This window comes from Vigna unguiculata, chromosome 8 (assembly GCF_037176805.1).
Source record: "Vigna unguiculata cultivar grain cowpea cultivar isolate G323 ecotype 2 chromosome 8, ASM3717680v1, whole genome shotgun sequence".
NCBI lineage: Eukaryota > Viridiplantae > Streptophyta > Magnoliopsida > Fabales > Fabaceae > Vigna > Vigna unguiculata.
The window spans coordinates 23,521,876-23,593,964 of NC_140799.1; the positions used below are offsets into that span (position 1 = coordinate 23,521,876).

The following is a 72,089-nucleotide window of genomic DNA, read 5'->3' on the forward strand; positions in this document are numbered from 1 at the left end:
AATATAAACGTACTGTATATAAATAAATATAAACTTACGGTATATAAACAAATATAAATTTTGGTTTTATAAATTAGTTTATAAGATTGAACTAATATAAAAATCAATATTAAGTATATAAATAAATATAAATTTTGGTTTTATAAATTAGTTTATAAGATCGTATTAGATCTAAAAATCAATATTAAGATAATATTATAGTTATCTCAAATTTATTGTAATAATTTTCATTGTTAACTTAATACTTCATTTATTATCGAGTTATTACCACACCATTTATAAATATTTATAAATATCTTTTTATAAGTCCGTTTGATTTTATAAAGTTAAATTAAAATTCTTAAGATATTTTAATATAGTTATTTTAGTATATGAGTTTTACCATAATACAAAAAATTGAATATAAATTTTTCATATTGTATATGTCATATGGAAAAATTCTTAGTTGCTTCCCAAGTTAAAAATTCTTACATTTTTTTACATTGAAAAAAGTGCTTAGTTTAGCATGGAAAGACTCACCAACATTGAAATTTCTCTTATTAATTTATTTCAACCAAACAGCTAACCCTTTTAATTCCTCTTCAGTTTCTAGTTTCTCCTTTCAATCTCTCACCTATTTTATTTCTCTACCAAGTACATTGTTAATTTTTACTCCACTCTCATTCTATTCTATCTTGTTTCTTTCTCATCACAATTATTTCTGTTTTTGTTGTTCTTATTCTTTTTCAATTTTTTCTACTCTTTTCTCCGTCTCCTTTTCTACCGGAATTCACCTCAAGTTTATGATGACTCATAGGTTTAATCTGTCCCTATTTGTGTAGACTCTAGACTGGGCCTAAAGCCTTCTTTCATCTTTGGTGGGAAAAAGAAGGAACCCCACTTATTCCATTGCATGTGAACTTTGGTACAATTCATAGGTAAAGAGAAAAACCTACAAACTAAGGTGGGGTGTCCCTATCATCTGAGGGAGCATTCGACTACATTTAGCTATTTTCTATAATCTTCATCTCTTGACCCGTGCTTAATTTGCAAGCCCACTTAGTGCATGCTCTAAAATAAAATGAGATATTTCTCACATGAAAAACTTGTATTTCAAGAAAAAAAAATTACTAAAGATTAAATTCAAACAATACTCCAACCATTTCATATTAAAATTAATATATTAGTCTATTTAATTGAACCTTTATATTAACTTACTCGTGGCTTTTGGAAAACTGAATTTAATTTGTTAATAAAATAATACAAAGGACAAGCCTAGAAGAAGATAAGGACACACAACCCACCACTCTCACAGCATTTAGTATATGTGGTTTGACACATTTATTTTAAGTTGAAACAAATGAAAACATAAGTCATATCAATACTGATACAACCTCACATTTAATGCTTAACCTTTAAATTTTTTAGTTGTATTACTCATTTTATATTTACCCTTTTAAGTTTTTAAAGCTCCAAAGAAATTCAATTAATTTTTCCATAGTTTTAGTTATAAAATAGTTACAAAGTGACAAATTAAGTATAGAAGTAAAAAAAAAAAAAAACCTTTATACACATTGTCCTCGATAAATGACAATGTTCATCAATGCACCTAGTTAAGCCAAAAGTAAAGGAAACCTCCATTGACTTTGGTCAAAACAGCCTTGTCACATTGTAATAACCAAAGAGATATGAGTAATGCTATTTTAGACTAAAAGCACTACATTAGTTAGGCTTCTGTTCACATCTTTCCCTGTCCCTTTGGGATTATCTCCACTTTTTCTAAATTATTACTCTCATTACGAATGAGGATTGCGTACAAAATTTTATTTATAAAATGAATATCCCGTTTGTTAATAAAAAAAAACTCCTTTCTAAATAAGTAATTTATGACATCTAATAAAAATATACGTAAGTTAGTTAGCTTTGATTAATAATCATCTGGTTTGCATGTAAGCTGGTAAGAAACTTTTAAACAACCAATTTGTATAAATATTAAACAGAACAAATAAAAGGCGATTCAGTTATGTTATAATAATATCAACACAAATTTTAGTTATAATGTAACACACCATTTAATTAATAACGCTAATTAAAAAAAATGTTACACAGGATAATATCGAAAATAAAGGTCTGGAGTATAGACACTATGTCTAACATTTAACCAAGAGAGATCTGAATAGAAATTTAGGCACACTAAGATGTTAGTGACCAAAGTGGAATAAGAGTCTACAGTATTCAAAATAATTGCCCAAGGGGGCAGACAAGTACATGGGCTATAGCCTAAAAGAAACTAGGACGACAGAATCCAACCCAAAGCTAAGCAGCGGAGTCTCCATTATCCTATTGATCACGAGAAGTTCTCACATCTGCTCACATCAATAAATTGATTATCATCGCAAAAAGAGAACACCACACACAGAACATACAACAAGCAAAAAGGATAAGCTAGAGTAGAAAATGATTTTTATCATACCAATGCATACAACTTTCATAGCCAAAGATACCAATATCAACCAATCATGTTATGACATGCAACCAATACACTAAGACTCAAGACACGACTCATCCGGATACATATAATTAGTCGGATTTAGCGGATGCTTGCACTTGTGGTGGATTTCCCTGCTCTACCGAGCTGCTCTCCCCCGAGCTAAGTGTTATGATGTCTCAACCCCCACACACAAGGTTATCCCTTAATGGGTTTCAGGTCTCCTAGTACTCTCACCACAAGAGTCAGTACACTCTATGTGAGACTAACTTACTCTTTAGAGTGTTAGGATGCAACCTTACCTTGAATCATTACTAAATTATATAAATGGGGCACCACCATGAACTTCCATTAACAGGGGTCATGGAATTACGTCCCGACCAACTAAGGCACCACCATGAGGTCTCACCTAGAGGCTCATGGAATTACATCCTAACCAAATGAGGCACCACCACGAAACTATCGTGGAATTACGTCCTAACCAACCCAATCATCATGCTTCCAACAATCAATATAGAATCATTTATCATGTCAAAACCATGTAACTTTGATAACCAACCATCCCATACAAGTCACATGCCAAGGTCATGTTAAACTTATCAATCACAGACCATAAACCATTCTACTCATACACATTCGCCCAATTCATGCTTTTAAAAGTAATTGAATCAATCCACAAGTTCAAGTTAAAGTAAGAAATTAAAATTTTGCAGCAATTCTTGCTTCAGCTAGACTGATCTCGCTTAAGCTAGAAATTCTCACTTAAGCTATACTGATCTTGCTTAAGCTAAAATCTCTCACTTAAGCTAAACTGACAAATTTTCACTGGTTTCAACATGTAAAAACACAAAATCCCAAACAACAAAAATTTAAGAAAACACAAGCACGTTGTATAAAATGTTGGCATCATATTTCATGCTTTAAAAGGGTAAACAAACCTATCATGGGAGCATCATATTTCAACTCTGCTGTCAATCTCGCTCAAGCTAAGGAGCTCTCGCTTAGGCGAAGGGGTCTTTCGCCCATGCAAAAAGCTTTTGCTTAAGCGAGATTGAAAACAGAGAGTACTGTTTGAGGGGAAAAAAAGAAGAGGAGTAAGGTGACTGATTTTGCAAAGTGGGCAGAACATGAGAGGGTTAGGCTGGTTTAGGGGTTTTGGGATGCCCTATAGGTCAGCCTTAGGCCCAACTGACTAAGAGAGACCCTTAAATTTTAGGACAGAATTAAAGTGGGTCTTACACATAATACTTCTAACATAAAAATAGTGAAAATAAAGACAATAAGATATTGTGATGAGTCACATGTTAAGTTGGTAATTGAGAGTCCAACAACCAATTTTCTAAAATTTATAAGAGGAACTTTTAAGCGATAAACTAGTCTGTCGTGCTTGTTTAATTTGTATATAAATATTAATATAAATATATTTATTATTATATATAATTAAATAATTTATATATATATATATTTAATGTATAATTATAAATATTGCTTTAATGTTATTTTAAAATATTATTAAAAATAAATAATATTATTTTAATTTGTTTTGTTCCTGCAGAACAATAATAGATTATCATAAGACACAAATATTGTCTTACCCAATCATTAAATATCCTAAACAGATACTCTACGGTCTTGCGGGGCGTGTCTTCATATCCAGTTACCGAATGGGGCATATGGGGTGTTACCTGTATAAAAGACAACAACGATCAAGTTAGCGAGAGCTCTCAAAGTCAAATCTCAATTTTCAGTATTAATGAATTGCATACATTTAATTGTTGAGATCTACTTGTATTTATAGAATATTAACTAGAAATTACCTGATCCATGGGTTGGGCCATAAATGGGCTCATTGGGTCTCTTTTGAGCTTACATGAGCTTGATCATAATCCACGTATTGGGCTTATGGATTGGTTATGTAAATGTGAGGTCACTTCCTAAGTCCAAAGTAGGCGATCAATGCCGATACTTAACTTTAGCCGCTATATATGCATTAGTTTTGTATATAGTTGATCAGTGGTAATCCAAACTGGACTATAAGTTAACCATTGCTAGGATCGGGTATTCATTGTTGTCAATCCTATCTGGATAGTATAATACATGTTTTATTATATTTAAATAATATGTTAAAATAATAAAATTAAATACATCAATACTAATAATAGTATTAGATTATAGTAATAATATTATTACCATTAGTATTAATAATATCAATAATAATATAATAATAATAATAATAAAAAGTAGTAGAATAGTGTGGACATATTAATAATAATAATAATACTAATAATATACTAACAATAATACTAAATATTATATTAATACTAATAATATTAATATTAATATATTATTAATTATGCGTAATAAAACAATAATATTATATGATTAAAATTTATAATTGAAATTTTGACTTAAAATAAATATTGTTGTATGGATTCTGTATAAAATAAATTCACCACTAAATTAAAATTCATCTTATTTGTTAATAGAAATAGATGTCGATACAAATAACTTAAAACAATATTTAAAAAACATTAAACATATGAAATTAAAGAAAATTAAGTTAAAACTTGAAATATTATAAACAATAATATATATATATATATATATATATATATATATAACTTAATAAATAGTACAATTAATAAATTAATAAATAAAAATAAAAATAGTAGTTAACTATAATTATAATAACAAATAGTAATAGTAAAATAACATTAATAATTGAAAAGAACATGTAGTAAAGTGATGTATAAATATTGAATAAAATTATAGCATCATTAATACTAATAATAAATATATTGCAAATTAAGGAAAATAATGAATTGACGTTTCGTATATTTGTTCAAAATCAAATATGATCACATTGATTAAAATAATTTATCACCATCGTAATTATAAAAATAAATTAATATTAAAACTGACTGGACTTGTAAACGAAAATAATAAAATATAATAAATATTTTCAATAAATATTAACTCAAAATTTGTTGACTAATTAAAAATAATAATTTAAAATAAAATATATTTATTGATTCAAATAATAATAAGAAAGATGATAGTAATTATAATAATATTACCAATTACTAATAAAAACTCTATTCATAATTAAAAAAATTTAAAATAATTAATCAACTCATTGATAAAAAAAATCTTTAGTAATTAATCATATAATAATTAATTGCAACTGTATAAATTTAAAACATTTAAAAAGGTATGGAATAAAAAACAATCCATTTATAATTAGAAAATTGAAAACAATTAATTCTATTAATTGATCAATTAATGGATTTTCTTAAAAAAACAAATTATAGAATTATTGATTGTAAAAATAAATGTTTTAATCAGATATCCTCAATCATTATGGATCTCATGAAAAATATCAAAATGAAGTTGATGCTAAAAATGTATTAACAAAAACATAAATATAAAAACATAAACAAATATTTAAAATGAATATTTTTGTATGGATGTCATATAAAATAAATACAACGCCAAATTAAAATCCAGTTTAAAATTTGTCAATAGAAACACAATACAAACACAATAATATATATATATATATATATATATATATATATATTATTAAATTAAATTGTGAAATTAAAGTATAAATTCATTAAGTAATTATCACATCAAATTTTACGTTCCTAAGTAAGTTATTTATAATTTAATACTTTTAGATTACCTTTTGACATTTTTTTATTTGTATTCTATCACATTTTTTTTTTAAATTTTTATTTATCAAAGTAATTTATGTAATCTATTGATCATTTATGTAGTTTATTAACGGTTAGAATAAAGAAATTAAAAAAGTTATGCATTTTCCAATTTATATAAGAGTATCCCAGATATAAATAAATCTTGTAATTTACTAATTTTTTATTTATGATGTTAAGAAAAATGCTTCCGGAAAGACTTTTTGATTTAAAAATTTAAGTTAATTTAGTCATAAAGTAAATTAAAAATTTATTGATAATGGAAAAATGTTACATGTAATAATATTTTGTGTTAAAACATATACTTTTACTTAAATGATCTCCTAAACATAAATATCCTAAGTCATATACACATATTTTATAAGAGTACTATAATTCTTATTTATTAAAAACACTGACTAATAACTTAATCATGAATGTGTTCAAAATCCATGATTATCGAGAAATAAAAACTTATCATATTTAAATAATTAATTTATAACTATGACATAAAATCATTTTTAAAATATATAAATAATAAAAAAATTTGAATATAATGATAAAAAAATATTCATACCATTCACCTTTTATCACTCCTCTCACAAAATGTTAAATCCATTTCTTCTACACGTAGATTATTGAGGTCAACTTCTAATATATTTTATACATTTAAGAAGCAACGTTATTTAAGTTTAGAGTAGGGAGGAAAGAAGAAAACAACGCCTGACGAACTGACCCAAGTTGCATGGAGGTTTTGAGTGAAGTGGTGTCGGATAGAACCAATTAAAAGAGGGCTTACGTTGAGCGAATTTAATGAAACTTGAAGATATTGATGCAAAAATGTAAGACCCTCTTTTTTTCCCTAAAAGTTAAAGGGTCTAGCCTCATCTGTTGGGTCTAAGGGCTAGTCTATAGGGTGCTAAAAGACCTCCTTTCAGTCTCTTCGTTTTCCATTCTGCTCACTTTGCCAAAAGCAGTCACTTTACTCATTTCCTTTTCCCTCAACAGAGCTCTGCTAGGGTTTGGATCTCATTCCCTCAAGCTAGCTCAACCCCATTTTTTGTCCCACATAAACTGCTTCTCGATCCATGCTTTCTATTGTCTAGCTTGTCTTTCATGGTTCCAGCTAGAGTTCCTCGTAATAACTTTGTTTTGTTTTGGTATTAATATTCTCAACTCACCCAACTGTTCCTGGAACTTTGGTACTCCTCTTTAGGGTGCTCGTGTTGATTAACTATCATCTTCCAAGTAAGGGAAGTTAGGGTTTGCATGTTTCTTGTGATATTATGCTTGCTTTGATTCTATTTCATGGTAGTGTGGCTTGTTTGATGTTATGATTGCTTGGGAAATGCAAAAACACTGTTTGGTTGTGAATTCCTGGTTGTTGCACGCATGAACAGTGGAGGAACCTGGTGTTTTTGTCCAAGCGAGCAAGGCTCACCCAAGCGAGAGTACCAAAAGTGCTCCCTAGGGCTTGCGTGAGCTGTCGCTCAGGTGGCGAGCTCTAGTTTTGAGCGAGAGTCCATCTCGCTCAGGCGAGGAGGTCTCGCCTAAGCGAGAAAACACGAAAGCCACCATTTCAACTATTCGAGCTCTCGCCTAGGCGAAAGGAGCTTGCCTGAGTGAGAGAGCCTTTCTCACCTGAGCGAGGTCTTCTAGCCTGAGCGAGAATTGGGCAAGGGCTCAGGTATTGTTTTCTCCTTTGTTCTTGGTTGATGGTCACATGTTTGATTTAATTACTCTGTTAAAGCATGAATTGGGTGAATTTGCATGTATTAAATGGTTCATGGGTTGGAATTGATAAGTTAGTATGATTATGCGTATGAAACATGATTGGATGATTGGTTATAAATGGGCATAAGATTGGTATGCATGATAAATCTATAATTGGTTGGTGGGACATGGCTGTGGTATGGGTAGGACGTAATTCCATGAATCTCGTGGTGAGAGTTCATGGTGGTGCCTCATATAATGGACATAATTTCATGAACCTCTTGATGAGAGTTCATGGTGATGCCTCATACAATGGACGTAATTGCATGAACCTCTTGGTGATAGTTCATGGTGGTGCCTCATGTAATGGACATAATTCCATGACCCTCTTGGTGGGAGCCCATGATGGTGCCTCAGGTAATGGACGCAATTCCACGAATCTCTTTGTAAGGTTTCGTGGTGGTGCCTCAGTATATAATTAAGTAAGGATTCAAGTAAGGATTGCATCCTGAAGCTCTAAAGAGTCCGTTAGTCTCACATAGAGCGTACTGACTCAAGTGGTGAGAGTAGTAGGAGGCCCTAGTGTTTGGCAGGATAATGGACTTAGATGTTTGAAGGCTAACCTTGTGCGTGGTAGGGTGAAACCCATTGGCAATGGCTCTGCAGAGCAATAGAGGCCACCACAAGTGCAAGCATCCAGTGAATCCGACTGATTATATATATTCGGATAATTGAGTCTTAGAGTCTTACTTGGTTGCTATCACATGCTTGGTTGATTCGTGTATTATTGACTTTTAAATTGCATGCTCAAATGTATGATAAAACATTTTTATTGATGTAAGCAGATGTGGAAACTCCTCGTGGTTGGATTCCTTTGCTTAGAGTACACTTTTAAGGCACTGCAGCCTATGTACTACTTTGCTCTTTGAGCATGTGTTTTGAATAACTGTCAAACGTTTTAATCTTGTTCTTTCGTTTATGCCATCGTGGTATGCCTTGGTTTCTTTCCTTGTACCTTTTGGATAAATGATTGACACGTATACTCCATGACATTCTCTTTTATTATAATCTATGTGATGTTTCATTTAATTAAGCTATTTTATTAAATGGGACGTTACAAGAAACATAGATGAGACCTAGTTTGAATTTTTGTTTTTACTTCTTAGGGTTGTTGTTTCAATAAAAATGGATTTTTAGAAAGAATTTGGGACAATTATTGTTTTTGATTCTCTCGTTCTTCTCTTCTTCGTAGTCTCTGTAATGAGAAAATCTGATAACCAATATGCACAAAGTAGCCATTGGTAAAAAGAGATTCTATCGTGCAAGTGGGTGTTGAGAAGAAGGAATCTAAGACAACTTGTACATTTTTTTTAATGAATCTAATGTGAATTGATTTTAAACTTTTCTCAATCAATTTCTATTATGTAAATTTTAGTTCTTTTATGAATATTTTTTATTGTGTTTGTGAAGTTCCTTTGTTGTTCTTGTGACTTTCTTATTATTGAATTATGTTTTTTGCACAATTTACATTTATGTTGATTTTTATGAATTTCTGATTTTCTGTGATATAGTTAGTCTTCTACTAACAAGGCAAAAGAAAAAAAATATAGAATGGGGGAAGAAGGAGAGAGTGGGTTATGAGTTGTTTAGTTATATTGTACCTTTAATACCTTTATTTTAGTTTGGATCAGTTTTCTGTGTAGCAGTAGTTAGCATTCCATGTATGCCAATCCTGAATTTTCCTTTGGTTGTTTCAATTCATTGCAAAATGCATTCATTGTTACGTTAATTCCTACCATTGAGATGTTAAACATTGATTCAGAATTCTGAATCAGCTTTATTACATTCATCTTACGTGTATATGCATCTAGTATTCTATTGATAGGCTTGCATCCATACTTGTAAATTATGCCTATGCATGACATTCATGCTTTTAACTTCATGCCTGCATCTCATTCCCAAGTTGTGGTTGAGGCACTCGCGAAGGTGGCTTCAATGGAGACAGACTTGGGCGTAGCACACAAGGTTGTGTTTGGATTCGTTGCAGAATAGGAAGTTTGATAAGGTAAATTACCGATTTAGCTTTCTTTAGTTATAATTATAATTGTAATCATATCATGCACTTGGATTGGTAGTGAAATTGAAAACAATTAAAAATTACAATAGAGATAATAATAATAATAATATTAGTGTGGGATGTAGCTTTTATAAATGTTGGTGAAGTAAGTAATCTCTTAATCTTTGATGTTTTTGGCATTTACTGTTGGCACAAATTTCAGAAACACCAGGGTTGGCATTAGGGATGTCAAAAAAATCCGTACCCGCGGGTATCCGCGGATAAAACCCGCAACGGATAGGAAATGGATATTAAAAATGGATACCCGCTACCCGTGGGTATGGGTATTTTTTGATACCCGCATGTTAACGGGACGGGTACGGATATCATAGTATCCGTACCCGTGGATACCCGTACCCGCTAAACTTTAATTCAGAAAAATTATTACCCCACAAATGAGTCAAAACATTATGAGTCTTCATTATATTAGTAAAAACTTTAATTCAAAAAATTTATATATATATATATATATATATATATATATATATATATATATATATTAGTAAAAACATTATGAGTCTTCATTCAATAATGGTGGTCAGATTCTTACCCCACAAATGAGTAAATTACTTCCATATACTGTGGAGGCATTGATGTGTCTCTAAGACTGGTTATGGACCAATATGGAAGGTAATGAAATGAACATTTTTACTTAGATATTTTAATTAAGTGATTGTTAGAAATTTTTACTGAACTCCTTATGTTTTAAGGCTCTTCTAGATTAAAATTGGACAACATGAAACTTTATACAATGTTGTAAGAGGTGGATATTGATGAAGTTAGTAATTTCTTTAATATTTTATTCAAAAATAAACTACAATATAAATTGGTAGTAATTTTTTATTTGTTTGTTTTTTAAGAATCAATCGGAGAAAGGGAACTTGTTGATCCAAACAATAATTATGGTTAAATAATTATTTTTTAAAATATTTTTGTAAATACCCGCGAGTACCCGTGGATATCCGCGGATATGAAAAAAATAGACGGGTACCCGCATAACGGATACCCGACGGATATGGGTACGGGTACGGGGCGAATATTTATTCAGCAGATAGGGTACGGGGGAACTACTACCTGTACCCTATCCGCCCCGTTGACATTCCCAGTTGGCATCTGATCATCTCTGCATGTGGTTACATAGTGGAGTATTTCTTCTATTGGAATTTAACTCGAGGAAGAATTTAGGTTCAATATGTTCCTTTATATGTGCCTTGCATGTAATGAATTTTATTTTCGGAAAAGTGGTTCTTCTTAAAAGTTAATAGGATATGAAGAATTTTTATGATAATTTCTTTTTTAGGGCTATAATTTAGTGCGATTACTCAGTTTTGTGAGTATAAAGGTCTTGTTCACATAAGTATGGTCTTGGCAAAAGTCATGCCTTCCTCACATTGATTACCTTAAACAGCTTAGAGGAAACCATAGTCAAGGATAAGGCATACATAAAATAAAATTTAAGATTTAATTATTCGGATGATACCTAGTTTAGTAGGAGTGTGTCAATTTGGTACTCATCCTTAAAAAAATGTCAATTGGGTCTCAACTTTTGAAAAATGCCTTAATTAAGTCCCTTTCAGACAAAAATTGTTAACGCCATTAACGACATGTTACGTGTCAACCTCTGTTTTTTCTTCGTTTTAATTTTTATTTTTATTTTTTAAAAAAACTTTTTGTTGTCATGTGTCGAGTCCTTAGTGTCAGCCTTTGTTTTTATAATTTTTTTTTGTAAAATTCTTTTGTCGCCACGTGTCAAGTCTCTGGTGTGACACGTGACAAAACAATTGTCTTGATTTTAATTTAGTCCCTATATATGTCTCCTTGATTCAATTTAGTCCTTACCTTTGTGTTCTTGGTTCAATTTTGACCTATTTAATAATTTAAATATATTTTTTTAATCCGTTTTCTTGTATGATTAAAACTAATTAAGTAAAATATTTTTACAAGATCAAGTACTCTGATATTTATATTAAAATTTAGTGGTAAAAAAATGTGAGACTAATAGAGCAATATAGGCACCCAATTTTTCTTTTTCAAAATAGAGAAATGTTGTCCCTCTCCAATTTCAAACCAAATTTATTATTTTTATAAATGTTATACTAATATTTGTTATTAAAAATGACTTTTTAACATATTACATTATTGTATATTATTAACTCATATTTTGTTAATCATTTATTTTACCACTAAATTTTAATATAAATATTAGTACTTAATTTTGTAAAAATTTATAACTTAATTAGTTTTAATCTAATCAAAAGTGGATTATAAAAATATATTTTAATTATTGAAAAAAATTGGGAAAAAATTGAACTAAGAACACAAAAGTGAGGACTAAATTGGATCAAAGACACATATATAGGGAATAAATTGAAATCAAGACAATTGTCCTGCTACATGTCATACTAGGGACTTGACACATGGCAAGAAAAAAATTTTGCAAAAAAAAAAAAAATTGCAAAAAAAAAAATAATAAAAAAAATCAGAGGTTGTGATAAGTGTCTAGAATGCGTAAAATTTCCATATAAACATGACACTTATCATGCTTTAATTGATCATATTTTTTAAGTGAACAACCCATTTTAGCTTATAATTATAGAATGAGGTATTAAAAAGAAGAAAAATAAGAAATTAATGATTTTTTTATGATTTTGTAGCAATTTCTCGAAATATTAAAAGTGATGCGGCAGAGCCCCAAAATTCACGGTCGAGCTCTAGTAAGGCGGTCAAGGAAGGATCCAGAATATAACTTTTGGAGCTGAGCCACAACAAAATGGTGCTCAGCGCTTAAGGCGGTGCATGGTTGAACCACGAGAGATGTGTTTAATATTTAAGGCGGTGCATGGCTGAGTCACAAGAAATGATTTATATTTCAACCATATCTTCTACATTGCTCATTCATTCATTTGTTCTCTTCAATTCCACCACAAAAAACACCTATGTTGTATAATGATTGCCAAATACCATATTGAACTCGCTGGACAGGGTTTCCCATTATCTCCATGGGACGTGAGCAAGGAGCAGAGAAGAGAATGTGAGATGCAGAGATGGTAGAGAGACAAGGAAGAGAAAGCATAGCAACGTAGGTAAGAAAAACTAAACTTTTATTCTTCTGTAAATTTTTTGATACAATGGGTAAAACGAAAACCTATCTTTAAATAGGTTTGGGGCAAATAGAAAACAACCCTAATAACTGATTTGGATCAGTTATTAGTAACTAACCCTGAAACAGAAAACCCTAAGGGGTTCAATACTCTCCCATCAAGCTGGATGGTGGATGCTCAACATTCCTAACTTGGAGATGTTTATTTTAAAGTTAGTGAGATGGAGGGCTTTGGTAAAAACGTCTGCGAGCTGGTCATTCGAGCTAATCGGAAGAAGGCAAAACAGATTTTGTTGAAGTCGCTCCCGAACCACATGACAGTCAATGTCTATGTGCTTGGTGCGTTCGTGAAAGGTGGGATTGTGCACGATATGTCTTGCATACTGTTTGTCGCAATAAAGCACAGCAGGAAGATCAGTTTGAACTTGTAGGTCACGAAGGATGTAGCTAATCCATTGGATCTCGCACGTAGTGGTGGCGAGAGCCCTATACTCTGCCTCTGAAGAGGATCTGGAAACCGTGTTTTGTTTCTTAGTTTTCCAAGAAACTAGTGAACTTCCAAGGAATATACAGAATCTAGTAACACTTCTTATAGTTTCTGGACAAGCAGTCCAGTCATAATCACTAAACCCTTTGATTTGGATATCAGTCCCAATTGGGAAGAAAAGACCACGACCTGGATCTGCCTTGATGTATCTAAGAATATGTTGGGCAGCCTGGTGATGATGTATAGTTGGTCCTTGCACAAATTGACTGAGTAAATGAACAGAGAAGCTAATGTCAGGCCTAGAATTAGTGAGATATAAAAGCTTCCCTATTAATCTTCGATAGGAATCTGTGTTGTGAACAGTTTTGTTGGTGTCAAAAAGATCCTTAGTGTTACTCATGAGAGGACTTTGACAGGGTTTGCTGTAAAGCATCCCAGTTTCTTCTAAGATGTCTAGAGCATACTTTATTTGACACAAATAGATTGCCTTTGTTGTCCTAGCCACCTCAAAGCCCAAGAAAAATTTCAATTTTCCAAGATCCTTAATTTTGAAAGCTTGGTGTAATAAAGATTTGGTTCTATTAATAGCTTCCATAGAATTCACAGTCAGTATCACATCATCTACATAAAAAAGTAAAGTAGTAAAACTATTAGTAGTTTTCTGAACAAATAAGGAATAATCATCCTTTGATTGAACAAAACCAAGACTTATAAGGAATGAAGATAGTTTGGCAAACCATTGTTGACTTGCTTGCTTGAGTCCATATAGAGATTTAGTTAAACGACAAACTTGCCCTTGTTTGGAGACACTTAGTCCTGATGGGGGTGACATATAGACCTCCTCATTGAGTTCTCCATGAAGAAAGGCATTATCCACATCAAGTTGATGTAGGTGCCAGTTTTTAGCGGCTGCAAGAGCTAGGAGAATTTTAATAGTGGTCAGTTTAGCAACAGGAAAAAAGTGTCAAAATAGTCAACCCCTTCTAGTTGAGAATACCCCTTAGCCACTAGCCTAGCCTTATATCTTTCTATAGTGCCATCTGCATTATATTTGATCTAAACACCCACTTACATCCTGTAGGTTTCTTTCCTTTAGGGAGATCAGTTAGGTACCAAGTACTGTTTAATTCCAAAGCATTTATTTCTTTGTTCATAGCAGTCACCCATTCTGTATTCTTACTAGCTTTCGTATAAGATTGAGGTTCTTTATTAGTGGAGATGGCAAGAGTGCAATTGAAGTGATCCTTGGATAGGGATTTATAGGAAACAACAGAGCTAATGGGATAAGCAGATTTATCGGTATGATTTATGCATTCAAGAAGGACATAATTGTTAACAGTAAAGGAACCATTGACCTGATAATTCTTTAAGTAGCTAGGAACTTTTTTGCTTCTCTTTGATCGCCTTAGATCTTAATCTTCAGTGCTGATGAGATCTTGTTGAACAATATTAGTATTTTGCTGGTTTTCTTAATCATGTTCAGGCTGGACATTAATCTGATCATGATTCTCAGTGATATCTTCTTTTCTTTCACTCTCACTGCTGAAATCTGTAATGTCATTATCAGTATTGCTATTCTCATCATCGTTGTCTATGATGTTGTGATCCTTATGAGAGACATAGTTGTTGGGAACATCATTATGTAAACTGTTTGGTTCTAAGAACTCAACATTTTGATCATGTTCACTGCTGTTAGAAACATTACAGGGAAAAATATTTTCATAAAACATGACATTTCTACTAATAAAGATTTCTCTACTCTTAATATCCAAAAGAACATAGCCCTTCATTCCAGGCTTAAAACCAATAAAAACGCATTTTCTGGCCCTAGGATCAAGCTTGTTTCTGTTGACATCAGTGGTGGAAGCAAAGCATAAACAACCAAAAGCCTTTAAGCTAAGATAAGTAGGAGGTTTTTTATTAAGAATTTCATAAGGGGATTTATTCTTTAGAACAACAGAAGACATCTTATTTATTAAGTGCACAACATGATTAACAACATAGTACCAATAGCATTTAGGCAGTTTAGACTAAAATAAAAGACTTCTAGCAACGTTAAGAATGTGTTGATGCTTTCTTTCCACAACTGAATTATGTTCTAGAGTTCCAACATAAATTTTTTGATGCTCAATGCCATAACTGTTATATAGATCAGTGTATTCAAACTCAGGACCATTGTCAGATCTTATGATCTTAATATTCTTTTTAAACTGATTTTTAACATTAATGACAAAATTTAGTAAAGGTTTTCTGGTTTCACTCTTAGAGTGCATATGAAAGATCCAAGTATGTCTATAGCTCTTGAAGAGATTTCAGATAAATGAAACAGTGAAAAAAAACTACATTGTTACTGTTTTACTACTGTTTATATAAGAAGATAGTAAGCAGAATACAAAGAGTCAAGGCCCAGTCCTAACCCTAACCCTAAAGAAAGGATCCCATACATGATAAATAAAATATTACATCTCAACACTCCCCCTCAAGCTGGAGCATATAGATCATATGCTCCAAGCTTGGAACATATAAATTGAATTCTAGGCCCTCTTAAAGATTTAGTCAGAATGTCTGCAAGTTGTTCATTAGAGCCGACAAACTCTGTAACAAGATCCTTGGATAGTAATTTCTCTCTAACAAAATGACAATCAATTTCTATATGCTTTGTTCTCTCATGAAACACCGGATTGGAGGCAATGTGAAGGGCTGCTTGGTTGTCACAATATAACTTCATCTGCTCATTTTCACAAAATTTCAACTCTTGAAGGAGTTGTTTAATCCATACTAGTTCACATGTAGCTAGAGCCATAGATCGATATTCCACCTCTGCACTAGATCGAGCAACAACACTTTGTTTCTTACTTTTCCAAGATACAAGGTTCCCTCCAAGGAATACACAATACCCTGTGGTAGATCTTCTATCAATTGGACAACCAGCCCAATCTGCATCACAATACGCTTCAACTTGAGTACTTCCCTTGTTCTCATACAACAATCCTTGTCCTGGGTTACCTTTTACATATCTGAGAATGCGAATCACAGCATTCCAATGATCAATGTGGGGATTTTGCATAAATTGACTAACAACTCCCACTGGATAAGAAAGATCAGGTCTTGTTATAGTAAGGTAGATGAGTTTTCCAACCAACCTTCTATATCTCTCTGGATCTGAGAAAAGTTCACCTTGATCTCTTGTTAATTTTTGATTTGAGTCCATAGGGCTATCAATGGGCTTGCAATTTGTCAGACCTGTTTCTTCCAAAATATCAAGAGCATATTTTCTCTGTGCAATGATGACACCTTCTTTTGATTGCGCCACTTCAATACCAAGAAAATATTTAAGACGACCCAAATCTTTGGTCTGAAAGTGGCTAAACAAATGGTTCTTCAATTGAGCAATTCTAGTGATATCATTTCCTGTGATAACAATATCATCAACATAAACCATAAGATAAACACATTTATCAGGAGAAGTATAACCATAAAATACTGAATGATCCGCTTCACAACGTTTCAATCCAAAATTCTGCACAACACGACTAAATTTACCAAACCAAGCTCGAGGAGATTGCTTCAAGCCATAGAGAGAACGATGCAACTTACAAACTAACCCAGACTCCCCCTGAGCAACAAACCCAGGAGGTTGCTCCATGTATATCTCCTCTTCCAGATCACCATGAAGAAAGGCATTTTTAATGTCCAACTGATACAGAGGCCATTGGCGAATGGCAGCCATAGCAAGGAAAAGATGAACAGAACTTATTTTAGCCACAGGAGAAAAAGTATCACAATAGTCAAGACCGTAAACCTGAGTATACCCCTTAGCGACGAGACGGGCTTTGAGTCGGTCTACAGCGCCAGTCGGACCAACCTTAATAGCATAGACCCATCTACAGCCCACAGACTTCTTACCAGGAGGAAGAGAGACAAGTTCCCAAGTCCCACTGTGTTCAAGTGCTTGCATTTCATCAATCATGGCTTGTCTCCATCCAGGATGACCAAGTGCCTCATCAACATTCTTAGGAACCTTAATGGTAGACAAGGAGGAAACAAAAGAGAAATATGGAGGAGACAAACGATGATAACTCAAAAAGTTATAAATAGGATGTGGATTACGAGTAGAGCGAGTACCTTTCCGAAGGGCAATAGGCCAAGTGTGATCGGAGTCAAGAGAAGATGAAGAGGATGAAGGATCCATGATTCGAGAATCTGGTGGAGAAGGATTTGAGTCACAGGGGTCTTCAGGCAAGGAAGGAGTCACTGGAGTGCGACGCTGATATGTGAGAAGAGGTGGTTGAACAATGTCATTGGCATTTTGAGGTTGAGTTTCAGGAAGAACCAAGGGATCACAGGATGGTAAAGGAAGGACTTGTTGAATAGATGAACTCTCCTCCATGGAGGACAAGAAAAAAGGTGTGTCCTCAAAGAATGTAACATCAGCAGACATATAATACCTTTTGGTTGAGGGAGAATAACATTTATACCCTTTCTGAAGGCGAGAATATCCCAAAAAGACACACTTAATAGCCTTTGCAGAAAGTTTATCAAGACCTGGAGAGACATTATGAACAAAACAAGTACATCCAAACACACGTGGAGAAACACGATACAAAGGATCATTTGGAAAAATTATCGAGTGAGGAATTTTATTTTCAATAGAAGAAGAAGGCATCCTATTGATTAGAAAACAAGCAGTGAGGACTGCATCTCCCCAATGATGAATAGGAACATTGGTATTCAACATGAGAGAGCGTGCAGTTTCGATAAGGTGTCTATTCTTTCTTTCGACTATGCCATTTTGTTGTGGAGTATGAGGACATGTTGACTGATGTAAAATTCCTTGGGAAGATAAAAATGAGGAAAACGCAGCAGAAAAATATTCCTTAGCATTATCACTTCTGAGAATTTTAATTGTCTTCCCAAATTGGTTCTTAATTTCATTAAAGAAGGACACAAATATGGATAAAAGTTCCGATCTTTCTTTCATTAGATAAACCCAAGTACATCGAGAGAATTCATCAATGAACGTTACAAAATAGTTAAAACCAAAAGAAGTGACACGACTTGGTCCCCAAACATCAGAATGAACAGTAGAAAAAGCAAAATTACATCGTGTCTCAGACTTTTTAGGGAAGGAAGATCTAACATGCTTTCCTAACTGACACGATTCACAATCTAAGGCTTGAATGTGTTTGAGACTCGGAACCATCATCTTCAACTTAGACAAATTTGGGTGACCTAAACGATCATGCAAAAGTTTTGGGGATGAAGTTGCAAAACAAGATACTGAGGAGCTTGGTTTTAGGAAATAAAGTCCCCGTGACTCATGTCCTTCTCCAATCAGACGACCCGTACCATGTTCCTGTATAGCAAAGGAATTAGCAGTAAAGGTTACAAAACAATTTAAGGAACGAGTCAATTGACTCAAAGAGATTAAATTATAAGGACAATGAGGAATGTACAAAACAAAGTTTAAATTTAGTGAAGGTGATAAAGAAACTTTGCCAATTCCTTGAGATGCCACTTTGGATCCACTTGCAACAGTAATAAAATGAGGACTTTTGGGAGAGGAAATGGAGGAAAATGAGGAAATGTTACCAGAGACATGATCTGAGGCACCTGAGTCAAGAATCCATGGACTAAGACCTTCCACAGATTGAGAGATGCATGCAGTTGACATTGAAGAGGATGGGTCAGGATTGTTGGATTTCTCAGATTTGTACCTCAAGAATTCTTGGTACTCTTCATCAGAAATTCTAGATTCTGAATGATCAGACTTGGACACATGAGCAGCTTTATCGGGAAAACCATGTAAGGAATAACACTTGTCTTGGGTATGGCCCATTCTATTACAATATGAGCATTGAGGATGCCCACTTCGACCACCACGTCCTCCACGGTTGCTCCGACCTCCTCCTCTTCCTCGTGGTGCTACCATTGCTGATGTTTCAAAAACATCAGTTGAACTTTCATCTTTGACCAATGTAGGTACACGAAGAAGTCTAGTAACTAAGTTGCCCATCGAAGGGATTTGATCACCGGCTAAAACTTGATCACGCACATGATCAAAAGTCGAGTGTAGGCTCCTCAGAATTAAGACCATGTAAAACTTATCAAGTTTTTTGTTGATATCTTCTAATGAATCAGCCACAAAAAAACTCTTCAATTCTTCTACTGCAGCCCTAGCCTTTCCGATATGAGAAACCATATCATGATTGATTTGTTTTAGTGAGGCTACTCTTTGAGTTGCATCAAAGAGGCGTTGAATGTCGTTAGCAAAAATATCTTGTGCCCTTTTCCAAAAAGAGAAGCATGTCTTGTAAGGTCTCAAAATGTCTAAGACCCCTTGCTCAACTGATTGCCATAAAACAGCACACAACTGAAAATCCAATTTCTGCCACTTAGGTTTCTCTTCCTCTGAAATATTAGAGACCTCTTTTTCAAGATGATCATGATAACCTTGACCAAGAAACCACAACTCCACCGAAGCTGACCAAGAGGAGTAATTTTTCCAGTTTAGTTTCGTAGAGGTAATAATAGGAGTAGCTGATAGAGAGGGAGACATTCCACCCGTAGAAGCCATTAAAAAAACTTAACTTTTGAGAAGAAACCTTAGGTTCAAGATATGGTCACCAAAACAGAGAACCAAGAGCAGATATAAGACCAGGAGGCTCCGGCGAGACGAACGACGGTGGCGCGGCGCGATTCCGGCGCCGGGAAGGCGGCGCGTGGTGTACACGCGCTTGAAGGTCGCCGGAGAGAAGCGGAGCGTGGCGACGCGTGCGGAGGTTTCTGGGGACGTGACTTGCGGGGATGGGTTGCGCTCCTCGAGGCGCACCTAACCCTGACTTCGCCGGAGTAAACACGCCGGCGGCGACGGCGACGACGGCGGACGGCGCGGCGGACGGCGGCGGACAGTGGCGGAAGACGGCGGACGATGATAGTCACTGTGACAAACAGTGAAGATGAACCAGACTCATGTTCTGGCTCTTGATACCATCTTGAAGAGATTTCAGATAAATGAAACAGTGAAAAAAAACTACACTGTTACTGTTTTACTACTGTTTATATAAGAAGATAGTAAGCAGAATACAAAGAGTCAAGGCCCAGTCCTAACCCTAACCCTAAAGAAAGGATCCCATACATGATAAATAAAATATTACATCTCAACAATAGCAATCATCAACCACAGTAAGAAAATATATATGACCATGTATAGAAGGGACAAAAATAGGACCCCATATATTAGTATGTATCATGTCAAAGCAATTTAAAGAGGATGTAGTGCTATGTTGGAAAGGAAGTTTATGCTGTTTAGAATAATGGCAGATTTCACAACTATCCTTACAAGAATCATTCACATAAGGAAAAACTTTACATATTTGTTTCATAACACTGTCACATGGATGTCCTAATCTGTGGTGCCAAACATTTACACTGTTTTTAGAACAATTGAAAGCTATATTCAGAGGCAGATAATCCTCAGAGATGGAGGGGCAGTTATCAAGGTAGTATAAACCCTTTAGCAAGCTAGCACGCCCAATCGTCTTGTATGAAGTATTGTGTTGAATCTGACAATGCTCATTAGAAAATATTAGTCTGCAGTTTAGGTCCTTGATAAGGGACTGTACAAAAATCAAATTAAAGGAAAAATTTGGAATGTAGAGAACATTGTAGATTATGAAATCATAAGTAAAATATTTTGTTCCAGCATATTTAGCAATGACTGTAGAGTTTTTAGGAAGTCTTACAGTTACAGGTTTAATTTTATAAAATGTTGAAAACTTATTTAGATCATGTGTTACATGATCAGTAGCTCCTGTATCAAAGATCCAGAGTTTACCTTGCCGATCCTTGTGAGTGGAGATATTATTGCTAGACCTTTGAATATGGCTGACAACATGATTGGATTCACCTTTGTCTTCCAAAAGCCTTAGCAGTTTCTGTATTTGTTTAGTACTCAAGGAAGTACTTGTGTCAACTTCTTTGGTGGAAGTCTGATTAATGGAGTCTTGTGCATCACCATTAACTGTTAGGTTGCATGTCTATTGTGTGTTGCTACTTTTATCATTGTAGTAACTTCTTTCTTGATCTCCTCTCTGTTTATACCATGGGGGATAACCATGCTTTGAATAACATTCTTCAGCAGTGTGGTTCATCTTATGGCAGTATGTGCATTGTTTCCCTTGATTGGGGTTTCTTCCTCTTCCCCTTCCTTGACCACGAAAGTTGTTTCCTCTGCCTTGACCTTTCCAAGAACCCTGTTCTTCAACTTTGTAGTTGGTTTTCTCAACAGTATTAAGAAGAACCTTATTTTCAACACTTAAAGATCCAGAACTGTTATATTTCCTTTCTTGTTGTATTATTAAAGAAAATACTTTGTTTATACCAGGCAAGGGATCCATTAACAAGACTTGAGTCTTGACATTATTGTAACAATCATTTAGGCCCTTTAAAAAACAAATAGAGTGTTCAACATCTCTTTGTTTCAAGAAAACCTTAGTAAGATCATACTCACAAGGATTTCCACATGTGCAAGTTGGTAAGGGACGCAAGAAGTCCAGCTCCTCCCACAATTTCTTTAATTCCTTTAATTCTGTAAAATACTGGGTTATGGTCCTTTCTCCTTGCTTGATGGAGTGAATCTCCTGGAAAAGATCAGAAATTTGAAAATAGCCCCCTTAAGAAAACCTTTCTTTTAGTTCTTTCCAGAGTTCCTTAGTAGAATCAATGTATAGGACACTCTCAACAATATCAGGAGAAAGAACCCTCATAATCCATGACAAAATCATTACATTACATCTTTTCCATATTTCGTATATGGGATCATTAGGAAGGGGAGTCTTGATGCTCCCATTGACAAACTTCAACTTATTTTTGATCAGCAGAGCACGCTGCATATTCCTGCTCCATGAGAGGTAATTAGAATCATTCAAATTAGTGGAAACTAATGCCAAACCTGAATTTTCTCCAAGGTGTAGGTAATAAGGGCTGGTGGGTATGAGAGCTTGATCAAGATCAGTGTTGTGCGTTCCATGGTTGGTGCTCTCAGTCTTGACCACGTCTTTATTGTCCATCTTCAAGAAAGATGCCAAGAAACCTCGAGCCTAGTGTGGATCAGAGTGCAACAGAGGCAGAGCAGGTTAAAAACCTGCTCTGATACCATATTGAACTCGCTGGACAGGGTTTCCCATTATCTCCATGGGACGTGAGCAAGGAGCAGAGAAGAGAAGAGAAGGTGGGATGCAGAGATGGTAGAGAAACAAGGAAGAGAAAGCATAGCAACGTAAGTAAGAAAAACTAAACTTTTATTCTTCTGTAAAATTTCTGATACAATGGAGAAAATGAAAACCTATCTTTAAATAGGTTTAGGGGAAACAGAAAACAACCCTAATAACTGATTTGGATCAGTTATTAGTAACTAACCCTAAAACAGAAAACCTAAGGGGTTCAATACTATTGTTAACTATTTAGACCACATTTCAATATCTGAACTTCTAGTTGGCTAGGGGTGTGAATTCCTGTTGGCAGTGAATTAGTCTTCTTTATTGATAGAATTTTGGAAGAAAATGTAAACTTTGACCAAATAGGATAATTAGCTAAGTAAACAAATCCCAGAGTCTCTAATCTCTATTTCACCCTTCTTCCATCTACTTATCTCTACTTTTTCTCAGCAATCTAGTTCCTAATATGGTTCCGTGTATTTTCTAGGGATGGCTTATATTGACTCTTACTCTTCTCACTTTCAAAGACACTGATTTCATATTCTCTACTTTTAGTTTACAAGGAAAAGCTACCTGGAGTGCCATGGTCCTGATCTTTGAGTTTTGGTTCGAAAAAGCAAGAAACAGGCTGAGCAATATCACCGATTATATAAAGTATGGTATATAAATTCTATACCAACACATTTTCCTTTCTTAGTATCGAGTTCTTGTTTTGCATATACTTATGGTCTTGATGATTATTATACATATGCTTTTCTGTCTCTCTCTGTTTGCTTTTGGTATTCTATGCTGGATCATCTATGAATTGTGCGCTATATTTGATAATATGATCAAAATTTGTAGGAACCAATTCCTATGACTCAACTTGTCAGGGAAGTTGGTGCGGTAATGCAGGAATTTACTTTGTCTGTGTAATTATTTCCTAGTAAGCTGTAGTCTTACCTTTGAAATTTACCTTGTCAACTCAGTATACAAGTTTATTTTATGCATATATATAAATCAATTACAATTTGATATCTTAAATGTGAGTGATTTATGGCTCTGATTTTTTGTTTTTTTCTTCCTTCACCCCTTGGCAGCATTTCTTAGCTATGGATTTTCGCACTAACTTTCAGACGAGTATTTTTCAATAAACTCTAATTTTCAAAATTCTCAATTCCAGTTTTGTGGGGCATTACTTGTTGTAATTAAATGTGGAAGAAACTGATATGCCAAAATCTCAATTTTCATTAACTTCTGGAAGCTAGAAGCATAATTATAAATGATAAGTCTTTGGAAAAGGGAAGCTTGGAATAAGTCCAAGTGCAAAGTACATAAACACAGAAATAATAAATGGCTTTTCTGAACAGAGTTGTGATGCATATGATATTTTAAGTGATACGTAAATGGTATTCTGCATTTATTGAGAAAAAGGTCATTTATAGGTTGCAATACATAAGCCGAAGAACTTTTGATTAAAATTTTATACATCGTATTGAGGAAGCTTTTTCGGTGTGGAATATCAGATGATAATTACTCATGTCTGAAAGAAAGTTTGTATCAACTAATATTAGAGCGAGGGTGTGGTAAAGAGATTATGTTAGAGTCTTATAAGATGTTTTGAGACTAAGTGACTTGTTTCACAATAGGAAGCTAGACTTTGCTTGGAAGACTTGAGTATCAGAAAGGCAATGAGGAAGTTGCACTTCATGTGTTTGAAGGAATAGATATTGCTACCGTTGTTCCCAAGATTAAAGTTTCTATATCTAGAAGATTTGAGCCTAATAAACGCAGTTCTCAAAGTGATGCTCAGCCTCCTATGTCAATGCATGTTGTTACTTTAATTCTTGAAGCTATCTTTCTCAAGGCCAAATCGTTGTAGGCTCTAGGAAGGTTTCAAGGTGTTTCTTTCATCCTTTTAGTTCTCATTTAACCATATCCATGCATACTAACCTAATGATCTTGCACTGTCTCTGGTTTCGGAACATTCGAATCCTTTCAACAATAAATATATCAATATCAGTTAGTTTAAAGTCTATGGTTTTTCTTATTTGCAGATGTTGCTCGGTCATGCAAGACAATTTTAGACACTGTTGAATCAACTTTACCAGAAAGTTGGCCTGAAAATTTAGTTTCGGAATGTAAACTGCAAGAGACAGTGACAAATGTTGTGGAACTGCTTCCAGAGTTGTGGAAGCTTACAGGTTCTCCTCAAGATGTGATCTCATCGTTTAGGAGGGCTCTGTTTATCATTGAAATCTTGGCATTAAAGCCACTGCAAGAATACAAAAGAATACAAAAGGTTATTTATACGTAAGTGTAAAGTACATAAATTGATTCTTCTGGTAACGATTAAGAGTCTATAAATAATTTATTCAACTCATCAAAATAGTGCATAAAGGACATTCTGTTAAAACATACAGAAAGTTGTATAACATCTCCTAAAAAGAATTGATGCCAGCTTAAAGAGGGAGCTATACTACTGGCATGCCTATTATGTGGGTTTCTCCTATTATGTCTATAGTTTATCTGCATGTGCCTATTATGTGAGTTGCTCCTATTATGTCCATAGTTTAACTGAAGGTGATGGTAAATTGTAAAACAAAACTTGACACATTTTTAACATACCTCTGTGCTACTCACCCTTTTCACTCTAATTCTAGAGAACCTCTTTCACCCTTTTGTGATTGAACTACTGATTATTTTTACAGTTACAAAAAATTAATTAGGTTTAGTTATTGGCTCCACATTCAAAGGCTATTTGTCTCAGGTACTATTGATACTATTTTTACAGTTACAAAAATTAGGTTTAGCCACTTCTTTTCAGGTTTACTATCAATCTAGGTTTTCTGCTAAAATTGTTATTTATCCATTTATTTTCAGGTTTACTATCAATCTGAGCACTTTTAAGACAAAAACAAAGACTATGTTGTTCCTGAACATCAAGAGATGCTAAGTTCTTCCAAATTTTCATGAAGGATGACACTGAATATGCTGAGAATAATGGTATGTTTTTCATAGAATGGTATGTTTTTCATAGAGACATCTGCAAAGACAACAAATAATATAAATAACTGTGGCCGATTAAGATCTAAAAGTTCAGGTGTTCATTTGAAAATAGTAAAATGTCGAGCAATCATGAGAATGTGTATTCTTTCACTGCTCTGGTTGTGATATTGGTGTTTAAGTCTTTTTTATCTGAATATCAACATTGATATCCCCTTTATAGATATTGCTTATTTATGTTAATCCACTATTCTTCTTTGACCTAAGTAGTTAAACTAGGATTGATAACCTTGGAGAATGTCTTTTTAGATTTGAGTGCATATTATATGACTTTAATGCTTGTTTGGTTTTTGCAAATAGGAAACTGATATAATTTTCACCTTTTTCAATATTTTAGCATCTTCTAGACTATTATTATAATAATAATAATAATTTTTTAGTATTTTAGCATTTTCTAGACTATTATTATAATTATTATTAGGGGCAAAATAGAGAACTAATAGAACTTGATTTCATGCTGGTGGTTAGAGTTATAGAGTTAGTATAATAATAATTAAAAAATATATTTTGGAATTTTAAAAAATTTAAAAAATATTTCAAATATTTTTTGACAATTTTTAATTGTTAAAATATGATATATTTTGTGGTGATTTTTAACCGTAAAAAATATGATATATTTTGTGATAATATATTTTATGGTAATTTTTAACCGTCAAAATATGATATATTTTGTAGTAATTTTTAATTGTCAAAATATGATAAAATATAATCAAATTAGACTACATTTTGTTGTAATTTTTTAATCATTATTGTTTTTTTACAATAATATTAGTAGTTAGAATATTTTTATCACAAACTATTTTTGATATGTGTAATTATGACGGTGAACTGTAAAGAAAAAATTTTTTCAAACCATTTTTAACGGCTCAATCTTATAATTTTAACCTTGATAAATAATCACATCTTTTATAGTAGTGTGACTAGGGTGACCAAGGGGCTGAGGCATAGTCCCAAGGGGGCTTCTCCCTGCATCCCAAAGCATTTCTCCTGTACCCCAAAAGTTTTTTTATTTCCAATTTTGCCCAAGTTAAAAGTTAAATCAAGAAAGAGAGAAAACGGTACAAAAATTCTTACCTGCACTGCACCCCCTGCACCCCTGCACAACCAGCGAATCTCTGCACCCCAAAAGATTCTTTGATTCTTTGACCTAAAAAACACATTTAAAAGAGGTTCTCTTTTATCCGCTTCCTCTCCCTCCTTCTTTGCCTTCATTTCTTCATTTGTGGAGAAGATCATCGAGCAGCAGCATCAGCAAGCACCAACCTGAGTTCGTGACGACACTGAGAGCCATCCTTCCTGCAGTTAATCCACACACGTCTTCTTCCAGTTAAGTTTTCTCAAATTTGTAATGTTTTTTTCGTGTTTACAGTGATTTATGAACCTATATCCATGTATATATATTGTGTTATGAAACGGAATACCAAAGCCGTTTCATCTTTTTCAGAAACGGATTACAAAAGTCGTTTCTGGCATTTTATGTGAAATGGAATACAGAAGCCGTTTCATGTTTTTCCGAAACGGATTACAGATGCCGTTTCGTGTATTGTTTATGTGAAACGGATTACAGAATCTGTTTCATGTTTTTTTCTAAACGGATTCTGAAAGCCGTTTTGTATTTAGTGTATTTTTTATATGAAACGAATTACATAATCCGTTTCTACACTTTCAGAAACGGAATTTCTTTTTGTAAATTTCTATTGTTATTTCTTTTTATTTTATATATTTTTTTTTCTTGTCCTCCTTCATCGTTCCCTTCAACCCAATCACCGCTATTCTTTCTCTGTCTTAAACGACAATGACACCGCATATCCAGAACCCTTACTAGCTGAAGCGTAGTTGACGTCGACGCCACCATCTTCCCTCCGTAAGTAACCAATGAGGTTTCTCCCCAAATCTCCACTGACTTTATAGACATTTGCACTTATTTTTTATTATAAATATATTTAATTAGCATTTATATTATAAAGATTTTTTATATGTTTTATGAGTATTTTCTTATTTTGTAATAATTATATAGGATTTGACAAATATCAACACTAATAATATATATAAATCAAATTTGAACTCAATAAAAGATATTACATAGATATATTTGAATACCATTGTTTGAACAAAATTAGGCTTAGCATATTATAACATTTTTAATACGCACATTCAATGCTAAGACTTGTCAATTTATAATATAAAACTATCCTCATATATGCAGTGTTTTTTTCTTATGTATTTAACCTAAGTCTTGGCACATTACCCTTTTCGAAGTACAACTTGGCATGAACCGCAAATACCAAGTAAAAAGAGTATATTTTACGTTGACAATTGATGCAATGTCGTTCGTTCAACGGTTGGAGTGTAAACCTAAGTATGTTATTATTCGACAAAACGTTAATTAGAATATTTTTAAATAAATTTTTGAAAAATAAATTTAATTATAAAAATAAATTAAACTAAATGATAATTAAACTTTAAATTAGATAAAAAACAAAAACGAAATGGCTAGGACACAAGGAAATTTATATTGGATTGTAATGTTTCAAACTTTGAATTATAGATATGGCTACGACACGAGGAAATTTATCTAGACGTGATTCACATGATGCACTCGAGAGTTTCACACAGGGTGCTGCACGGAAGAGACCCACAGCTTCAGCTCGTAGAAGGGGTCAGCACGAGGCTAATGTTGTTCAGGATGATGTTGTTGAGCATGAGGTTTTTGATGTTCCTCAGGACGAGGAGTAGGGGATTGATAACGATGGTGCAGGATTTCCAGGTGGTCCATCTGATACATCTTTATTGACTCGTACTAGGATCATGTTGCCCGCATGATATGGGATGGTCAGGTAAGTAAGAAGTTTTTATAAATGTTTAATTTTATTGTTGTTATGTATTTTTGTTCTTTTTTGTTTCTTTTATGTTAGGATCGAGTTGTGAAAATAGTCTCCCATATTAAAAAAGTGAAGAAATTAGGACGTCCTCACCCTTCTGTTCTCCCATTTGTGGTAGCTTCTGGATTATCGCCTCTTTGCGATATTTTATATGAATATACCGATCTTGGGTTAGTATTGGGTTTCGTGGAGAGATGGCATCCCGAGACTAATACTTTTCATCTACCCATTGGGGAGATGACTATCACTTTAGATGACGTTTGGTCGCTCCTCCATCTTCCCATCACTGGAAATTTTTGCTCCACTAAAAATCTTGAATATGAAGATTCAGTTGAGATTTTGATGACACTTCTTGGTGTTGATCGGGCCATGGCTTGTGAGGAGCTGAATCAAAGTCGAGGTGCACAGGTCAGACTTAGCTGGTTAAGAGAGTTGTATGATAGCTGTTGTGATAACGAGCTATGGGAGTTTGCTGCACGTGCATATCTTCTTTACTCTTTCCAACTCTAGAGCAAGGAGTTCTAAGGCACATCTAGAAATATTTCCCACTAATCTTCTATAACTCAATGCCTTGTAAGAGTCACTGATCAAATTTATACTTCTTTCAAAAGACGCCTTAATTTCGTTATGTTGCAAGATAATAATGTTGTGAATTCCATCCCAACACGAACAAAGGTCTCCCATACTACTTCCAAGAACTTTCTTCAGACTCCAGTGAGCAGACTCAACCTTAGTACAATTTATACAAGGAAATCATATAAACCATTAATAAAAAAATTTAATCAATAGCAAAATGCAAACATACCTGTTTGATGTTGTATTCCCTAAATGCATAACTTTGTTCGTCCATGCCTTCACAAAGAATTTCTTGTAAGGAATGATCCACGAGTCATTAACATATTCAAAGAATACAGGCCATGACTGGCAAACAAGCTCAAGACGATTAACACAATCGTTAAACTTTAATTCATTTTTATAGTCCATGACATTCTCCCAGGCTTGCAGTACAACATCCCATGTATCAACAGAATTCACTAACATTTTGCACTTTGCCTGCACATTATTTTGAATATGGAAACGACATAGAAGATGATAACATTCAGGGAACACAATGCCAATAGCATTCATTAGAGCCAGATCCCTGTCAGTTACAATGACTTGTGGACTACCCTCAGACGTCATAAATAGACCTCTTAGCCTTTCAAGAGCCCAAATGAAATTATTTTGCTTTTCACTAGATAAAAATGCAAACGCGGCTGAGAAAATTAATCCTGTTGAGGTCACACCAACAATCTCAAGCAATGGCAACCGATATTTGTTGGTTTTGTAAGTAATATCCATTAAGAACACAATATTGAATGAATTTAACAACTTCACAACATCAGGATGGGTCTAGAACAGATCGCTAACCACATCAGATTCATCAAGACATCTACTAAAATGGATGTAGTGATCACGTTCCAACATCAACATTAATTGTTGTAACTCAGTCCTTGAACCTCTTATTGAACGTTTGTACCTATATCTTGCATTATACACTTGCTTCAGAGTTGTAACATTACACTCATCTTTTTCTTTGAGAGTGAGAAGTATATTTGCAGGTTTTACTTGACTTTTAGTCATATCAACAAACAATGACTGTTCAGTAGACTTCAACCTACCCGCACAGGGGTGACCAACTAGAGTAGATGAGACATCGTGATTATGGTAACCACATTTTACGTTCAACACCCATCCCTCCCCTTCAGAGATGGGTCTCCCTCTCAATCTAAAGGGACAATCACATTTTCTTGTCCTAGATAAAGTCGGTTCTGCATCACATTTGTATTTCTATATTTTCCACCTCTTTCACAACCTAATAATACATGGGTCTTTCTTCCTGGTTGTCCATTATATTTATCTGATCTTAGAATAATAACAACAAATCCAAGATTATAAGCAACCCCTCTAACCCACTTAATTAAATCTTCACGTGTTGGAAAGATATCATCAGTTGTAAAATTAAATGTATAATCTTGTTTGCAGATATCATGAACAAAATCAGAAAAGTCTAACATGAGACTACAATTTAGTTGAGAATCCACTTGAGAATCCAAGAAACTCAAATAACTAAAATGATGATCTTCCATAATGAGCTATAATAAAAAAATAAAATATTTTAATACGTCAAACAACCCCATCAAGGGCAACTACATAATAACAGATAAGAATATTTAAAAACAATGCAATTAAAAAACAATGCAACACGTATCAGAGAAAAGAATGCAACACGGCACCTCAATCGAGTGTCTCACCTATTACACAACACACATTACATATGCAAAGTAAAGTTCTCGTACATATCCAAAGTTCTCAGACAAACACGAAGTGAGACAAAAATTTTGCCAAAGTTTAATCAATTTCAAAACTGTTCCAGTCAATTCACATTCAAAAACTCACATTGAAAACTGATTGCATGGTGGTGATATTCAAAACTGATTGCATGATTCACATTCAAAAATTCACCTCACTCAAGCACACAATATACACTCACTCACAAACTCACACACACCACTACACTCACTCACCAACACACTCTTCCACCGTTTTCACCTGCTTTCACCTATAAATTAATTAAGGGTATAATAGTAAATTTTGGGAGTACTAAAGAACCCTTGGAGGTGTAGGGAGAAGCGCCCTAGTCCCAACGGGGTCAAGACATATCGGGCCAGGCACACAAGGCACAAGGCCTACGAAATATAAAACTAAAAGTAATAAAAAGATATATTAAAATGTAAAACAATAATAAAAATTATTAAATATAGTGTAAAATATTTGTTAATTATTGAAATTCGACTTTTTATAAATTAAACTATATAAAATTATATATAATCCAATAAATATTAAAGATATTATAGTAATTAAATGTAATTTTAATATTAAAATAAATAATAAGAAATAAAATAAAACTACAAATAATAAAATATATATTAAAATAAAAAAAATAAAAAAATCACTTATAATTTAAATTTTAAATAATAAATTAAATTTTAAACAATAATAAATTAAATTATAAAGTATAATTTACAACATATATTTAAAAATAGTTTAAAGATAAAAACATATTTAATCTATTAAATAATTATTACAAGAATACAATTATTTGAAACATGGTCTTTGAATTTAATAACTAAAATATAAATATAAATGTATTTTTTTATCACATGCCATTTACTAGTACGTGAATATTGATAATTAATTCATATTTATAAATAAATTTATTTAATATAAAATGTAACACCCCATTTAATTAATAACGTAATTAAATGAAGCGTCACACTAGGATAATATCGTAGCCCAGTCACGGAGATTAAAAGTAACTCCATACAAATATCGAAAACGAGTAACAGAGTCAAACTGAGCTAGGTACAAATATTCTATAGTAATCAATTTGGGAATTTAAAGGGCAGAGATACTACATGGGCCGTGGCCCTAAAAGAAAATCTACAAAACCGGATCCAGCCCAAGCGGGCTACGCAGCGGAGTCATCATTTCCCTGTTGACCGCGAGAACCTCTCGCCTCTGCTCACATCAATAAATTGATGATCATCGCAAAAGAGAAGAATCACATACAAGACAATCAAACAAGCAAAGGGTAAGCTAGAGCCAAAAAGATTTTATCATGCAATCAGATATGCCTTCACAGTCCAATATACATATATCATCCAAGCATGTTATGACCTTCCAATCAATACACTAAGACTCGACTCGACTCATCCAGATACATATAACCTGGTCGGATTCAGCGGATGCTCGCACTTGTGGTGGATACCTCTGCTCACCCCCGAGCTACTCACCCCCGAGCTATGTGTTACAAGTGTTACAATGAATCAATTCCCTCACACACAAGGTTAGCCCTTAATGAGTTTCAGGCCTCCTACTACTCTCACCACAAGAATCAGTCCGCTCTAAGTGAGACTAACTGACTCCTTAGAGTGTCAGGATGCAATCCTTACCTTGAATCCTTACCAAGTTATATAGATGGGGCACCACCATGGACACCCACTAATAGGGGTCATGGAATTACGTCCCGACCACTGAAGCACGACCCTGAAATCCCACCTAGAGATTTCCAAGGAATGACGCACTGACACGGACCAAGCATACGAGACCAATCCAGAAAGGTTTATCACCCATATACATATACATCACATACCAGCTCTTTATAATTCACCTCTTTCATTTCTTTCCCAGTGGTTCCATACCCTTTCATTACTCTCAAACCATAATTGTGGAATTTCATCTCATGACAATACATTGCCACTTTAACACCAACCATCTCATTTGTTTCACATGCCGAGATCATGAAATCATATCAATCCAATTTATAACCACAACTTATCTCATGCATTTCATTTCGCAGGTCTCATACATTATATAGGGTACATCATAAATCCAACATTTCATTTAGCCAAGTGAAGGAAACAACACAACTCGCAATAGATCTTGCTCAAGTTAGGAGTCCTCGCTTAGGCGAGAGGAGTGCCCTCGCTTAGGCGGTGGACCCTTGCTTAGGCGAGATCGTGATAGGGGCATGGGGAGGCTTTCGCATGGCTCGCTTAGGCGAGCCCTCCTCACCTGAGCACGACAACCCCTCGCCCAAAGGTGAGGTTCCTCGCCTGGGCTAAAACAGGAGCAACAAGCCCAAAGCTCTCACGTGTCCTCGCGTAGGCGAGCGTCTCTCGCTTGAGCGAGATAATGTCTCGCTCAAAACAAGGGCTTCTGCCTGAGCGAGAGCTCAAGTGTAGCTCTGATCTGTTCCTGCAAGTGTCGCCTAGGCGAGACAGGCTCACTTGGACGAGTGTGTCAAACCTCGCCACTGTTTCTCCCTACCACATTCATATTTCATACCCAAACAAAAATGCTAACCAACTCATACATCCACAACAACATACAACTAAACCAATCATGAAACAAATGCAAAACAACCGTAATCACACCAACAAACAGGAAGGTTCTAACTTCCCTTACCTGGAAAGGGTTTAGCAGGGGACCTCGACACCATAAGAGTGAGCACAGCAGCTCCGAAACAGTTTAGGGAACTGGAAAAATAGTGGAACAAAACATAAGATGAGTTCCCTACAGAACCCTAACTGGGAAAATATGAAAACATAACTAGGGAGGGATGGTACGAGACGAAGGGTAACTTACGTTGAGTAGGAAAGAGCTCGAGCGAACTTGACAATGGTGAGGAAACAAATCCTAGCAGAGGGGTTGACGGCTGCAGCTCAAGGTTCTCTGAAAATGTGTAGAAAGTGTGAGTTAGGGCAGACTTAGGAGTAGATTTTATTCTTTGGGTTAGCCTTTAGGCCCAACAGTTTTTAAGGCAGCCTTTAAAATATTAGGCTAGAAAACTGGCCTTACAATAAATATGCTATATTACTTTTGTAAAAGAATTAATGAATAGATGTAAAAGAGAATGGCAGTCAATTTTCTTTTTAAACTAACTTCGTTTAAAATTTCGATCTTTATATAAGAGAACGGGATAACATTTACATATGCAAGATTTACTAAATTTTTTACTGATTAAAATTAAATTCACAATTAGATACACAGATTACATTTTATGTTAAACAAAAGTAAAATCTAATAAATTTGATGAGAGGTAATGTAATAGAAGAATTATAAATTTTTTCCTCATTTTCAAACATTTTCTTTATTATCGATTAAAACTACTTGTTTCAATAGCTTTTTGGTTTTTAACATCTACTTTTAGTAAATTGTTTATAGTAAATTAAATCGATAACAACTATATTAACTAAGTTTTAGATAGAAATGGAGTGTAGAAATAAAAGAGAAAACGAAAAAATATATAGACCTATCCTTTTGGACACATGAAAAAAAAAATGTAAAACTCAAAAATTTCATAAAATTGATTTATTGCTTGTTATTTTGTTTTTATTATAACCAATAAATCTATTTTTGTTTTTATTTATCAAGTGGTTGAGAGGCTGTTGGAGGTTCCAATTTTCACACTTTTGCTTGATTCAATGTTGATAAGGTAACAAAAATGTGTGATGTCAATGATGTCCCGGTGTAGTTTTTGCTGACACTGAATTAGGAGTTGTTGGTTTTTCAGTTTTTAAGCTTGCTGATTGCTCTGGTTTTAATGTTACTAGGGTAGTTACTAACTTACCAGTGATGAAGTTGACAGTTCTTGATGCTATTAGGCCTGAAAGGTACCTATTCCATTTTCATCCACCAAGCAACAACCTTCACTTGATGGAGAGCTGTTGATGTTGCAGCGGAGGGCTTGGCCAGGAGCAATTTTGTGCACATATCGGCATTCTGGCCAGATATGATCGACACCAACACAAGGGACAAAAGCTGATAAGCTTTTTCCTGCCTTTTCTTTTTAATGACAGTAATAGGTTGTTATTAGTAGTTAGTGTAGTTTTAAGTAGCATAATAAATAGCTTTACATAAAAATAAAAAGGATAAACTTTGATTTTATGGCCCATTTAAATAAGCTTAAGGCCCAATTTCCTGCCCTAATATTTTAAGGGCCGCGTTTAGTCTAATGGGCCTAAAGGCGGGCCCAAAGAGAAAAACTAGACCCTAATATGTTCTAACGTTTCCATTTTCCCCCACTTTCAAAAAAACAGTCTCTTCTTGTCTCCTTGAGCACTGCTAGGGTTTGATTCCTCACCATTGTCAAGTTCGCTCAAGCTCTTTCTTGCTCAACGTAAGTTATCCTTCATCTCGTACCATCCCTTCCTTAGGATATTTTCGTGTTTTCCCAACTAGGGTTCTGTAGGGAGCTCATTTTAAGGTCTCTCCGTTGTTTTTCCAGCTCCCTAAACCGTTCTTGGAGTTGTTGTGCTCACTATTGTGGTGTCGAAGTCCTTTACTAGCCCTTTCCATGTAAGGAAAGTTAGGGTTCCGTTAAAGCTTTGATTTTTTTCATGATTTCTTTGATGATATTACGTGATTCATGGATTGTTTATTGCTTTGAGCTTTTAAAATGTTGTATTGTGTTGTTTGGGATGTGTTATTGGACTGTTGCATGAGAGAACAGTTGTAAGACCCATGAAATTAATTAATTAATTTATAAATGCGAGTAGAAAGAGCCTTTATGACATTAATTATTGTTTGATGTAACGTGGAAAAGTACTAGCTTAAGTGGTTGAGAGTACTTTGATTGTGTGAGAGGACTTGGGTTTGATTACGTGTTATTGTTTTATTATTAATTTTAATATTATGTATGAGCATGGAATTGGTAATGTAAACTTATATTGGTTGGAATGTATCATTAAATGTGAATTGGCATAGTGGTTGTGCTTTGACATTATGAGTGGAGGGTCACAAGTTCAAACCTTGGTAGACAAAAATTAACCTTTATTTTTGCTAAATTTAGCTTGGAATGAATGTGGAAAGGTAGAGAGAACCTAGCAGAATGGGGTAGCCCTATAGAATTGGGAGAAGGCTTGAGGATGAGCGTTCGAACTTCTCAATTTTTGACTAAAAACTCCAGGTTAGGGGAGCTGTCTCTTTTGCGTGTGTAACATGCATGAATTGTATAGCGGACTACACGGGTAAGGTGGCACATACACGGGTAAGGTGACACTTGTGCTTAACTTATCTTGTTTGTTCTGTGCAGGAACATCTTTGATTATGATTTTCTTACTTAGCTTTAATTTTTATAATCTCGTGTTTTGTCTTAAATTTTTATGTAACCCTGTTTTATATGTTCATCAATCAATAGATGTTGTTTCCGATGTATACGTAGTTTCGTGTTCTGTCTGGATTTGTGAGTATTCTGAATATGTTTAGTTTGTGTGTTATTCCGTGTTCTTCATATATGATTATGTAGTTTCAATGTCTTTGGAGTTCTATATTTGCTAATATACCGTAGTAAGTATTCTGAATACTTCATTCTTTAGTATTTTTCTACTGGTGTTAAAATCTTTTGAAGCTAAATTTGAGTCTTTGTGGCTGTTTGAACCATTGTTGATATGGAAATCAATTCTCTGACCATTGGTTGTGTTAACCAAACCATGTTTGTTTCATTGAATTGATATATCTGGCTATGTTCAGATTACTCATGTGAAAACATTATTTGGTTTAGTTGAATGCATAGGTTGCGCCAACACTTTTATTTCAGTTTTCCAGTGCTGACTTTGTTATGCTATTTTGAAAACAAATTCCTATACTTGTTTTGTATGCCTTTGATGAGTCATTTGCAGTCTTTGAAAAACTTTTTTACAGTGTTGATTTTTGTGCTTTGGCCATGTGATTTGAATTAAAACCAATACCGTGTTTTCATTCCAGTATTGGTGTGAGGTCTTGTGATAGAAACAACTCTGGTTTAACAGTTCGATTTTGATAATAGTTTCACGATTGCAACTGTTTCAAATCACCGAGCTATTTTTTGAAAGCATTTCAGCTTGCTAAGTTGAATACCTTGGCTGAATTTTATGCCTAAAAATGAATCTTGCTTAGTCTTTGTTTAACAGATTTGGTTGTTGTACTGTGTTTCTATCTTCTTCCAGTGTGTTGTCCATTTTGATTAAGTGATCTTTTTAAGGCTTGGCCGAAAAGCTGGTTGAAAATTGTGATGCATATCTTAAATGCAGTAGTATGACCTAGTTCTGTTTTGCTTTGTAGTTTTTGTGTTAACAGAACCTTGTTTGAAACTGATTCATACTGAGTGGATTTTGGTTTACTCACATTCTACTGCATATTGTTGAGTTTTTTTTCACCGGCCGAGAGCCTTATCTAACCTTGTGTGTTCTTTCAAAAATATTTTAGTTAAATTATTTTAAATCCGTCATATGCATTTGCTAGTTGAATTTGAAGTGGCATTTTAAAGTTGTTGTGAGTTGTTGCTGTTTAGAGGACTTTTGAGAGTTGGAAAAGAAATGAAAAAAAAAAGTGAAAAGACATGATGAGAAAATCTGAAAAGAGAAGTTGAAAGCATTGTTTGAACCATTATAGAGTGAAAAGAAAATGTGTAGTGCAGTTCACAACATCTTAACATTTCAGTTACAATTGCATATGCTCAAAATTCAACTTCTTTCCGTCTCTTAGTTTGATTTTGGTTTTCTTAATCATAAACTAGACCATTTCATTTGGTTCATTTTGATTGCCTCCTTGTTGCTTTGCGTTATTTTCTTGCTGTCATTCTTGATTTTTCTATAGAGTATATCCATTAACTCTATCATTTGTTGTTGTCCTTATTTCTAATTTGAGCCTTTTCTTGCTTTTCTGTTATTCTATTCTCTCTTGTGGAAGAATAATTTTGGCTTCCCTTGTTCCTATTTGATTACTTGGAAAACTCACATTTGAGGCATTACTAGGTGTCAATTTTCATATTGAAGGAACTTTGGAGCTGCTGTTAGGAGAAACATCTTCGGTGAAACACAAATAGAGCTGGACTCTGAGAGCAAGAAATGGGGTGGAAAGTGTAAGACCCGAGAAATTTAGATAATTAAATAAATAATTATTTAATAAACGTGGGTAGTGAGAATCTTTATAGCATTTAATGCTTGGACTTGTCACTTGAAAAAGTATTAGCTTAAGTGGTTGGAAGTACTTGATTGTGTTTTATTGTTTTGCTTGTATGCTTCAGACTAGAGTAGTAAGATAAAATCATAAATAAGTATGAGTTATCAAGAAACATGATTTGGCTTGATGGTTGTGCATGTACTTGGTTGTTGAGAGGTTATGGGTTCAAATCTTGGTTAAAGTAAAATCATAATATTATTTTTTGATGCCTTGGGAACGAATTGAGGAGATCAAGAGCGGGAGATGGGTTCCACAATCTGGACAGAAGTTTGATTGTGGTTTTGTAATTGTTTTTTTTGTTTTAAATTTAGAATTATTATTTTTTAAGTGCATTTGGACCTAAGGGTTTTTTTTTTTTCATACCTGCATTATAGTTTTAATTAAATTTGGTTAAAACAGTACTGGTGTGAAATCGAAAAAGAAAGTTGATTGTATGTGACGCAGTGGGTTTGTGGGTGGTGTGGTGTCAGTGTTCGAATCTAGATTATGTACAATAACATAGAGTTTTCGTACACCAAGTTTTGTTTAGACATAGGTATCAAAGTAATTTTTTTATTGATATAATATGTTAACCGAAAGCTAAAGAGTATATTATATTTACTTATATATTTGGAACAATGCAGCATCATATATATAAAGGATTCTTCGTGTTATAAAATATGTTGATATATTTTTTATCTTGCGGGTAATAATCGTAGGAGTGCAACTTTTAGTTTGACTTGATTTTATGAATGTCTTGGAATTTTTTTCCGTTTTGGAGTAATAGGATTCTTCCTATTTTGGTGTTATATGAGAGATATTTTATATGATGTTTTATTGGTATTAACTTGTGGTTCCAAAACAAAAACATAAGTTTATATTGTTTGGTAGAATACGTGAATTGGTGCGCACAGGAAATGTAATTTTAGGATGATATTAACTTTTATATATCTTTACAATATATTATAATTAATATATATGGTATACATTGCTTCTTATATAAATATATAAATGGGAATCATTTCTCTAAGCAGTGGTTAGATGCTTTATAAATATTTTTATTTATTTTTATTAGGATAAAAGTTTGTTTGATTGAATTAATAAAATATGCAGTTATAAAAGTTAAAGTATCTGGAATAAGATTTTAGAAATGTTAAGGAGTATATATGGTTTTTTTAAAATATGAAGTAATTGTGATAACATTAAATTTTTTATTATGAGACATTTGGAACAGTGGAGTTATGGTACTGTGTATTGCATATAAAAGTTCAAGGAGAGGGTCTTTGAAGGACTTGAAAATATTAAATAGCTGCACAATATGTAAAAATAAATGGATGGAGTGTATGTACTGAACAGAGTAGTATATTATATAAATGTGGAAAGTGTTGTGATATAATCGTGTATATTGACTATTTCATATATTAATTATTAGTTGCGATTACTTGAATTTTAATTTTTTTTACGTAAAGGAGATTATGATATGTGCAATGGTTATATCTAGTTTCTATAGATAAAAGTATTAACTTTGAAATGTGAAAATTGTGAAGCATGGCTTGTTGGTTGTGGATTGCGTGGTAAGGAATCCATGATATATATATATATATATATATGATTGTGTGGGACTATGATTCAGTCATGTGAATGTGACTGGAAATCATACTTGATGTTATGGCTTGTGTGTTGAGTGCTTGAGGTTCTTTAGAACCCGCTAAAAATGTCAAAAACTAGTAGCATTGGCGCTACTGGTATGGCGCTTGGCGACGCGGGATGAGCCGCTAGGCAATATGGGCCAAAATAGTGGTAGTGGCAACTAGAATTACGTGGCGCTTGGCGATGGGGCTGGTTCCACCAAGCGAAAAAGATCTGGCACAGGCTCTATAAAGCGCATGGCGCATGGCGGCATGAGGTGTTCGCTAGGTGGTCTGGAACCAATTTCTGCCTAGTAACGCGAGTGATGCGCCAAGCGGTTTCAGGTGCAGAGTTGGACTGCGAGGAGGATTCTACATGGCTTTGGATGGAGGTCTTGATGCGATGCTTTGTTGGGGGCCTAGTTACGAGTGCAACTTGTATTGGGGTAACACGTGGCCACTCGAGGTTGTAGCTTGGTGGTTTTGGAAGTCTAGTGGAGTGTGCGAGATCGTGGCTCGTACGGATGGGTTCCGGAAGATTGCCCTCCTTGGTGTTATCTGAAGAGTTTGGTAGTCTTGGGACAAATACGAACTACGGTTCGTATTGGGGAACTCCACTTGGTGTTGTGGATTGTGGCTATGACAAATTTATTCCCGCATATGGACTATTAGGTGGTGGCCTGTAGTTAGAGGGGCGAGTAGACACTCGTGGCAGCAAGGATCGATCAAGTAATCACCAAAGGGTGTAGGCCTGAGATTGGAGCGTATCAGAAGTGTTAGGGTTTTTAATTGTTATTATAATGTACCTTGTGATGTATATTTTATTTTGAGCTCACCCTTTCTATGTGTGTTTGGCGATAATCATGTAAATGTTGATGTAGGTGGACATGTGGATACTTAGGGCCAGAGTGGGGCCAGCATGGGAATTTTTTTACATGGGATTATTGTCATGGATTATTTTTGTAATCGGCTACTATGAATAGTTTTATATTTGTAAGCGTTGAACGCCTTTATGAATTTTTTTAACTTTTGGCGCGTATAAACTAAAGTTTTAATTTTTTTCGCGGCAAGGGAAAGTACTTCAATAATAAATGCAGTTTACTAATATTCTTGGTTATTTTAATTTTAAATAAGTAATTTTCGGCTAGGACGTTACAAAAGGGGTGCAAAAACTTAAGAGAAAATGTTGTTTTTAATTCATTTTGCTTTGATGAGAAAATGCATTAAGCAATCCCTTCCTCAGCCTATTTGTAATAGTTTTATCATGTAGTATGGAAGAGTGAAGGGGTTCAAAGTGCCACTTACTCTTTTGTCTTTTACTTGTTTTGGTGTGTATGCTGATATTTCTATCTTAAGTCTCTAAGATATCTAAGTGCAAAGTTTCATTAGATAGTTAAACTTTGTAGTTTTAATCTTGATCTATTGACATTTATCATGTTCTTATTTCATATTTAGATTTAGTTTGTTGTTTTAGGTTTACTAACATGTTCACTAACAAGACTTTTGTTTTTAATTTTTACTGACTTTCTGCAATTTTCTAACTAAACTAGCAATTCACTTTCTTTTGTTTTGGTTTTAACTTTGATCTTGCTAGTACTACAGGTTGGGTAGCTTGACTAACAACAATGCTATCAAATTTTTTAAGACCATCTCTTTAAAATTTCATTGTGGTTCTATTTTAGCTTTCATTGCAATTTTAGTTTTATTAACAACTTTACTTGCTGTTTCAAGTTTGCCTAATAGTATAGGTTAGGTAGATTTCATTTTGGCAGGAAATTTCCTTTTAAGTTTTGTTTTAGCTAGAGGAAGTTAGTTTACATGCTTGATTTTGATTCTTGTCATAGATTTAGTAGCCAATTTTTTATTTTACTCATATGTTATTATTTTAAAGTTATAGAGATTAAGTACATATGATTAAGTGAATTATGATATTTGAGATGTTTCTTTTATTCGCTATACCATTTTAAACTTCCTTAGGCATTTGTTTTACCGTTTCTCATGTGAGGTAATACAATTTTAAGTTTACGATATTTCTCGTAGGCTATCATAGGGTTGAGTGGTGAAAATCCTTGTTAAATGGTGATTTGAGAGAATTTGTCTTTTTCAAATAGATACCTTGCATTTTACATGCCGTAGAAGTAGATAGAATATAGTGTAGAGCTAGCTTCCACGATTATAGATGTATGGATTCTTGTTGCATTTAGTTAATTTTTCTAGAGTATACATTTCTATTTTTCTTCCCTGTTTCCTGTAATTAGAATTGTTCTTTGATATTTTCAGTTTCTTAGATAATTTGTTTAGATTCATTTTATTATTTCAACATTAGAGTAATGTTGATTTCTTCAACATTTTGCAGTAGTTTTCATTGAGTAGGTTTAGGTAGTGATATTTTGTTTTGTTTGTTATTTTTTCTTATTCTTGGTTTTGGTGGTTTCATTTTGCTAGATAAAAGTTGTTAGGATAATTCATAGGAGTTCGATTATTGGTTTAATTAGAGTAATTGTTTTTACTTAGTTTTAGTGGCATAAAGTAGGTCTATATAGTGAAATTTTGTTTTAAGGTTTAGTTTGATTATGTAAGTTGATTTTTAGGGTATTTGTGTCTTTTAAAACTTGTCTAGGCAGTTTTGTTTTACTTCTTACTAACTCTTCACAGATTTTCATGATGATTGGTATGTTAATTTTAGCTTTTGGCTGCTAGAGTGTCATTAGATTTTGAATTTGAATGGATGATTTTTAGTAGTTTTTTGCATTTTAGTTCAATTGACATAAGTAGTTTTTGCATGAAAGAGAAGTAGAATTTGAGTTTTGACAAAGATTAACCATTGAGAGCTTTAAAGCCTTAATTATTGATTGTGCGGTTGCATTCATATAGAGTTGCATTTTAGAATTTGCATTGATTCTTTTTGGTGTTGCTTGATCTTGGATGACATTCTAAATATGATCTAGGCCTTGTTTGTTCCAGCCACTTAGCCAAATTTGACTCACCCTGATAAATTGCCATTGTACATGAGTATTTGATCCTAAATTGTCTGTTTTCTTAATTCTACCCAAAAACCAGACCACAATTACAAACCGAGATGAAGTCCTAGTGATTTGATTTAGAGTGTGTTCTGGATTGACTAATACTGATTAGAATCTTTTCAAATTTATGAAATTGTGATTTTGCATGTTTTTGTTAAGAGATAAACACAAGCCTAAATGACGTTGAGTTGTTTTGTGCAAACACTGGTCTTGGTAGGTCAAATATGATTTTTGCTGCTGATCTTGATTGTTTCCTACTTGGTTTTGATTGATTGAAGATATTTTAACTTGCTAAAATTTTTGAAACATGATATTGGATGTTTGATGCCCATTTGTAGTTTTGAGCTAGGATTGATGCAGTTGAATTATGCAGAATTGTGTTTAGGTAGTGAGTTGTGAGTTTGTTAGGATGTGCTTTCATTTCTATTTTGGCCACGATTCAGAAAAAGGTAAGAGTGGGGATGTGTTAAGTTCATATTTTTTGAGGTTTTTACTAGTTAATAGGATCGTGTTTAGGAATTCTTTTAGTTAGTTAGCCTATATTAGAGTTGGGAGTATCTAGGTTATCATTTGTTTTAGTAGTTTAATATTGCATTTATAAGATTATGAGTATAATCTTGGTTAGCTAATGTAGGTAATCTAAATTTAATAGGTGTATAAGTCTACTTTAGTTAGTTTTCCCCCATAGAAATTATATGAGTACAAACTCATGCCCTCAACACATTTGCAATCTCTTTGGATTGACATTTAGGTAGTTCCCTATATTTCATTAGGGGGAAACTACGATTATTGACTGAATCCTTATGCAACTAAAGGGTTTATCAAGAGGCACCGTTGTCGGGGTGATGACAATGTTTGGATGTTTATGTGTTAGTTGATTTGCATAAGTTTCAGTGAAATCTAAGTTTTGCATAAAGGTGTATGGAAATCGGGTTTAAGACTACACCTATACTTTCTTGTACCAATTAGAAGTTGTGTCAGTAGTTTTGTTTATATTTTCTTTTAGTATTGCATTGCTAATATTTCTAGCTTAGCTTGATATTTCAAATTTGCATAATTCTAGGAGTAGTGAGAGGTTGATTTTGATAGCTTTGACTAGAGTTGACTTTTGCCATTTTAACTTCAAATGATGTTTTAGTTGAGAGAAGTCCAAATGTTCATTGATTCACTTTTGTGCCAAGTTGTTTTGACCTATAGATGTAAAAGAAGTTACTTCGATTAGCAAACAGTGGAATTGAGTAAAGGTAGAGAATTAAACATGTATGTTATTTTTTAGGTTGTTGTGTTTTTTTGGTGTAGTTCACTTTTCTTCATTTGATATTTGTTTCTTCACCTTAACTAATATTTTACTCTTGCCACATGTTTTAATTTAAGATTTCGCTGCTTTAAATTGTGAGTTTTGGTTTTATTGTATAGTTTCATTAGACAATTAAACTTTGTAGTTTTAATTTTTATTTGTTGACATTTATCATGTTCTCATTTCAAATTTAGATTTAGTTTATTGTTTTAGGTTTTCAACATGTTTACTAACAAGTCTTCTTTTAACTTTTTGCTGAATTTCTGCAAATTTTCTAACTAAACTAGAAATTCACTTTCATTTTTTTTGGTTGTAACTTTAATCTTGCAGGTGCTACAGGTTGGGTAGCATGACTAACAACAGTGCAGTCAAATGTTTGAAGACCATATCCTTAAAGTTGCATTGTGGTTCTATTTTAGCATTCATTGTAATTTTAGTTTTATTAACAACTTTAATTGTTGTTTCAAGTTTGCATAATTGTATAGGTTAGGTAGATTTCGTTTTTGATAGCAAATTTCCTTTTAAATTCTATTTTAGCTAGGTTGAAGTTAGTTTACATGCTTGATTTTGATTCTTGTCATAGTTTTAGTTGCCAATTTTTTGTTTTATAGATTAAGTAGATATGATTTCATTTACTATTTTAGATTAGAATATGGATTCATTTCTACTTTCTTAGTGTCCTATTTCTGTTTTGCTATTATAAGTCTTTTTCTAGGTCCACATAGTCATATTTTGCATCCTTAGTTCTTTTGAATATATAAGTGCAACTTTAGGCTAGTTTGGTGAAATAGAATTTGTTCACATAGTTATTTTGCTAGTTTGGTAGTGTTAACATTAGACATTAAATTTAGTAACATTTTTTCTAGTTCATTGTTATTAGTTGTAGTACATTTTCTGATTTTCAATGGAAAATTTTGGTTTCTTTGCTGTTTTCAAGCATAATTTTTAATAGTCTTTGAGCATTTAAAACATGTCTAGATAAACACTTTACATTTTCCTTTTTTAGGTTGGTGTAGTTGTCATGTTTAGCCTTATTTTAGCACACATTTTAAGTTCTCAATAGTGAATTTTTGTAGAGTTTGTTGAGTTGCTTTTAGGTGTTCTTTTGTCCCTTAAATCTTGCTTAGGTAGTTCCATTACATATTCTTTTATTGTTATACTAAAATTTTTAGTTTTTAGCCTAGTCTTCACATGATTTTCTTACGTTTTACTAGTGAGTTTTAGAGTCTTTAGCTTTCTTTAACCATTTAAAACTTTTGTAGATGATTTTAATACAGTTTTACATTTTTAGCTAGTCTGGTGCGTTATAATGAGTTGAGTAGTGATAGTGGCTTTGATAATTAGTTTCAACTAGGTTATTTTGAATTCTACAGTGTTTATGTGGAGAATTTGAAATTCTTTGTAATGAAATGTTTTGTTTGGATAGAGAAATAAAAAAGCATTTAAAATGCATGTATTTTTTTTGAAGTATTTCAACTAGCTAAATTCAAAGGAATTCAAATACCCTTAAAAAAGGTGGAATTTGAAATACTTCTCACTCAACCTCACACTCTAAACTCAACCCCAAACGGACCCGGCAAAACCAACAACTATGACAGGCTAAGTTGGCCAGACACTCTAAACGGATCAGACCGACCTGACAACACAAACAGGTCGATCAGGCCCGATGACCAAGACGGACCGAGGTGACCTGATGACACATATAGGTCGAACAGGTGGGTGAGCCCGGCGACCCACATGGGTTTGATGACCCAGACGTGTTGGGCAGGCCCAACGACTCGACCGACCCGTTGACCTGACAAGCCTTACCAACCCGATGACCTAGTCGGGTTTGACCGACCCGACAACCTAGACGGGCCCGACCGGTCCAGCGACCTAGGCAATACCGACCGGCTCGACAACCTTGTCAGGTCGGACCGGCCCAATGACACAAACTTGTTGAATGTGCCCAATGACATAAACAGGCTTGACAACCTAGATGGGTCGTCGACCCCAACAACCTAGATGGGTCGGGCGGGCCCGATGATCTAGTGGGTCCAAGTCGGGCCAACAACCTATACAAGTTAGGTCGAGCTGGGTTGACGAACTTAGCAGGCATGACTGGCCTGTATGGGCCGTTAGGCTAATCAATCTTATCCGGATCGTTGAGCCGACCCAACCTAGTCCATCTGGGTTTCCCGGCCCGACTGAGTCATCAGGTCAGCTCGACCCATCTGGGTTGTCCTAACCCATCTTTGTCGTTGATCCCGTTTCCAAATTTATCATGAACTCAAAACATAATTAAGCCTAAAATAAATAGTTTTAAAATGAAATTTTATTTCACAAGAAATTCAATTATTTTATCCAAACAAAAAATTGAGATGTAAGGTATTTCAATTTCTTTATCCAAACAAGTTATTTATAAAATGAAGGGAATTTAATTGTAAGCAATTCAAATACAGTGCATTTCAATTTCTCAACATTGTTGAAATGCTTCATGCAAACACAAGGTTAAGCTTTCTTTGCTTTTTTAGGCCTATTGATTGTACTTATTGTCTAATCATAATCAATCACTTAGCAAGCATAATGAAAGGATTTGCATGATACTCTATCATTTGTTAAATGAAGCATATACATTCATAGTTTTTTTAGTGTCTATACGACATAATTTCTTCATGCTTTACTTTGTTGAGGTAAGAAGTAGTTTAGATAGATCAATATTGTTTTTGTTTTAGCCTGTTGCTAGGTTTTTTTGTGTCAAAGTAGTGAAATTTTAGGTTTGCATATATTAGATTTTATGTCTTTTGTTGTTTTTGATCGTTGGCCCAATTTTTATCTTTCTTATATCATTTTGAATGTGTCTAGTTAGTTGCATATCCAATTTTAGGTTTTACATTTTAGATTAGTCTAACTTGTATTTTAGGTCTTAAATGGTGATATTTTAAGCTTTAAATGGATTATGATATTTGAGATGTTTCTTATATTCTTTTTACCATTTTAAACTTGCTTAAGCCTTTTTTTTTACCATTTCTCATGTGAGCTAATACATTTTTAAGTTTAGGTTGTTTCTTATAGTCTATCATAGGGTTGAGGGGTGAAAATCCTAGTTAAATGGTGATTTGAAAGAATTTGACATTTCTTTTAATCTTTATTTTCTTTTTTTAGGCATGTTGATTTTACTTATTGTCTAATCATCATCAATCACTTATCAAGCATAATAAAAGTATTTGCATGATACTTTATCATTTGTTAAACAAAGCATATACTCTCATAGTTTTTTTTTAGTGTCTATCAGACACAATTTCTTCATGCTTTAACTTTGTTGTGTTAAACACTTAATTAAAATAAAAGGGTGTTGAACTTTTTCCTCTAACAATTCTTGGTTTAACTCTTCTTAATCTCTCTATAAGATTAAGAACCTAAGTATTCTAACTTTCACTCATGACTACGAAGACAAAATATATATCACCAGTGCAGTAAGGGCTTTTTGCCCTGGTTATTTTTCTCATTTTGCCTCGGGTCTAGAATCGAGGCATATTGGGATGAGGCCAAAAGGGGGTGCCTTTTGGCCTCGGTTATCACCTGAGGCTATAGAGGCGCTTTTAAGCCTCGATTCTAAATGAACCAGAGCCATAGAGTATGTTTTCTGCCTCGGGTCAGCGAGAACCGAAGCCATAGGTTCAAAATTATTTTTTTTAATTAAAAATTTCGCAGAGTCTTTGGCCTCGGTTATGGTAATAATTGAGGCCATATATGCCCTTTTTGCTTCGGTCTTGGTTGCAACCAAGGCCTATTCTACTATTATTTTTAAAATCAAATTTCTATTTTATTATAAATCCCACATTTAAACCTGCATATTTTTCCACAGACCAGCACAAACCAGAAAAAAATATTTTCTCAAACAACCACAATCCAAAAACATTTAAAAGATAATTGGAATATCCACAATCCAAATACATATATCCTAATCAATACTATTGTACATTTGAATTATGAATTTTGCACATGCTATCCTACCAAACTTTATGGACTTCGAGGGAATTGGCAAAGGACTCTTGAATGTCTGCAAAGTAAGACATTAAGTTAAGTTAGTATATAAAAGGACAAATTTAGTATATCAAACTTCAGTATATTGCAAAGTAATTTTTTAATTCAAATATATATTACCGTGTCTCAATTAGTTGTAATACGAGCACGCACAATTGTTGTCATCCATTGCATTATATAGGAACTGCACTCATATGAGCCAGTTTGTTTGTGAAATCAAACAATTATAAATATATGGATAGAAATATCAAACCTGGAGGGAACACGATGCAAGACATTTTGACTTAGCGTTGATCTCCCTAACAACATGTTATATCTAATAATTGAACTATGATAAAGGGAATAAGTTAGGATACTTTTATATAGAATGACAGATTATATTCATAAGTTAACAAAAATGACTTACCAAGCAACATAAGGGACAAAACAAATTTCTTTTACACGTTGAAAGCATTTGGTCACATATGATTGGATGTCATCAAACTTGTTGCCTTCATGAGTGAGTTAGGGGTCTACAAACCCATATACATCATTCAGCCCCATAGTTTCAGTGACACCAGACAAATACCTAAACATAAAATTGATTTGATATAAGTAAATAGGTAAATATATCAAATAACTATATATAATGACTGAAAGACTTACATCATCCATAACTGAATAATGGTAATATTCAATTCCTCTTGTCCCCGTGCAAGCTCCAAGACATCTTGGGAATGCAAGTAAAGTGAGATCTCAAGGTCTCTCCCAAAAATGTTAGCATCCCAAGCAACCTGCATCGGCTTATTAGTTATGATTTCTGCAAGTTGGAGCAATGCACAAAGAGGATTGTCCAAAGAGAGAATAATCTTCTTTGGTTGAGGTTTTTCCTATATTGATGCAATTTCAGTTAAAATGGAATATAATTTAAGTTTAAATATAATAAACATGTAAACTTAAAATTTAGTATATTGGTGGGTTTAAGAGTCTGTACTGGGCGGTAGAAAAAACCAAATCTCTAGGCCAGACGAGGAAACATTGGAATACATGTGCCACAGTATATACCTCATCTATTGGCACAGGAACTAAAGCAAACAACATGAGAACCTCCTCTACTGTGACCTTAACCTCATCCTCTGATAACTTCATGCCATGAAGAGCTGTTGTTGCCTCAAATACTTTTCCACGAGCCACTAACGTTTTCTCTGTACCATCCCAAATATACAGCTGACATGGATGAGTGTCATCCATGTCATCCCTGGGTGGAGCTGAACAACTCCCCTTTCCGCTTCTACCTGTTAGAGTCAACGATTTATTAATGTTATTCAATTATTTTATTAAATATCATTTATTCAATTCATAACTTATAGAAAAAAAATTTACCCGTGGGAGGCACAAATGGGTCTAGTTCTGGCAGACGATCCACTGGCGAACGAATGCCATAATGCTCAAATTGGCGAATAAGTTCTTCTCTCACCCTCGTAGTGATCATTTCCTTCATTCTTTCTTCATAATCAGCATCATGACTGGATGAAGACTGATGAGAGAGGAACCAAAAAATTGGCGTATGCTGACTCCTGATCCAGCACCACACACACGTCCAGGGTGCTCAAGTCGTCCAATTGCAGCATCAAGTATGTCATGACAAAAATTTATAAAAAAAATACAATATAAAACATGAACGAGCTATTTAGATAAGAATTGTATCTTACAATTTTCTCGGAGATTTATCATGCAGATTCAGAAGTGTAGGTTCCTGATGTGCGTAGACGGGCTAACTTCCACTTTTGATGACGTGATGGTGGTGAAGAAGGCTCAGTATCTTCACCCTCAAAAGGTGGGGGTTTAGATTTTTTCTTTTCTAACATTATCTTCTCTTCAAGTTTTCTATACCCACCACGAGATAATATGTGCGGGTTTCTATTTTGAACACTTATGCTTTGAGCCTTTTTTCTCTTTTCCTGTAACATATAAAACCCACTTTATGAATTAGTTAAAATTTTGCATAATTATCGATTATGCAATTGATGATTTCAAATAAACATACTTGTCATCCCTCAGATGTGCGAAGCTCAAGAAATTGACGCCATGTGTCTTCATCAATCCAAGTGTATTTCAACAATGGATTTTTATCCTTTTTAGATCTAAAGACATACCTAGACGTCAACTTGGTCTTAAAACCATGAAATTTCTCAGCCACCGATGACAAACAATTTTGTTTAGCGTTGCCACATTTGGAATATCAAATGTTAGCTGCAATATAGAAAATGTCATCAATAATATTTAACATATTATCAACAAAATCAAAGTATAATGTTAATAACATTAATATTCGTTACCAATAAATCATGCCATATCATTTCCCGATCAACTTTAGTGACATGATCAAAAGATGGAATAAGGATTGATGTTCTCTCTTGTGCCAACATTCCTGAATAGCTTTTGAAGACGTCCGCATAACGACCACTAGGCATTCTAGTGTCGACGTTAATATCAACAGGTGTTTTCTGACCATTAGCTTTTCTAATCAAGAGTTGTCTCAACCTAGTGGCTCCTTTGGTGGGTCTCTTAGCGAGTGCTTGATCCTCTAATGAACTATGATGTTTAGCCATATATATGTGAAATGAAAACATAACAAAACATTAATAAGCAACATATAAAATCATATATAAAACATTATTTAACAAAACAACTAAATTTTAACAAGAATAAGAAATTCACACATAAAGTTATTGATTGGTCATATGTATATTCCTTCATTGTGATCTTCTTGAATTGCATGTACATCATCAACTAGAGGGATTTCATCAACATTGATTGTTCTTCTAAATGGGTGGGTGACAACAATATTAAGATCACTCAGATTCTCTTCATTAGGATCAATCTATTTTTTTTTCATGAAGAGCGACAAACCAATATTCAGACGCATGATCTTTAACATAGAAAACCTAAGATGCTTGTTGTGCCCTGATAAATGGCTCGTCTCGATAACCCATTTTTCGAAAATCAACTAGAGTCATTCCTGATTCATCAATTTTGACACCACTCTTATTGTCAACCCACTTACATTTGAACAGTGGAATTGTAAACAATGGGATACATCCATCTTAAGTATACTGGTCCACAAAACTTGATTTCTCTCACGAGATGAATAAGAAAATCTACCATGATGTCAAAAAATGATGGAGGGAAAAACATCTCTAGCTGACACAAGATGATAACAATCTCAGCTTGAAGTTCATCTAACTTTAAAGGATTAATGACTTTGCTACAAATTGAAGAGAAGAATGCACACAAACGCGTTATAGTTTGTCTAACATTTTTGGGTAAAATTCCACGAATAGCTACATGTAACAATTGTTGCATTAAGATGTGGCAATCATGAGACTTTAGGCCAACAAGCTTCAAGTCTTGCATGGACACTAAACTCTGAATATTTGAAGAGTATACTTGAGGTACCTTGACACTCTTTAAACATAAGCAAAAACTTATCTTCTCGGATCCAAGCTCCCTTGGTGCCAAGTCTTCTCGGATCTTCATTTCAACCAAATCCAAACGAGCATTTACTTTATCTTTTGTCTTTCCCTGAATGTTAAGTAGTGTACCAATCAAGTTATCACACACATTCTTCTTTACATGCATGACATCTATGCAATGCCTAACTTGTAACTTCGACCAATATGGAAGATCAAAGAATATTGATTTTTTCTTCCAAGGGCTTGATGCAGATGACTTCTTGGACGATTTACCAAATACATGATGTACTTTATTAACTTTGTCATGAATTTGAATGCCAGTTAATGGAGTTGGTGCTTTGTCATTCTCTTTATGTCCATTGAATGCTTTCTTTAACCTTCGATAAGGATGATTAGCTTGTAAAAACCTTCGATGGCGCAGATACACAGTCTTCCTTCCGTTTTTCAACTGATGAGATGCAGTGTTTTCTTCACATATAGGACATGCTTTATGACCCTTGACACTATACTCTGACAAATTACCATAAGCTGGAAAGTCATTAATGGTGCAAAATAACATTGCATGCATCATGAAAGTTTCAGAAGCAACAACATCAAATACTTCAACAACATCAACCCACAACAACTTCAAGTCTTCAACTAAAGGATTGAGATATACATCTATGTCATTCCCAGGCTGCTTTGGACCAGATATCATCATAGACAACATCATGTATTTTCTCTTCATGCAGAGTGTAGGAGATAAGTTGTAAATGAATAATATAACGGGCCAAGAACTGTGGTTTGTACTTAAATTGCCAAATGGATTCATCCCATCGGTAGCTAAACCAAAACGAATATTTCTACATTCTTCACCGAACTTGGGAAATTCCTTATCAATATCTTTCCATTGCATTGAATCAGTTGGATTACGAAGGAGTCACATCTTCTCTTAATTGCATGCCATCTAAGGTTTTTAGCGTCTTTAGGATTTGCAAACAAACGGTTAAGCCTGGACACGATTGGAAGGTACCAAACTACTTTCAAAGTAGATCCTTCTCTATTTGACCACTATCTTCACTATTTCTTTTCTGCTTGTACCGTGATGAACCACAACTTGGACATTTTTTCAAATCTTCAAATTCTTTTCCGTATAATATGCAATCATTAGGACATGCTTGTATCCTTTTATACTCCATACCCATCGGATAAAGAATTTTCTTGGCGTCATAGTTTCGAGTGGGTAGAGTATTTCCCTCAGGAAGCATTTCATTCAAGAGCACGAGCAATTCTGTGAAGTTTTTATCTGTCCAACCATTGGTCATTTTCAAATTCATAAGTCTTAAAACCGTTGATAATCACATGAACTTAGTTGAATCGACATACAATGGAGTTTCTACATCAGCAGGCATCGCCAACATCCCGTATCATGTCCCTCATATTGTCTTCTTCTACTCGCTCTTCACATCGCTCTTCTCGTCGCTCTTTCATGGTGGAATCGACAACATGTTCAGTTTGAGAAACAGTTGGAAAGTCTATTAATTCGCCGTGCCATGTCCATATTGTATAACTTCTAAGGAAACCATCACAAATAAGATATTCCCTAACTTGAGTTGCATTCAATTTTCTCCCCTTCAAACAGTTGACACAAGGAAATCTGAACTTCACATCATCATCACTTCTCCCCTCATAACGTTGCGCAAATTTTATAAATTCTTTTACTCCATTCTCATACTCAGCGTTGATACGTGGTAAATTAATCCAATCTCGTTGTAAGCTTTGAATCAATGCTCACGTCGTAATCAAAGTGTGACCCTATCCCATTTAAGAAGATTCACTTTCTTTATTTTATTGGTACATATCTTAAATTTCATGAAATTTTGCTAGCATTTCGCATTGCCCTTCAGGATACACGAAATGAAAGTGATTATAAAGCACAATCAAATATGCACCCAAAGATCAATACAAAACACAATTGACAAATATTCATGAATTTTAAGATATGTATTTTAAAATATATACGCACTAATAAATTACTAGAAATTGATTAATCTTCTTAAACTATCCAATCAGACAATTCAAGATTCAATACATTTAAATTATTAGTATTGTATCCCTTTATATCTAATTTAAAAAAAATGTAGTTTCTTCAAAATGAAAACTCGGGGACAATACATAATTTTTGTATTGAATCTCAAACGGGAAACTAAGGCTAACTCATAGTATATACAAACAATCAAAAGAATTTCAATTCCAATGAAAATCAATACTTGCAATAATCGAAATTGAAAATTAATATATACAAAATGGAAAACGAAACAAAAACGAGTTGGAAACTTACCTTGGAGGAACGACGATACGATAGTTGTCGGAAAAACCGAGAAGGAGGTGCACGAAATGGCCGAGCATGAAATGGTTGTGCACGAAATAGAGGTGCAGCACCAGCGGAGACGACGCCGCGACAGTGGCCGGAGGAACGTGGTGGCATCGACGGTGGCAGGGAGAGAGACGAGAGAGTGAAGAGAGAGAGAGACGAGAGAGTGAAGAGAGAGATACGAGAGAGACATGAGAGAGAGACGACGCAGGAAATGGAGGTGCAGCACAAGGGTTCACGTGGTTGCAGTGGCCGAAAGGTGTGGTGGCAATGGTTGCAGCGGAGAGAGAATATAGTTGTTGCAGAGAGGCGCGGGGAAGAAGAAGAGAAAAGGGGTTCGTGAAATTGTGCCCTTAATAAACCCTATGACCCGGTTCCTCTAACAACCGAATCATATAAGAGTATTTGGCACCGGTTAACTGCCACCCGAGGCCAAACACCTAACGGCTAGTGGCATTTTTGAAAAATGCAGCCCCATTTTTGGCTCCGAGTCTTTGGAACCGAAGCATATAACAGCTTTTGGCACTAGTTTTGGGCAAACCGAAGCTTATAACCGTATTTTGCTTCGGGTTTTAACTGAACCAAGGCATAAAAGTTGCTTGGAATTGTAAAAATGCCACCGTGCCCTTATATGCTTCGGTTCCTGGCCAACCGAGGCATATAAGGCGAGGTAAAAAGCATAATCTGCACTAGTGTATGTTTAAAGAAAGTTAACTCTCAATGAGGGAATAATATATAGATTGCTTGTAAGTGCATAACTTCACAACATGAATAATACAAAGGTTTTGCACACTCCCATTCATGATTATAATTGTTGGGTCTTTCGAGAGAATATCACCAGGGAGATATGATACCAATGAGACATGAGTCCAATCCATACATAAGGGATTGACACCACTCTTAACCTAAAACCTTAAGGCAATGAGTTTATCGCTCTTCATCCTTATATGATTCTCAACTTTTTCACTTTTACTAAATATGGGACTTAGACTCACTTGGATTCCCAACAATCTCCCTCTCAAGTGTGAGTCCCTTCACATTGGTACTTCCCTTGAGCTAAGTACCGAGTACCCCTTTTTTCGTACCGTCGTTCTTCTTAACGAGACACGCTTACCTAACCCACTGTCAAGAAGACTTTCGATACAAGCATTCGTCCGGTCACTACACGAACCAGGCTTTGATACCATTGTTGGATCTTTGGAGAGAGGATCACCAAGGAGATATAACACTAATGTGATATGAGCCCAACCCACATATAAGAGATTGACACCACTCTTAACCCAAAACCTTAAGACAATGAGTTTATGAATCTTCATCCTTATATGATGCTCAACGTTTTCATTTTTTACACAATGTGAGACTTAGACTCACTTGGATTCCCAATAATAATTACACACAAAACTGTTGATTAATAAGTTATATTTAAAGTGTTTTTGTTGTAGTTATATTCTTGAACATTTTAACAACTTAACTTTTATACAAGACTTTCTAGAAATGATCGTTATTACTATAATCTTTAAGGAGTACGACCTTTTAATAATGCAACTTTTTAATCTTTGCACATATATATTATTAATTTGCATTTATTGTGTTAAACTTTGTATAAAAAGTTAATTTTTCTTCTAACTCTTCATATTGCAAATACAAAAGATATGTCTGTAGAATATATATATATATATATATATATATATATATATATATATATATATATATATATATTGTTTTTTTTTCATTGCTTGCATATAATTTATATAATATTGCAGGAATAATTTATTTTTTGTATAGAAGGATGTACATCGGACACTATTCTATAATTTTCATTATGAAATCAAATTGGTAAAAGTTACGAAGACATATTAAAACAAAATTAAACATGTCTATAATTTAGTAGAATTAAATTTGAGAGAAAGTACATTATATTTTTATTATAAAGGACAGAGGACCGCAATGATAAACATATGAAGAGGTCATTGGTGTATTGTCTATTTTCTGCGACATGCCATATTCAATGGAATGGGTGGCTGTGAAAGCCCCGGAAGAGATTTGATCGTAGACAACTTTGTTAGCTGCTTCAGTGTAGTGGATCCCATCCCATATCACTCTAACTGATGGTCTTTCACAAGAACCCACAAAAATATCATTGTCATTGACCTTAGTGGTTCCTCCACAGCTAACACTATTACTGAAGTTGTACTTCCCTCCATAGCCACAACAAGCAACATGTGGAAGCTCAAATCCTGGAAATTAATAAAAGTTTCAATTAGTGAAACACATTTTTGATAAGTTTGAGGATAATGAGATAATGTTATTTTAATTTGGCTCTCACCATATTTCTTTGGGTCTCTGAAAAGAGAGTACTTAACAGAGTAGATATCTACATATGTAATTGCAGCCGTAGGAAGGTCCTTACGAAGATGAGCCAAGGCTTTCTTCAAATTTTGGTTAAAAGAATTAGCCACTTCATTGTATGCCTTTGCACAACCATACATATCCCTTTCAGCAGATTCAAAATTGGTCAAAATCAAAGGAAGACAACCAATAGGTCCAGTGTTGTGAATCCAAAATGATCTAGCCCCCAAATTGTATATGTTCTTCACCACAAAAGTTCGAGAACTTAGCATGATAAATTCTGAAATCTACTACGTAGAAATATAGGTAGAAAGGGTATTTATTATGCAACTACCTTTATATTTGATGTGAAGTTCGATACTATATCAGGTACAGACGCATTAACTTGTTGAAGAGTCATGTTACCTAAAAAACCAACTGTAAGATCATTTTGACCTATATCAAATGTGTACAAAGCTTCATCAAAGTATTCTTTTTTCGGCATCAGTGCTGCAAACACCCCACCTGCCAAGAAAAGATAAAAACAAACATTCCATAACATTGTTGAAGAGTCATGTATATTAGCTGCAAAATTTTCCATTTGAAATTATTAATATACCTTGGCCCCTAATGAACTTTGCATTAGGTTTAAAACGTTCGAATTGCTGGTACTGCAAGCCAAGGCTGAAAGGACTGGTTCTAAACTGCCCTGCCGCTTGTTGGAGTCTGATTGTTGATCCTGCTGACGCAAAATTTGCTCCACGTGAGAAGTTGGACCCCATTGAATCAAGGTATGGACTGAGAAAAGGGAGTCCAAAACTCTGTGCTGAAATTACAAAATTAAGTGACAATGATCAAAATGTTCATAAACGTAATATATACACGTGCTATGTGTAGTACCTGATCGTAAACACCATTACACACGTAAATTATATGGCAGAGAAAATAATGAATTTTACCCATGAAATCAATGATGAGTCGGCCATCACAGAACCTTCCAGCAGGTCTGTGAAAAAAGGTGTCCCCATTGGGTGATTTTGGTTGAGCAAAAGGGAAGGAAGCAGCCAACCCACCAGTATCAGCGTTTGAGGCTCCAAAGTTAAAGATGGCAGGGAAATCACAGCGTTTTGAGGCCGTTGCAGGGTTGAGTGAAGTTGTAGCAATGCACAAAAGTGCAAGTGCAGACACAAGAGGGTTGTGAAATAGCTTGGTAAGGGTACAAAACTCCATTATCATCTTTTTCTTCTACTCATATCCATTGGTTTGTTTCCATTATTTAAAGGGAAATGTGAGGATGGAAACGAGCTACACTTTCGTCTACTGAAGCATGAGATTTAAGAAGAAAAACGCATGTCATGACAGGGAAAGAACAAAATATAATTTTTAATATATACTTTTATTTTAAAATATAACCTTTTTAATTATTAAAATATTATATTTACATTTATTTTCATTCTATTTTGTATTTTTTTAAATATTTTTTTACATAAAATAATTTTTAAAATATTAATTTACAAATTATTTTTTAAATATATTAATATAAAAAGAAATTTCATTACTATATCAATCAACTACAATTTACTATGAGGAAATCAATATTTAGTATCACCCACATTTGACCGTAGCTAATATTAAGAAGGTAAATTATTCTTTTTTAGTGATCCTTCTTTTTCCATCACTTTCCCTCATATTTTTTTTCCTTAACCCCTTAAATTCACTTTTCAAAACAAACAAAGTCTATGAGAGATTACTATTAATTTGTCAAGCCATACATACATATATATCATATATAGGAAGTGATTATATATATATATATATATATATATATATATATATATAATATATGAAGTGATAGGTTACCAAAGTTTTTTCAGATAAATTTTTGACAATTAATTTAAGTAAAAGAATATTATTTTATGATTTTATTTTATTTTGGTTAAAAAATAAAATTATAATCTATTTTTAATTCCATTTATAATAATTTTATCAATTTTCTAAAAAACAATTTGTCAAAACATAATTTTCATATATATATATATATATATATATGCGCGCGCCAAACAAAAGGTTGACTATTTGATGTATCTTATTTGTTCATGAATTGTCCACTTGGGCTAAAATGGACTATGGAGTTTCTATTTATTATTTAGGTGAGAGTTTAATTCCCGCAATTAATTCATAGGAGGATTTCTGACTTGGGGGGACGTATTTTGAACAACGACAGCTGACAGAAATAAATCTTACTATATTTTATAGATATCACTTTCATGTGTCTATTATATATTATAATGTTTATGCACGCATATATACATCGCCATATAAATATTTTTCCGTCAAAATGATGACATTTTTTTCTTTCATTTTTATTAATAAACAATAAATTATTGTACTTTTAATTATTTGATGATTATTATTATAATAATCTTAACTTCTTAATTAAGTTTTAACTCATATTAAAAAAAATTACTTTAGAGTGTTTATTTTTTATTTTTTTTTTCAAATGAGTATCTATCATTTGGTTTTATCGTCAAGTGAGTTCACATGTTTATTATCTTACGTACGAAACATAAAGAATGACATAATTAAGTTTTAAGCAAACCATAAATTTAGGTATTTTTAACCAGGTTTTTTTTAAGAAAAAAATTCATTTTGTTAAATGTTAAATTTATGGGTTAAATATATTTTTAGTTCCTGAACTTTGATGTAAAAATGAGATTCGTTCATGTTTGAAACATTGATACATTTTGATCCCCACACATGAAATGTATCAAAGTTTTGGTAAGGAACAAATTCCATTTTCATATCAAAGTTAAGGACTAAACACCTATTTTTCTAAAATTATTTATATTTTTCAAATGAGTCCCTACTAACAATAAAGATTGCGTGTCAGTTTGATTTTACAATTTCAAACACAACACCTCGAGCTTGGACATTAAGAGAAGTTAACTCCTCAACCTTAATTATCGTTACCAAACAATGTTGTTTCTTGTCTTCACATGGTTTGGTTTAATTTTTATGTTAGTATTCGATTTAAGAAAATAAAATGATGTCATTTTTTATAAAGATAATTAGGAGTTTAGAGATTCATTTTATTATAGTCCAAATTTGTGATGTTGTGGTTTGTATTTAAGATCACCAAGTCAAAAGTTACATCACTTCACTTATTATCATGGATCATTAGTGAGTTTTTAGTAGATTAGGTTTATTTTGGGCCTTGTATGATGCGCTAATAGTATAGGATTTTCTTATAGGCATTGTATGTAGGTTTAAAATGTCTTTCTTAGCAAAGAATGAGGGGTTAAATTGGTTGAGTACTAAAAATCATGCCCAACTAAAACTTATAAAACCCTCTGAATTCGAATTCAGTTGACCAATAAATCAGAGTTGTTTAGTTGTAGAACCACACATTTCAGTCGATTGAAAACATAAAGAACAAATTAATTTGTTCATGCAATATGATTCGACATACTGAAATATAAAAACAATCAACTCATATTCTGGAAAATTATGTAAGCACACGATTGTTTCAAATTGATATATGCAATTTAGTTATATTATCATATAACATAAAAACACGTCTAAATTGAGTTAACGAGTTTTCTTGAGATTTAAATGTAGAATAAAATAAAGGAGAGAGGATCACACCCTAATTTTTATACTAGTTCACTCAATAACTGAGCTACATCTAGTTTATTAAGACAACCTAAGCCTAATCATGCACTATATCAAAATAATTACAAAATTCCTCAAAATTTACACTTTTGAATAAAGCAAAACACTAAGATTTTTTAGTTCCACAATAACCTAGACCCCTACATTGCAAGAATCCCACTTGTAGACCTAAAATCATACCAGGAAATACACATAAGCACAAGAACAACATGTTAGCACAAATGAATTAATGCTTGAAGATTTGATGAAGATATATGAAGCCATTGCATTAAGACGTGATGAAGTTATGAAAAAGTGTTGAAGATATGAAGACTTGAAGATTCACATGTTAATCAAGCTTGGAATGTGTGTTGAATTTGGACTTCACATGAAGAACAAAACCCTTGAAGATTGGTGCTCTTAGTGTAGACCATTTCGTATTGTATAAATGTCTAGGGTTTAGTTAGTGTCTTTTAACCTGTTGAATGGTTTTTTAACAAGTTAAATGGTTATATGCAATAGTTTTATTTGTTATATATTCAATCAGTTGAATTATTTTTTAATCAGTTGATTTCACTCAAGTTAAGTGAAATCAACAAATTGAATGGAAAATCAATTTGTTGAATATGCTAACAGATTGGCTGGTTTTTCAGAGACAATGTTAAGACTTACCATTTTGAGCGCAAAATCATTCAATATTCTTGAAAAATCTCTTTATCTCTGGAAGATACAAAAGTTTAGTTGTTGGTTATTGATCTTTAATCTGCTTGGAGAAATTTTTCTTGGTTTAAGAACTTGGAGAAAGAGCTTTGGTTGGCTAAGGAGAGCCTTCATCTAGATTTGATCTTTCTCTAGTTTCTAGGTGTTACTTGGTGGTTTTCCAGGTCTGCATATGTGATCTTGTTGTACTTGTTGAGACTCTTATGAGATTCAAGAGTCTTGGTTTGTATTTTTTTATATTTTAAAAGTGTAATCCAGTGGATTGTGTAAATCTTTTAATATAGTGCAAGTCGGGCGCAGGTTGCCTTGACAAACTGGATGTTGCTTAGATTTGAGTGAATCAGTATAAAAACTTTGTGTCCTTGTTCTTGATTTTATCCCTTCTGTCTTGGTTTATGTTTTAAAGTTTCAAGAAATTTGAATTGTATAATCTTTAATTGTTCTTGTATGTTTTGGCATAACCAGAGGCTTGGCTCATATCTGCATTGCTTATTTGAATCAATCTTGATAAGTCTCTCAAGCTATTTTTCAGTTAAACTATAAATTTGAAATTCCATAGAATTTCCAGTATTTCAATCAATTGTTTTGATATTTTGATATGTTGATTTACATTGCATGGTTATCTGTTTAATGAAATCAATATGTTATCCTTGTTTATAGCCTATTGAAAGTGTAATGTCCAGGAGCAATTGTAGTATGAATTTGTGGTTGATTTGATTCAATACAAAGGGTTTTTAAGTTTTTTAAAGTAAGCAAAGTTTTCAAAAACCAATTCAACCCCCTTTCTTGGCTAATTACCCATTTCAATACTTATAATTGGTATCTAGAGCAAGATTCTTGAAAATTACTCAAGTTGATCCTAAAACTGATTTAAACTGTTTTGAGATGGCCGAAAACAAGCTTCCTTTAGCAGAAGGTGCCTCTATACATAGGCCACCTATGTTTAGTGGTGTTAATTACCAGTTTTGGAAAATTTGAATGAAAATTTTCAATGAATCAATTAACCAAGGTATTTGGGATGCAATTTTGAATGGACCTTACACTCCTAAACATGTTGATAACAAGTAGGTTGATAAGCCGTGAGATGAATGGACAGAGGAGGAAAGAAGGCATGCTCAATATGATTGTACAATAGAGAACATTCTCTCATCTTCATTGAATATGCATGAGTTCTTTAGAGTCTCTCAATGCAAAAGTGAAAAAGACATGTGGGATGTCTTTGAAGTCACACATGAGGGAATAAGTGATGTGAAAAGAGCAAGGAAGCATGTTTTGGTATAAGAATACAAGCTATTCAAGATGCAACAAGGACAATCAATTGCTGAAATGCAAAAAGAGATTCACTCACATTGTCAACCATCTCATTAGTTTGGTAAAGAGTTTGATAAAGAAAAGCTAAACATCAAAGTGCTAAAGTGTCTTGATAGAAGTTGGCAACCAAAGGTAATTGCCATATTAGAATCAAGGGGTCTATCCACTATGACCACAACTGCATTGTTTGGCAAGCTAAGGGAGCCAAAAATTGAGATGCATGGGTTGAATGAGCAAAACTTAAGTGAAAAAAGGTAAACAATATTGCCTTGAAGACTAGCACTAAAAAAGTGATGAACCCGAGGAAGATGTGGCTAAATCAAGTGACAATGAGAACTTGAATTTATTGGTTAAAGGGTTTGGGAAGTATCTCAAGAGAAAAAGTAACAATGGTAATCAAAAGAGGTACAACTCTAAACAAAATGACTCAAATAACACTCCTAGTTTCTCTTATTATAATTATGGTAAACAAGGACATATCAAAATTGAATGTCCAAACATTAACAAAGAAAAGGAAAAGAATATTGACAAGAAAATGGAGAATTTAATTGAATGTCCAAACATTATGGGAGGAATTGGGTTTAAGTCTCATGTATGCCACTAGTGTGTTAATTTAATTATTTTATTATTTTAAAAATATGTGGGACCATGGAGCATGATAATATTATCCTAGATGTGTAAGAATTATCATGAAACATGAATTGGTTGAAATGGTTGTACGCTTGCTTTGTAATTGTGTGGTTGTGTGTTCAAACCTTGGTTGATGCTAAATAGGATCCTTTTTGCCATTAATCTTAGTTAAGGCATAGTTAAGAAACCATTTGTTATTAGAGAGTGGGTTTTGAAAATAGCAATTCATGTGGGCGGCTAAGGCGAGTCTTGAGAGCATCAGAACGTGAGAAATGAGGGCATGGAGAGACTTTATGCAAAGGTGAGGAGAGGTCTCGAAGAGGTGGCAATTGCTTTGTGCAAGGAATCCTCAAGGTACATTGGAGTAAGGAATCTAGGTTAAGGTAGTTGTGTTTTCGTGCTTTAATCTGTCGTTATTGGATTACGTGTTGTATGAATTGTATGAGAGCCTTTGATCCTTGAATTATCTAGATTGATTTTGTGTTTTTAGAAATTTTCCAGAAACCGCCTGATAGCCTTGAAGGTCCATGATATGACTCATGTGAATTGCAATGAATTTATGGGTTCCTACCAAAAATTGCCTAGCGGCATGAATTAGCTGCCACACGGTGCCATATACCTAACCCAATTTCTAGGTTTTTACATGAACCGCCTCGCGGCGATGAATACCCACCAGGTGATGTGAGCAAATTTGGGTCGTTTTGGGTTTTATATGAGCCTTATTTGTTGGTTGAATATTGGATGCTTGTGATTATTAAAATGGGTGTAAGTTTGGAGTAATTGCACGAATAAGGGCATGTATGCATATTGGGGTTGAATGATTAAGGATTTTGAGTCTAGGAAATAATTGTGATTTAAAATGTAATGAAACCCTGTAAGGTTGAATTATGATGATTATATGTGCAAGTAAAATACTTGATTGAAGGTTATTGAATGAGAATGGGTGAACGGAAGGGTAATTGAGATTTAGGGCTCAAACATGTGTTGAAGAACTCTTGAAAATTCCCAGAATTTGGATGCACTGCCTGGCGGCACCTAGTTTGCAATCAAGCGCTAGTGTAACATTGTGGGTAGTAAGTGTTTTGTGATACGAAGGGGGTGTAGGATTGGAATTCTGTTGAGATTACATTAGCTTAGGCAGGGATAATGTAATAATAGGTAAATTATATGATAGTTGTGGGTTAATAAATGTAAAGGTGATTGTAATTGAGGTTAAACTTGAATTTAGTTAATGGTGAGTGGGGGGGGACAAAAAGATTGTAGTTATTGATTAACGATAAGTCTAAAAGTGACCTGAATTGAAGCATGATTATGTTTTGTATAAGTTCTAGTTGTTTTGATTGTACTTTGGATTAAACACATATTAAGGGTGGGTTCATAGGGGAAAACTTGGTTGTCCATATAGTGAATTGGAGGTCTTAGGAACTAATTGGTATAAGACTTGGTTTGGGAAAATCATAGAAGAATTGACTATTATTTTGGAGTTCGTGGAGTAGAATTGACTTGGGGTTAAATTCAAGAGTGGTATTATTCAATTTTGGAAGGTTCATATATATATATATATATATATATATATATATATATATATATATATATGTATATTTACACAACACATTGGTTTGGCTTCACGGAATATGGATAATTTATGCTAGAGGCCCAATTCCTGGGAGGCCTAACTGAACTTTTTCAGCTAAGTCTTTTTGATGATAAATGGTCGCATACTTACTATTTTACCGAAAAGTATCCAACTACTGGTCACTTACCGGGTATTGTTGATTACGTTCAATGTTGTCCTGGCAAGACTGATTGGTAGTCGACCTAGGCTCCTATAGGGGGTTGATAAATACTTTGTCTTAAAAGTGAATCAACCATCCGATTTCTCAAAGGTTTATTCTGTTTGAAGGCTTATATTTGCCCTTACTTAACGGGATGGAAATGTATCTGACCTAAGGGCTTGCAAAAGGCCGAGGACTAATTGTAACATCCTAGCCAGATATTACTAATTTAAACTAGAATAAAATAATATAGAAAATCAAAACTACATTTATTATAATGCCTCTTTCCCAAAACGCGGGAAAATTTCAAAGTTTATTACGTGCAAAGATTCAATACATAAGTTCAACTCAAAGTTTACATCTCTAAAACTGATAAATAAAAATCGAGTTACGTAATAATAGAATAACTATAAAATCAAATCCCCATGTTGCCCTGCTCTGACGCTTTGCCTCACCAACACTACCTACAACATCATTTGCTCTCGTGTAACAAATTACACGATCATCACCAATCACAAACAGATAGGGTGAGCTATAATACAAATGTATATAAAATCACAATTAAAAAGTATATACACATTGATAGGAGTATCCCCTGATTTCATAAAGCATGGCCACCACCATGTTTATCCACGTTCTACATCTTCAGATGATGACCTTATTGTGCCTTTTACTGCCACAAGTCACAACTCATGGTTCCACCATCTACAAGCCACAACTCGTAGATACACGTGTGGGCTATCAAGTTACGAACTACAATTCATAACGCAAGATGGAGTTCCCAATATGAACCACAATTTGTACTCTCAACACAAGATTAGTACAATACTGGCCATCACCCGCAATTCCCTAATCAAGTGGAGACCCTCTGTACGAGCCACAACTCACACATTCACACTAGTACTAACTCACCATGCCACAACTTGGGATCGCCACATGTTCACCCATCATTATGAGCCATCCTAGCTAGATATTGTCAACATTGTTCCCAATCATCATATATTAACTCATGTGCATCAATTAGCTATGTGTTGATATAATCTCATGTATTTACACTTAACATTTCGTTTCTCAACTGATAACCAATGCCTATTCTCTTCAAGTATAGTAACCACACTGACGCAACCTTACTTAGTTATCCTTTTAGTCCGCTGCCACATTGTACTACAATTTTAACGCTTGAATTGAACTATATGCTAACTTAGGACACCCAAAAGATATCACAAATTCCTAAGTCTCGTTTTGCAACCAACTCCATTCATAATCCTGGTTTAGTTACTATCCTATACTATTTTTAATATCACAATTCCTCTAATTTACAATTCAAACCACAAATTAATCCTTACAAATTTTCATCCATTTACTCATTATCCTAGTCCTCTGTCCAAAAAAATCCCTAAATTCCACATTTATCATTCATCTGACTCACAAAGATTCCAGACCCATCACTGCACCTCACAGTGGCGCAAGGTCACTTTCTCTACGTTGGCGCCTAGCGGCAAGTAATGTTCCGCTAGGCAGTGAATGCAATTCTAGGAGAAACTCAGAATTCCCTTGCACCTGTAAAGTCTCCCAAAAATCTCCAACTGCGCCTCTATGTCTATTTCCACGATTGAACAAGAAATTATACTTGTAGTTGTATCATTACTCAACCTAAAGCATATCCAATAAATTTTCAATACACTTCAACCAACAATTAATTCCAAAACATCAAATTCCTATTTTTTCCAAAACCCTAAGTTGTTCATACCAATTTCGTCCAATTAATTCCAATTACCTCGTAATTCGCTCAATATTAACATCCAACATTCCATTCTCAATTAACAATCCCTTATCCCCAGATCAAAATAGCCCAAAAACCACCACAACATTAAAAACGAGTCAATCTGGCTTGTGTCACTTGGCAAAGTGTTCTTCACCACCAGACGGTTCATACAAAAATCCATAAATTTGGCTTAAACAGGTTGGGTCACTTGGACATATTAAAGCAAGAGAACGTAGCTCCCGTAACCTGGATCCTTTGCTCCAAAATGATTTGAGGTTTCTTTCTTGCACCAAAGGAATTGCCTCCACTTTGATACCTCTCCTAATCCTTGTAGCATAGTCTCCTTGATTCAAAAGAACCTATTTTACATAAGACAAGGTTCGAACACACAACTAAACAATTTCATAGAGAATGCACAACCAATTCAACCGATACATGTTTCGTGATAATTCCTACACCTCTTGGATTATAATACCATGCCCCATGGTCAAGCATATTATTAAAATAATAACATAATTAAAATAAAACACAAATGGCATACATAAAACTTGAATCCATGTCCTTTTAACACCACTTCATATGCTTAACCACTTGAGCTACCATTGCTCCTTGTAATAATTTTCAGCATTAAATGTCATAAAGGTTCCCATTGCCCGTATTTATTAAATAATTATTTATTTAATTATTTAATTTTCTCGGGTCTTACACTAACCATACTTGTATAGTACAATTATCAAACTATTGAGATTTAGTTATATATTTTGTTAATATACAATAATTGTACCAACAAATATCTCTTAGAATATTATTTAACCACTTTTAGGTAAATAATGTTGAATGGGCCTTGCCGGGCCATGCTACTTAGTATATTTGTTGGGTCGGGTACATGCAAGGTTCATATTAAAGAAGATAAATCTCCTTACTCACAATTTTTGTCTCATTTTTCATTTAAATCTCATCACTCATCTTCTTGAGTCACACTTTTTTTTTTCATCTCCTTCATTGATACTCTCCTTTTTCCACATTCATCTCCTTCATCTATTTCAAATTTGTTTGTTTGTCTTATGCGAAAACTTTTTTTTAATTATAGTCATTAGCATTATAGTATCAAACTGATATAAATTAAATTAATATAAAAATATACTTTACCTAACTCTAATATATATTTTTCTTATAGTGTTGTATGATAAATAAAATTTAAGTAATCATTCTGTAATGTAGGTAACGGCTTTGACACCGGTTGTTTTTGGAATTCTACTTTGGTTTTGTTCTTATATGAACAATATGAGATTATAATGAGACTTGAACCTCATCTTAGTATAATCTTTGAGCTTCTCGGATGGAAACTTCTTGGTCTTGATCGTCATGCTTTTATTACCGGATACTTGATGGAACATGTGGGGATTACTTGTAGAGAAGGCTCCGATGATCAAGTCAGCAAAAACTCTCAAAGTCAAATATCAAATTATGGACTAATGAAAATGCACACCTTTAATTACTAGGGTTCACTCTTATTTATAGGGGATTAATGTTGTTTTACCTTGGTTCAAACCATGGGTTTGGACCTTGATTATGTTTACAGTGGCCCAATCTTTATTAGTCTTGATTATGTAACCGAAGTGTATAGATATGCAAAAATTTTCAAAAATATTAGTGTTTTGAAAGAATTCGTTTTTTCTTGAAACTAAAGCGTATTAGATGATTTCGAGAATTTTTTTTGCACTAGTGATTACATTAATGTATTAATTCAATTTATTTGTATTAATTTATTGTATTAATTTTATTTGTAATTGCAATAATGAATTATTATATTACATACATTACTAACATTAATGTTAGAAATAATAATAAACATTTTTATGAAAAGGAGACCTACGTAGCCTTTTCATTAAATTAGTTACAGTACATATTTCTGGAAGAGATGTATAAATAGAATATCTGATAGCAAGAAGAAAAGGTAAGTTCCACGAACATTTGAATAGAAATACCTAGTCTTCCCTACTTGAGTCAAGGAAGCTTGTTTCTGTACCAAAAAAAAAGTGGTTAGTCCTTACCAAATTTAACCACTAGTTTTGATGATAAAAATCCCATATTTTTTGGAAATCAAATTGGACATATTATATTCACATATGTCACGTATAACTTTCTAGCTGAGAGTGGTTATTAGAACATACTTTGGAAATATTGTTTTATTTATTTTTTATTATTCTTTAAAATCAAACTGAAGTGGTTTTGCAAATTTTATCTCAGTTATAACATTTTAAAACAATAAATATAAAGAGCGTCGAATTGGTTAGGTAAGCTTTATATTCCAAACATTAATTAACTGGGGAAAAATTTCTACCCAAATGAAAAAAGAAGGTTGAATTTTACATCCAGAACTAGACCAATCACAGTAAAATCAAACTATCTCTTAAAACATCATAATTGATATGGATCAATAGTCAAATCATACATTAAACCGATGGCTAAGTAATGACCACTTAGCTAATTATGTCACTTTATTATTTATTTAACTTTGAGACGTGATAATTTTAAGTGATGCCCATTTGGCTGATTGTTTTTATTTACACTAGTGCAGTGAGGGCTTTTGGCCCCGGTTACTTTCGTGATTCTGCCTCGGTTTTAGAACCGAGGCATATTGGGGCGAGGCCAAAAGGCACCTCCTTTTGGCCTCAGTTATCACCCGAGGCCATAGCGTCTGTTTTCTGCCTCGGGTCTGGAAGAACCGAAGCCATAGGTGTTCAATATTTTTTTAAATAAAAAATTTCGCCGGACACTACAACACCACCATCGCGAGTCATCTTCTCCGCAAGGAAACCACCACAGCTGCAGCAGCTGAAACCGCGCCACCGAGAGCCTCCACACAATACCTGCATCCAACATCTATATCTACCAGAAGCAGCCATGGAAGCACCCGCAACTGCGCCGTCAACGTTCCAGCAGCCACCAGCGTGACCAAACCAGCGTAGCCATCACCATTCTCGCTGGCAAGACGCAGTCCAGCGTCGTCATGAGCGAACCAACAACATCGTTCGTTCTCGCGCCATCACGCACCTGTCCGCGCAGCAGCTGCAGGTTTCAACCTCCATCTTCTCGGCGGAAACGCACAACACCGTTTCTGCATCTTCACCAGATTCGTGCACACCATGGTCCATGCCATTCCTGCAGTAAACGCAACAGCAGCGGAAACCTCACCTGGACCTGTGAAGGCGAAACAACACCAGAACCACGAGCACGAACCATGGCAGCATCGTAGCAGGAGTTCGTTCACCTCCTTCACGCGTCTGTACCGTGAGCCACTTCCGCCACCACTGTTCGACCGCAGCCACAAGCCTTCGTGCGCAGCCAAAGGAGGAAGAAACCCTAATTTGGGAGAGACGACGCACGACTATTGATGGCAGATGCTGGTCAGCGACGGAGGCGAAGCGTGATGGTGGTGGTAGAGCGGAGAAATTCGCGCAGAGAGAAGAGAGTTTGGGAGACGATGAATAGTAGTTAGGGTTCACGAATTGGGAATTTTAACAGACTTTATGGCCTCGGTTCAATTAATAACCGAGGCCAAAAGCCCCCTTTACTGCCTCGGTCCTTAAAGAACCGAGGCCAAAAGCCTGATGCTGACTTTATGGCCTCGATTCAATTAATAACCGAGGCCAAAAGCGCCCTTTACTGCCTCGGTCTTTAAAGAACCGAGGCCAAAAGCCTGATGCTGGTGGCATTTTTGAAAATTTGAAAACTGGGCTGCCTTATATGCTTCGGTTCATTTGTAACCGAGGCCTAAAGCCCCCTTTATTGCCTCGGTCCTTAAAGACCCGAGGCCAAAAGCCTGACGAAATTGCAAAAATGCCACCGCCTCCTTATAGGCTTCGGTTCAGCTGTAACCGAGGCCTATAAGGCGAAGTAAAATGTCAAATCTGCACTAGTGTTAGGTTAAATTAGACATTTGGTTCTCATGTTTATTTACCAATGTCGTTTTCTATATGTTCAAAGAAAATATTGTAAATAAAAAAATAGAATATATTATAATTCAGAACAAAATATCAATAAAAAAAATACCAAATTATCCCTTCTTCTTGACAAAGATATAACTAATGGGAGGAACAATTTATATATCTATTTTTATTACACATATCCTAGAAAATGAAAAAAAAAATTAGTGTTTTGCAAATTCATGAGTCAAGCTTATTGTGAATATACTAATTGTAAGGCTCAGTTTTCTGCCCTAATATTTTAAGGGATGCCTCAAAACTGTTGGGCCTAAGGGTTAGCCCAAAGGATAAAACACACTCCTAAGTCTGTCCTAACTCACACTTTCTATTCACTTTCAGAGAACTTTGAGCTGCAGCCGTCAACCCCTCTCCCAGGGTTTATTTCCTCACCGTTGTCAAGTTCGCTCGAGATCTTTCCTACTCCACGTAAGTCATCTTACATCTCGTACCATCCCTTCCTTACCATATTTTCGTGTTTTCCATCTAGGGTTCTGTAGGGAGCTCATTTTGAGATCTCTTTCGTTGTTTTCCAGCTCTTTAAACCGTCCTTGGAGTGGCTGTGCTCATTGTTGTGGAGTCGAAGTCCTCTGCCAAACCCTCCCATGTAAGGGAAGCTATGGCTTACTCGTGTATTTCGTTTTTCCCGGTTGTTCAGCTATTTTTTTTTTAGATTCTATGGTTGGTGTGATGTTATGAATGCTTGGATCGTTTAGCATGTTGGTTTGGATTGGTATGTATGGCTGCTGCAGGGAAACAATGGCGAGATCTAATAATCTCGCCCAAGCGATCCTGTCTCGCCTAGGCGAGATGGGTAGAGACTCGCCCAGACCCTTTCCACGAGAGGGGTCGCTCAGGCGACCAACTCAGTTTTGAGCGAGCGAGCGTCTCGCTCAGGCGAGGGGAGACTCGCCTAAGCGAGAATGCGCGGAGGCTTCTTTTTGTGTGTCGAGCTCTCGCCTAGGCGAAGGGAGCTCGCTTGAGCGAGAGACCCTCTCGCTTGAGCGAGACCCTTCAGCCTGAGCGAAGAGCTGAGTGAGAGTGTGTCTTGGGTTGGTGTTTTCCCTATCCTTGGGTGTTTGGCTTGCATTTGAATGAATTATTATATAACGGCATGATGGGAAATGAATATGCATGAATGGGAGGGTGTATGAGTTGTGAATGATGGATTTGAATAAATCTTGGCATGAAAAAATCATGGAATGGTTGGTTAAGAAAGTGGTATGACAATGAGATGAGTTGAGATTTCGGTATCGATGGATGAAGTATGATGAGTTGGTATGTATTTGATCTGAAACGTGAAAGGTATTGGTAATAAAGGTTGACATAATATATGTATATGCATGATAAATCTTCTTTGATTGTTTGGGTATGATTGGTCCGTGTTAATGTGTAATTCCTTGAAATCTCTAGGTGAGATTTCAGGGTCGTGCTTCAGTGGTCGGGACATAATTCCATGAGCCCTGTTAGTGGGTGTTCATGGTGGTGCCCCATCTATATAATTTGGTAAGGATTCAAGGTAAGGATTGCATCCTGACACTCTAAGGAGTCAGTTAGTCTCACTTAGAGCGGACTGACTCTTGTGGTGAGAGTAGCAAGAGGCCTGAAACTCATTAAGGGCTAACCTTGTGTGTGGTGGATTTGATTCATTGTAACACTTGTAACACAGAGCTCGGGGGTAAGCAGGGATATCCACCACAAGTGCAAGCATCCGCTAAATTCGACCAGATTATACATATCTGGATGAGTCGAGATGAATCTTAGTGTATTGAATTGAAAGTCATAACATGCTTGGGTGTTGTATGTATTTTTGACTGTGGAAGTGTATCTGATTGATGAAACCATTTTTGGGCTCTAGCTTACGCTACTTTTTGTTGTTGTATGTTATGTGCT

General features: G+C 34.3%; 1 long non-coding RNA gene and 1 pseudogene across 14 annotated transcripts; one reads left to right on the top strand and one right to left on the bottom strand.

Annotated features, from left to right (window-relative positions):
- The first annotated feature begins 22,013 nt into the window (after positions 1 to 22,013).
- LOC114194718 (uncharacterized) lies at positions 22,014 to 44,849 on the top strand. Of its 13 annotated transcripts, XR_014984158.1 has the most exons (8): positions 22,034 to 22,858; positions 23,352 to 23,450; positions 24,425 to 24,676; positions 24,833 to 25,088; positions 25,487 to 25,545; positions 25,659 to 25,781; positions 28,390 to 28,678; positions 36,120 to 38,394. It is a non-coding gene; the product is annotated as an uncharacterized LOC114194718 (long non-coding RNA). The 13 variants fall into 13 exon arrangements; XR_014984151.1 differs by having other exon boundaries at positions 22,014 to 22,114; positions 22,548 to 22,858; positions 24,833 to 25,781; XR_014984152.1 differs by having other exon boundaries at positions 22,032 to 22,858; positions 24,833 to 25,545.
- An 11,037-nt stretch (positions 44,850 to 55,886) lies between these two features.
- LOC114195439 (GDSL esterase/lipase ENOD8-like) lies at positions 55,887 to 57,665 on the bottom strand (annotated as a pseudogene). The gene is made up of 5 exons (XR_014984106.1): positions 57,318 to 57,665; positions 56,978 to 57,184; positions 56,714 to 56,883; positions 56,357 to 56,621; positions 55,887 to 56,267 (listed from the first exon to the last, which is right to left on the bottom strand). The product of XR_014984106.1 is annotated as a GDSL esterase/lipase ENOD8-like (transcript).
- Between the last annotated feature and the right edge of the window lie 14,424 nt (positions 57,666 to 72,089).